Genomic DNA, 60,948 nt, shown 5'->3' on the forward strand with positions numbered 1-60,948 from the left:
AAACGACGGTCGATTTACAGGTACAATGATGTCATCAGAAATGGTTTTGTTATCAATCTTGGTTAGCAAACAGGGCCACCTTGTAGGAATATAATTATCACCTTATTTAAAGATAATGTTGTTTCCGCTACAAAACATTCGAAGATGAGCCAAATGTCGAATCAAATATGTACTGTCACCTTGTACTTGACAAGGTGACTTGACGATAAGCTGGCTACCTTATTACGGGTGGCAGAGCTTGTACCAGCATGACAGCAGTTTCTATCGAGGACATTAAGGTCACCCTAAAAGACGAGATAAGCCGTAACTGAAAGAAACGTGCAGCCACCTGAGATGATGAGCTTCATCAGCCAGCCGTCAATGATTTAGCTTCTTTCAGATCTTCACGGAAACTTTTAGAGATAGCACACACCCACAAATGTACAGGAGTTAAAAGCCATTTTTACCGCGTTTGCATTGTCGCAGCCGCTCCCACCATACCACCGATATCCATGGTTTTCTTCCAAAAAGGTTTTTGCAAGTTCATCAGTCTTACCAGTGAGGAGACAGTTGGTTCGCAAATTACAGTATTTGTTTTAGCACAAAATGTTTACCCAATAAAGAAAATAATCTTCTGAACCCATTTGGCAATCAGTAAGTTTCCCTGTCCGGCCCGTGGCTGAACCTGTGACCGAAGGATATAGGTATTTTATTTATCTCTCCTCAATTTTTTTCATTTTGTTTTCAAAATCTACTTTTTAAAATTTTGTGCGAAACAAAGCCTTATCATTGATCGGCGGTGGAAAGATTCGAAACCTACAGCTGGCTCCTGCCATGCAATTATTTGAGACTGTTACTAACTAAAACCACCTTATTCTCCTTCCAGTCCACCATCAGTTCTTAACTGCGACTCATTGTGGTTCTCTCCCTTTCTGGTTTACTTCCAAATGCTTGCTGCCCAAGCTGTTGACGAACAGTTTTCCGCTCCTTTATAACAGCAAATGAAGTCCACAATGCCAGGTAAGCATGATAATCTTCATGTTTACTTAAAGACTCGTTCGCAATTCAACTGTCGCGGCTTTGTCTAATCCATCTTCGAATGTCCGGCATAATGCGATCTATCCAACGACCAGTTCTTTTCCCATTCTGCTGTAGGTTCCCACAGTTACAACTGCCTTTAAAGAACGGTAGACTCCCCGATTGCATGCGCTTTATCGTAGAAACGCCTGCCCCTGAAATGTCTGTAGTGAGCATACCTTCTAGCACAAATATTGCCTCTCCTGATGTTGTCCCATAAACACTGCATGTCCGGAGTGCACTTCGGTAGTATTCGGTAGTGTTTTCCAGATTGTTACAGCGATGGAAGATACTTAAGTTGCTGTATACACAATGTGTTTTTTTGAAGTTAAGCGTTCTCTCAATCATTACTCCCAAGTATTAAAGTGCTGATTGGGTATAAATTATTTCTACCTCAGCTTTAATTTCCATGGTTTTGACACCCAACAAGCTGTCCGAAACATCGACAGTTCAACGTTGGAGTCAGAGTTGGGTGTTCTCTTTATGAGTAACAATGCTTACAATATATTTGGAGTCAATTTGGCGGTGTTCAATTTATTTTTTACATCTCTGGTTTTTCTTTTATTGTAGCCTAAGTTAAACCAATCACTATGTTCATTGCGCCAGCAGCTGATGTTGCCTGACGAAAAAGTTCAAATAGATTGCCAATGGTGTATTGCCCAATGGTTTACTTGACTTCGGAATGAGTATCAATTTTTGTGTAGCTTCCATTGCTCAGGAAATACTTTTCTCTAAGGCATGTTGTCAAAGTTTGGGCAAACATACCTGGTACTGTCCTGGCTGTCAGTTTCAAGGTGATATTTCGGGTTCCATCCGTCCCTGGAGTATTATTTTCAACGAATTTTTTTGCAACATCTAGTATACATCACCTCATGGATCTGGCTTTAGTCACATCCTTTTGAAACGCTAGGACTTCCTCTTTGTGAAAGCTACTTACAATTCTTCCTGGCGTTTTTGTATTGCATCGAATGCAGATCGGTTTCCTTCGCATTGGGAGCAAGTTCTAGCCTTGAAGCAAAGGTGTATCGTATACTCACTGCAAGTTTTTCACGGCCTCTGAAACTTTTTCTTGTGCGCTTACCGATAACAACGTACTTTCCACAAGTAATTCAACGTTTTTTTGTTTTTATAGCTTCATATTATTTCCATATGAGGTTTGGGAGATGACAGTTTGATAATCGTTATGTGTGTACTTGTCGATGATATGGCACTTTAGGGTCATGACTAGCCTATTACTTACGAAGATGATCTTCGAAAAGTGTTGACTCCTCTAGAGTTCGCAAATACCACAATCATTTTATGTTCTACTATTCAGACTCCGCTATACATTTTCTACTATTTTTCGGACATATCGACATTGCTTTCGAACATGCTCTGGGAAAGTACGTCTTGGGCCACTGGACTGATACTTTGATTTAGTTCTATGAGCTTTATTTGAAGTTATTTATGAACGTCGATGTCAATGTGTCACTGCACTGCCGCTATTACTCGCTTCTAAGCAGAACACATATTTCAGCTTTCCGTCGTCTTCTGCAAAATGGGCTCTTCCCGTTTGCGGTACAAATTGGATCTGTCTTGAGGGCTAGTATAATCTTCCGCTAGGTGGTCCAACTGCTCGCAAGTGAAACATTTTTACATTGGACTCTGTTCTCGTATCTGACAGACAACTCGACCAAATCGTATTTTCCCCGCCTTTTTCGCTGCTTCATTAGTGAGACTTATTAACGTTTTCTATGAGTCACTGTACGCCATTCTAACTTATGGCACATTAGGCTTACTCAGTGGTTGTAATCCTAATTCGAAGAGCAAGGTTTAACAGATCTCTGATTTCGTGGTGACTTCATTCTAGTCCTTGCACTCGATCATCAGCGAATATTTGGTCATTTTGACCGCCTTAGCATCGCCTAATGAGATTTCGATTTTCTTCCCTAAGATTTCACCTTACCTTCATCGGGTTTAAGCCTTTCCGTATACATCTTATAGTACAAGGGACATTCCCACGCAGATCCGTCAGGGAGGTATCTGCTTTGATTTTATGCAAAACCTTTGCGACATCCTAGGTTATGCTGGCATCGCTTTCTCTTTTTATGTTTTACTGTTCGTTAGACAGATTGCGTCCCTTCATTAGGATCTGTTTGTTGCTTATAGCGTATTTTTGGAACGTGCTTATCACGATTGCCACGATTGCTTCGTTTGTGTTGCTTCTGTTGCCATCACTTTTCATTGATTGATCATCACTATTCCATCCTCACGTGCTTTTCGTCTTCCTTAACTTTAAAGCATGCTGCTCTAACCGCAGCGGTTCCCTAATCACGTGGTGCACGTTATTCTGCTAATTAATGCACACCACACCACCAACCGTGTGAAAACGTCAACCTCAGCTTCAGCAATAAATTGCGTAACATGCGTTCTTCAGCCGAATAGGCTGGGAGTAATTTCTTTACTTTAGCGTTCCGCCTAAATTGCGCGAAAAGTTACCAACGGGCAAATCGTAATAGTTTCTAAAACCTTATTTGCTTTAACTCATGTCCTCCTCGCGGATTGGACTATAGGTACGTAAAATATTTTTGTGTTCTGACTGAGAATCCAACTTTACTTACATGGACCCTGTGCAGAACACTGCTGCTGCGCGCTCCATTGGCGTACTCATTCTATGTAGTATAGTCCAGGTTGTAGTCGCACTTTCCAGGCGAACTCACTGTAACCGATCCGAATATCAAACTCTAACAACCTTGGCCAGAAGCACTTCAAATTGGAGGTCTGAATTAATACTCTTCTCAAGCCGGGTCGTTTACTTACATTCGTCAGCACCTTGTGTACGTGCACAGCACTGAGGTTTCTCCGTAGTTTTCGCAGCGCAGACGATCATCCCCTTTGTAAACTGGACAAATTACACTTTTCCTCCAGTCGTCAGGAATTTGTTCGGTTGTCCAGATTCTTATGATATTATCGTTTTGATCTCTGTAGAAAGTAGTTTGCGGTTGAAGACTTGCTTCACTGTCGTAAATGCTATACGCACGTGGTTCTTATTCAGGCTATCATCAAAGGTTAAAATTTCGTTGTTATTGAACTTTCGCCTTAGATCGTGATACTCATCTCCTCACAACTTTGCCCATGACATTTCTCAGCAGGGGTTACATCAAGGTACGGCTCCTTGGGGTGCGAATGCTGTGACAATGTACTCCTTGGAACATGCATCCAAACCTGGGGCGTTGTTGTCGCCGATTCTACCACTATGACAAACATTCATTTAACTGGACCACCCGCTGTTTCTCTGTTTGGAGTCATGGGGAGATCACTTGAGGTAACCTTTTCATTAACAACATATAGGCGGTAACCCAAGGGTTTAAATCGGTATGGTAGCGCAACTGTTTGAGGCAGCTCTTTCTATTTCCCCGTATGGCTTCTTTTAAGCGGCAGTTTCGCTGTGGTTTACGAACTATAGACGATGATGACTTTATCGTGGATGCGAGTGTAGGTCCTGCGTCGGCTGGCACCCTCCTTCCCTTTGCACAATAACGGACTTTGGCTAGCTCCAGGGTCCTTGCCGATATGACCGGCCGTTTCGCATCCTATCATTTGAACTGGTACATGTCTTTGCAATGTTATCCAAGCCAAGGCCTCTGAAGCACCTGTTCCTAAAACATAACCTAGCCTATTCTTCACTAGCAATCTGATGATGTCGGTTTGTTTTCCACCGTTGACTTTCCTTATTGTCTTCACAGCTGACTCTTGTAGTCCAATAAAATCAAACTGCTTTCCAAAGCCTCATGAACCTCCTCCTTCGTGGTGATCTCATATTTATCCTTACAGACTATAGTGGTCTTCCGTTTACTAACCTTTATGTCGGCTTCCAGTTCAAACGGTTTTCCGGTTTTTACTCAAGAATTTGCCAACGATTACATCCTTGAATTCCTTGAGCTAAAATGTAAGGTCTCCTTTTCAAATCCGTTTAAAACGGCTAAAATTATCTTCAAAATCTTGGGGGCTGCCTTCACTCTCCTGAAAGCATCGCCGTAGGACCCTTCACCTCGTTTGAAGATAATGATTACTTCCGGTCTTTCATTAAGTCATCTTTCCTTTTTGAGGTATCACCTTTCTCCAGCCTTTCACATCCTCCATGAGAAATCCACTCCCTTTTCCAAGAGTCGCACCTACGTGAGTTTTGCGGGCAGTTTCTACCGTCCCCCTCACTCGATCCACTTTTTCGGGAGTTGAGCTCTTTTTTTTCTGCAAGGTTGGCTAGTCTGTTGATTCGCTCAACCGCTCGCGCAGACTCTTCCCCGGTTTAGCTTCTTTCGTGTTTTGAACACGCATTACTTGTGTCGCCTGGCTGAATTCATCGTTCGACGCCTTCACACCTTTTTCATCTTGAGCCTTGCCGTACACCAGACGGATACCTATTATCGTGGTCCTTATACTCATATTGTGGTGTAAATTCAGGCGCTCCTTGATGAATTCACAAAGTTCCATCATCCATGGACGGTAGAATGGTAGAATGGACGGTAGCCAGTACGACAAAAGCACCTCTCAATGGCATGTCTAATTCCATTTTGCGTATATATGAAAACTGTCGTTCAGGACCACATGAACTCCATTCAATTTTAGAATTTTTGTTCGAATTGTGGTCCTTTGAAGTGCAATAGGGAATGTGAGCCGCTTACTAAGTTGAGACATGAGTTTCTAGTAAGCAAGTAGTTTCTGTACACGTACTTGTCGTGCTTTCACCAGTTAAGTTGCTCGATCGCCAATTGAATGATTAGTATCGCTGCTGCATAGCCATAATTTGATCCGATTAGTGCAACAATGCTTGTCTTCTGATTTGAAGTGGGAAACGTGCTTCTTCCTCTACTAAATTATTAACAAACGCATCGTCAACTTGCCGGATTGACAAGTCTCAGTTAAGTTTCTCGCTCGATACTGCCATTAACATTAAGAAGGATTAAGAAAACATGTACTGCTATATTAACTCAAAGCCGTTGGTAAATAATTAACGTACTTCGTAGAGTAATAGTACTCGAGGTATTCAAGGAAGCCTGCTATGCCTCAATTATTTGCAATTCGAAGCGCATTATTTCTGCTGAGCCAACACAATTTACCCACAATACCGGAGGCAGATATGAATTTAACACATCAAGATGCACGACATTACTTGGAAGGCTTTAATTCCCCCAAAACAATTTCCTACATTAGTAAAGCATTTTCGAGTATACCCCGTAATGGTGCACCTCATGACCTCATAAATTCGTCCAGAATTCCGCACTCATGTAAGATTCAACCAATCATATGAAACTGGTAGTAAGCCTAATCTGGAAGCCGCGAGGGTGTTTCTTACAGCGACTAGTAGAGTACACATAATGTGAGCCTGCCTTAAGCTCAGCATGCAGGAGTTTAAATCAGGAGCGTACCTAGTGATTCCGCATCAACTACCAATCCCACCTTGAGTGGCTCAGCGCACTTTATACTAGTTACATTGAGACGGGAATTTATAGCTTCGTGGGATTTTTCTTCACTTCACCCTAAACTTTGATAGTTGGTTCCCTCGTGTCCCGGAAGACAACCGGGAATACCCTAGCCCAGACGATAATGCCAAGATGGAAGGGATTTCACTATTGTTTGCGACATTTATTAGGATATATAAGTCATGGGTGGGGGCGTTAAATTTAGGATAAATGGTGTGCCGGTAATACTATCAGAGATGATGTTTCTACTAAATAACAGTTATTCGTAGGCTATTACAGTGGAAACTAAATTGGACACAGGTGTAGGTGAATTCAATTTAGTTTAATTTACGGCCATTATATCCGACCGCAAACGATAAATCGTTCGACAATTTTGCAATTCGTAGATGGCATAATGCTGTTACCATATGAATATGTTTTCCGGCAATGGCCGTACGACCGGATATAATGTGTTCCACTACATTGAGTTTAAAGATTATCACAGTTTGTTCGAGGACTCCGTTTAGCTGCTTTCGAGGGTAAAGCTGATATTTGCCTTTAATGTATCCAAACGAATATGTTTGTACGTATTTTCCGTTTATGTGTATCACATTCCAAAAGGCTCCGTTGTAGTGCTTTCATGGCTGCTCTCGAGTGGTAGAACTATGAAAAATCCTCTTGAATTGTTTTTGTGCCGCATCTGTTACGGGAATGTTCTCTGCCTGCACATAGCAAGTATATATGTTTGTGCAATCGCAAATTTGTAGGTTTCCAATAGCGTTTTGAAAAATTTTAAGCGCAGGGAGTAAATAGAGCAGTTGGAGCCATTGCAAAAGGAATCGAAGCGGAATTCAAACCGTAACCGTAAAAGAAATTTTGAACGTCAAAAAGTGCAGATGAGGGAAAGGATGCACCCTTAGTGTGGTGAACACTATCCATATCTTACTTCGCTCACACCTTCTGATATTTTAGTGATAAATAAATAAATAAATAAGACAGAAAACCTTTTAACAAGATAAATTGTATTTTCACAACTTTTGGTAGTATAAAATTGGAAGCTGAATTGGCCCAGACACAACTGGATTGACATACCAACGATTATTATTATCATCACTACTGCTGGTGGGCGCAACTCAGAACGCCCCTCACCAGTGTACTTCTGCTAGTCGTTCGCGGTACATCTTCTTCTTTCGGCACCGTAATGAAGCATGGACTGAACCATAATCGTCGATAAAAGGTTCCTATTGGACAGGGGACCTCTGACATTGGACATCAGCCGGTGAATTGCAAATGTTCTAGATGCAACCTTGTTTGCGGTGTTGCTTCAACCGCCGTTTTCACTAGCCTGATGTGACACCAATCTGGGAGCCCTCTCTGTGATCGGAACGTAAACTACAGTTTCCGCGAGAGCAAAGGAAGAATCTATGCTCAGTCATTATTACTTCCCATTCCCACGCTGAGCTTGCTCAATCAAGAAGCGGCAATTAATGCGGCAAAATCATCCGCGATTCATAAGGCTTCTCGAGCCGTAGCAAACTATTAAATAAGGCGTTCTAAAGCTCCGCATCAAGGATAGATTCACGATCCGCCCTCGATGTGGCATTCCTCCGAGTCCCGAGTCTTGCAAAACAGAGCCTGGCTCTTTAAATAGCCCCTCAATATCCAGAAAAGGTATGCTGAAATATAGCCAGCATATGACACCACCTTGCAGAATTGAAAGGGTTTCATACATCTATGGTTAGAGCAGCCCCACTCGTCGCCAGTGACGACTGCGTGCCTCAGATAGTTTCGCCGCTTGGACCAATTCTTTAGTCGCATCAATTGTGGTTCGCCTGCTCTAAAACCATATTATTTTGACGACTAGTCTCCGGTATCACGTATTGCCTCAATCAGTCTTGACTAGATGGACTCTTTAAACATTTTCCACGCTGTGTCCATACTGAGACGACGACAATCTCACCCTGCCTCGGGGTCGCCTTTGCCTTTGCTTATCAGTACGTGTCTTGCAACCCCTAGCAGAAGAGAAAAACGTCCACTGCCGAAGATGCGTTGAATGCCCTCAGTAGCAAGCCCAATTTATGCTTTCAGCCTTTCTCTTCACAGTGAACCAGCACACCCTTGCTTATTAACAGCATCTGCTGGGATGGGTTGGACAGTAAAAAGTGGCTTCACGATTTCTTCCATCTTCATGCAGCAATGAATGGTTCAAGGTATGCTGGGAATCTAAGTATTATCTCATGCACCCTGCACCCTGAGCAACAACTTCGTAGACTTGCAATTTCAGCCGTCTCCTTTTGGGTGTCGATGCATCGCTAGCTGTCGCGACAAGGCTATGTTTTGAATGCCCTAACGCTATATTCAGAATTCTTCTGTCCGCGTCTGGGTATTGTGGTTCAGTAACCCATCTTCAGATAGCTTCGGCAAATTTGCAGAAGTCAATTTTCACGAATTTTCATCCAGGAGGAATTGCCGACGACAAAACATTGAGGCTGAACTGCACTGGTGATCATTGGCCATGAAATCTTTCATTGTTTTACTGTTTACATATATTTTAATCGTAGCAGGGCATCCAAATGTCGGAGTGCTACTGATATTTAGAACAATAAGTCCTGTCCTGGCGGCTATCACCAAAAATTGAATGCCCAAGCATCTGGTTGAGGCATGCTATAGCAACTTTCCTGAAACTTAAACTTTTCCGTTCGTGTTCCGAATTTTGTCTTCCGAGGCAGCGAACCTGTTCCGAACCTATGTTCATTGTGAGCTGATCGCTGAAAAACTTCACTCCCGCACTGCGAACTCAAGTTATCTCCCCGATCATGGCCCCACACTCACAACTTTAACGTATCTCTCACCCCGAATACAGCAAGCCTAGATATATCGGCGCACTACGATGCTAACACAGTATGTCGCTGAGAAGGAATAAGTTAGGTTATCTTTATTACATCATTTGCCCTACAAGGTTGTAAGCGGTTACATTCCTACACATAAAAGTGAAGCGATGGCGGCTTTACGGTTTCTTACCAGAGCAGAGGCAAATCGTCAGACGCTGCCTCACCTCTACCCTGGGAGCAGCGAATATTTCAGCTTTGACCAAGCTCTGGCCAATAAGGCGGATTTGCGCTCAATATAATTCGTAGTCATGTTGTGTTCTACGAATTATATAAAGGAGCACTCAACATCTGCGAGCCGCTACGGTCACGCTGCTCCCAGGGCAGAGGTGAGGCAGCGTCTGAGGATTTGCCTCTGCTCTGGTAAGAAACCGTAAAGCCGCCACCGCTTCACTTTTTTGTAAACTTTGGGTGCAAGCCCTAAGCGAGGGGTCCGTGGGCCAGGAAAGAGAGAGTAAGTTGCTTCCCATTTGGTCCGGTCCAGCATTAAGTTGATGCGTACTTAGGACCTCATCATTCCTAAAAACGAATATTCCTACACATGTTCACTTGCAGTATCATGGTGTTTGGTTTGTCATTTTCTGCAACTGTTCTTTGAAAACCTGGAACCGCCCAGAGCTAGCCACACTTCTTTCTGCAGCCTACGGTCCTTGCGAAGAATACAGCATTTTTCCGACTCAGAAGTCTTCACTGTGTGCCCGTGTTTGCCATATTTGTAACACAACCTGCTTTTGTACTGAACTTTGCCAACCCTAATTATGAAGAAGTTCGCTCGCTATTTTCCCACGGACGCTGACAATGACCAATTCTTGTCCGCAGGAATTCACAGATCTGAGTAATACATTTTTATCGCTTCCTCCGTCCTCTTCCATGTTCATGAGAAAATCCAGTTTCCTTCTTTCGACGATGCACATGGATTCTAGGCTGGAAACCACTGCTATCGTGCTCTGGACTGCCTCGTAGAACACATTCCTTTTGTCAGTCCTCAACCTAAATTCGAAAAATAAATCACCAGTTCGAGCCCGCCATCCCTCCATAGGACAAGCCCAACGTTTTCTGATTTGGTGTTGTTGCGGATTTCTCGAAAAGCTTCCGCAAAAAATCTTTCTTTCCATTCGGCTTTATGAAAATGGCCTCTGACTATGGTTGGCCACTTTTTTTTTCTTTGAGGCCCATGTTGACTGATTACTACAATGAAGTCACTGCCGTTGATATCCAATTTATTGTTGATATATTTTCACCTTTTTTCGATGGCGGTTCGTCCATTTGGTAATCATCTGGCGAAATTCTTCTTGTGCGTACTTAGCACCAGATTCACGCTTCCCCCCCCCCCCCTTTCTCCACGTCTACTTTCATCAATTGTTTATTCTCTTTTAAGCGGGCATTCCGTTTTGTACAAGTGGGGCTGCGCTTGCGGTTTACTTTTCCCTCCAGAGCTCCTCCATGTCCATTATGCCATTTTTGAGATCTGTGGAAATGTTTCTCTGGATGATGATAGCTGCCATTATTTTTTGACCGCTCCGCACTTCCTCGACCCTTGTCTTTTGAATAAGGTCCATCCTCTCTAATAAGATGACTAGTGTTTCTAGATGGTTGGCGAATTTTTCAATCTTTTTCTCTTACAAGGGAATGTCACGAACCTGGGAGGTTGCCACCTTTTCTCGGAGTCCTTCTTTAGACCTCGAAATTGTTGGCGCCTCTGTCTTTCTCTCCTCTTCTCCGTTGGGACAGTACACTCTTCTGCATTTTTAGTAAGTGGTTATTTCACATTTTCTGCCGGAGTCAATTTGACCCCGATAGGCCTGGTCCTTGCAAATATTGCCCTTGATTGAAGCAGTTAATTCCGCACTCAACGTGGAGTTCGAAAAATGATTGCTCGTTTCATTCTTTTTAGCGTTATCTTCAAGTGGCAATTCCTTATTATCCTTTTGACAAAACCCTTTTCCATTTTTAAAGGTAACTGCTCGTGTAGGATTTTTTCTCCGCTATGCCCTTCACTTATTCGTCCCAAAGGCAAACCTCGATATTTCGTGTTCCCATCCGTATCTCTGGCTGAGTTGCCTTAGTTGACATAAGCTTTTTGCCTGCGCTATGTAAATAAATCTCCTGCGATTTTACAGCCGGAACTTGTGAACTTCGTATTCTGACTGGCAGCCATAAACAACCTCACCATGTGAAAATGACCTGGCGAATCTCACCCTTGAAATTGGGTGTTATCGCATGCAAGCTTGTTTTATAAAGGTTTTGTTCGGCTTGCTCCAATCCTTATACTGATAAAGTGTTCATTTTTGCCCGCTTCTTGGTCTTAAATAGCAAACTATACGCTGTGACTCGGTGAAGCTTGTTGAGAGCTTCCTGCAGTTTATCCATATCGATTACCTTTTTGAGAGGTCAATCATCTTCACTTTCTCCAGCTAATCTACACAATGCCAGCATAATGAATACTGCCCGATCCACAAGTATGAGTCCATGAAATGCAATGACATTGATGAAACTGTGTAGAGCGAGGACATCCTCGAAAGTAGACGAAAACGATTCCGACCTCTGGAATTGTGAATTGAATTGAAGTCAGCAATGCAGGCACTCAGAAAAGCGTATGGAGGCACTCACATCAGTTGAAACCCCCGTTTCTAAATTAGTGGAAATTGTCAGTACTTTGCGTTCGAAAAGTAGATCACGGCCAAGGTTCACCTCCCGAAAAGGGCGAGTAGTGTATGATAGTAGGTCGCCATGCCAGTACCATCAAAGGTTCGCAGAACATAACACGAGGTATAACAGCTTATGAACCTTTCCCTAAAAAAATTAGACCTGTTTTGAGCTTCGGTGACGGCTACCCTGAAACGCAACACCACATTGACGGACGGTTCAAGATCCTTTGATCCGGCCCCACTACCTAATCGATTCAGGCGCTGAAATTGCAATTATCCATACACTTCAAAATCATCGTCTAACACCACAAGTGCTAAGACTTACTGCTACACGAAAATATATATGATTTTTCAACTTCGATGAAATTTCCATTCCAGCTTTATTATAGTAGGGTGTCAGCATTTCCATCTTATGGCAAGTGCTGCTTCAAATCCATTATGGATTGCTGGTAGATCTACACAGCAGATCCTTCATTGACCCTACAACCCCCTTAGATCATCAGAAGAATTGTACGGCCAACATTCCATGGTTCTTTCAGACGTTGCCGACCCAGGTATTCGCGAGCTTCTTCGAAAGTACCGCAGTATCACTTCTGAGTGCAGTTTCCCTCCCGCCGTTAAGTATAATATTCAGCCCACTTCAATACAACTTGCTCGCCTACCTTTCCAAGGTGTGTCCTTTACCAACGCAATAGCACGCAATTGGAAACGGTTCGAAGAACTTCTTAAACTGGTTATTTGCATACCTGTAAATGCATAGCTGTCGGTCTTCGCAATTTCACTTGGCCCCTAAACCCGATGTGACGATTACAGAAATTATTCCAGGCCAATTACGCACTCTATCGTAGTCTGCTAGGCCGGATAGCCCCAGATGCCCAGAACATCATTGGCCCATACCAAAGAGGCTTCACTCCAGGCAAATCAGTAACAGATCAGATTTTCTATCTGCGGCAAGCGATGGAAAAACTGTTGGAATTTGAACAACAGTTGCACCATATATTCATCGACTTTAAAGCCGCCTATGATAGCATAGCCAGGGTAAAACTGTACACCGCCATGAGAGAATTCGGTATCCCGACGAAATTAATAAGACTGTTTAGACTGACCCTGACCAATGTGCGAGGCCAGATAAAAGCAGCAGCATCACTCTCAACACCATTCGACATAAACAACGGTCTACGACAAGGGGATGCCCTATCATGCGTCCTCTTTAACCTGGCCCTCGAGAAAGTGATCCGTGATGCTGATGTAAATGCAAGAGGTACGATCCTCTTTAAGTCCACCCAAATGCTGGCCTATGCTGACGATATCGACATCATGCGAAGAACCACCCGAGACGTACAAACTGCTTTCATCCAGATCGAGCAGGCGGCAACCAACCAATAACATTAAACCGCACTGGTCAAACGGGAAGAATAAAGATAGGAGAATACAACTTTGAGACCGTTGACAATTTCTCCTATCTAGGGTCGAAAATCACAACCGATAACAACTACGATGATGAAATTGGCGAACGGCTGTTGTCAGCCGACAGAGCCTATTTCAGCTTAAAAAAACTGTTCCGCTCGAAACGTCTCACCATAGGGTCAAAGCTCTTACTGTACAAGACTATGATCTTGCCAGTCCTCATGTATTCCTCGGAAACTTGGGTTCTTACCAAGAAAAATTGCGAACTCTTGGTCGCGTTCGAGAAAAGAATCCTCGGAAGAATTTTTGGCCCCTTACATGAGGATGGACGATTCCGTAGCCTACATAACGACCTCTCCTGGAGACCACTGCAGCTATCTTCCGAAGTCCTTACGACTTCTATTTTCACTTGCGCAGCCGTGCTGAGAGAGCCATGTATCTGGCTCCTCACTGAAACCACTTGATTTCAGCTGACGTGGAGTGCCGTGGCGGAACGGCCAATGTTCTTAACAAACGCACTCAAAAATCGATGCGCAATCGACTGAACCTCCGCACATAATTTTGGTTTTATATTTGCTTAATTACATTCGTTTGTAATAAATAAGTTAATAGATTTAACAGAAAAAGGTATATTGTTATAACAATGGCATTCAACATCTGTATTTCCTTTTATACTCTGAACCAAACCCAGCACAGAGGGTTCGCTTTTCGAAGTTGGCAACTATCTATTTCCGCTTATGTCAGTCTTGACCAGAGGATTGAAAATCTAATTATTTGTATGTTCAGCTGTGCTTTCTTTAGTAGACATACTTAAAAAAAAATTCCATCGTCCTAAGTCGTATTCTGTCAAAGCGTCTTGACATTACAAGGCATATATCCTTTGACGACGGGAGAACATTTCAATCGACTCAAACCTGGACGTGGGGTCTGAAGATAAGCTTACTTTATGCAGGACTACATGTAATATTAGGGCTTAAAGATTTTAGAAAAGGCTTCAATTTATAATTCCAAATTCGTGAAGTTTGGGAAGGAAATAACGTTGTAGTTTAGTGTTGCTAATACAGTAAGATTTTCGCCTCCAATTGTAGGATAGCACTAAGCCTGCAAATATTCTCTTAGTTCTTGATGAAAATTCTACTCAGAAGTTACTTAACCTATAAAAATTTTATGAGGACACATATCTGGAAGCTTGATAAGGTCATCCATGTTCTCATATCTCTCTATTAAACATATCAATTATTCGCCATGTACATGAACTGCAAACACGTTTTCAACATCTGAATTATTACCCTTGAAAGGATCTTACTAGACGCCACTTGATTCTAATATGAAAATAGCGTCAAAATATACGAAATCATCTACTTTACTACTTATGAGTATTACATGCAACACGTGCATCCACTTGATCCAACTTCCGACTTTGCGGTAGGAGTCATAGCAAAGCCGAAATAACATTATTTGTACAGATTGTCACCAAATTCAACTGCTTCCTTCATTACTAATTCAAAAGGCATAGCTACGAAACAAGGTTTGCGGCAGGATAATACTTAATCCGAGAAATACAGGAGCTGAAATATTTATTCGGCAAGGCAAGTCAATTTTCCCTACTACACATAACATATTGTCCCATTGTTGCCATTATTTGCTGCCGCTTCTTGAAAAAGTTCGGCAGGAATGATAGAATACCCTCGCATACCAACGCGAGTATGTGTGCCAGTTCCTGTTTCGAATACCCTGGAATATATGCGCGTCGTGTGTTCAAAACGTGATCACTACTTCCTGCTTTTTGCAGTACATGGGGGGGGGAGAGAAATGTTTTTTTTTTATTTGGGGACGTTTTCTATTGAGTCCGCAAAATTGTGTTAAAAAAAATGTCATGTATGTAGGTCGTTTCAATGTTAAAGTTCAATGGGGGTTTAGAGTCGATCCCAACGTTTCATTAACAGTAAGTTCTATTTAAAGACATTGACAAGTTATTTGTTTTTGGAGTTGAGGAGATCCTGCGTCTGTCATCTACTTGATGGCCGACCGTGCCAATTGGGGAGAAACTTTCTCTTCCTTTTCTGATCCTCGGGTCCCTCTTTTCGGACTAACACCAAAGTCTATAATCAACGGCATGGCGGATCCAGGATCCCATCAATTCCACAAACAAATGACTAGTTCAGCTTTTACCTGCCTAGGCCAGAACTGCTATGCGGATTTGCGGAATGTTTACGAACTAATATAAGTGAACAAATAACATCCTTGAACCACTCCAATCAGGCTGCTCGCAGGACAGTGGGTGAGGCAGCAGCTAATTAGTTGCCTCTGCACTGGACAAAACAGTAGTCGTCTGACATTGACAACTTGTATTATTTATGGCCAAATACATCATAAAATTTTAAATCGCATTCATATGTGCCATCTATGGAAAGATTTCCGGAAGTAGATGTAATGCTACGTCAGCACCAAAAATCTAATATATATAGGCGAGGCATTCACACAGGAAATCCTCCGTAAATTCCACTTTCTCATAGAATAGAACGAATCACCTTCAACAATATACATATACCCAGCTAGTGAAATATGGACAGTCAGAATGCCCACAATACTCCTCCAAGTCTTCGTGCTTTTCGACAGGATAATTTTTGCAGTATGTTTGTTTGGTTTTGGAAAAGTTCGAGCGATCTAGCAGTATATGGGCGCTATCCAGCGTCATTAAAGGAAGCTTGTTGCCAGTTTTTGATAGCAGCCTTGGCCAATGCTACTGACACTCCACTGAAGTCAGATTTGGTCATGGGCACAGTAACCGGGTACCCACAGTCGTTCCACCTCTTTTAGAGACTCTACACTGCCTGGAAATCCCTCTTTCGTCTTCCAGTTCTTCACAGTACGCTCTAAAGTGTCTCGTTTCGAACACTTAACGAGCCTCTTATATTCACGCTACGAGTTCTGGATGTTTAACCACTCTTCATTCTTATAGCTTTTGCATGAGGTCCCCTGGTGAGTTTTTCCAGTTCTTGGTTCCACCAAGGAACGGTATTATAACTTTGGCCTGGGCAACTGCACTTTTTGCCAAGAAGTTCTTTGAACTTTGTTAAATCCGTTTTTCTAGGATTCTGCCCTTGTATTACAGACGGTTCACTTGCAATAGACTGAGTTCTAGGTATCGGTAATCTGACAGAGAGACTTTGTCTAGCATCCGCTAGTCTGTAAACAACTCTTCCTTTTGTGCAGCCTTTGTCATGTTCACAAGCGGCGTGTGTCGGCTCCTCGTAATCGGGTTAGGTTGATCATGATTGGTTTCGCCATTTGGTTCTATCAAGAGTCTGATCTGGATCCAATCCATTAGCTGATAACATTGACCCGCTCAGTTCTGGGCGAGTCACTGCCGCTGACAGTGATTGTGCCTCTTTCATGGGGATCGGTCGTCAAAAATTTGGTTTCATTTAGATTCAATTTGAGACTGTAGTGCATGAGGCGATCATTACATTCTTGGGGAAGTTCCTCGAAATCCTTTTGCTACATGATGCCAGGAAAATATCATCTGCAGAAAGCAGTGTATAGGGCACTGGACGTTGGATGTCCCGTGTGACGGTGCCCATAACAAGAAGAAAGAGGAGTGGTGAGAGGGCGCTTTCTTGATGAATACCAGCAGAGACACGAAACGACTTTCATTCACTCCCCATACTCCGAACTTTACCTTTCGGAACATGGTAGAGCAGTTGAACCCAGCGTACGAGTTCTGCAGGCAAGTGTTGCAGAAGAGTATACCAAATGAGTGCGTGCGCCAAATTGTCAAACGCTTCCTCGAGATCCAGAAATGCAATGTAAATAGGGCGATGCTTCTTACGGTGCACGCAGCGGGTATTCCGTGAGTAGTGCTACAGTTCTTGACAAATCCGGGTTGATTTACGGTTATTTCGAAGATTCAGTGAATACGGAGAGAATCCATTCAGAAATCTTCATGGTATGGGAAAGCAACCAAATCAGATGGGAATTCGAACATTGTGCTGGACTATTTTTCTTTTTCCACATTGGCACAGTGGTACTTTCTTGCCAGTCAGATGGTGTTCTACCTTCTTCAACAATCCGATCAAAGAATTCACTGAACCACAGTGTTGGGTCCTAGCTCTTCGCTTTCCAGATCTCAGATGCAATGACATTAGGTCCTGTTGCTTTCCCCGATTTCATTCCTTTTATTGCTTCCTCGACTTCAGCTGTGCTGACAGTTAATCCTGGATGGATTAACGAAAGTATCCGCCACGTGATGAGACACAGATTGATTTTAGGTCCACAATCAGAACCCCGCTGAGACAGACAACAACGGTACCAGTCTATACAGACTGCATGGTTCAGCTTCCATACTGGCGGATGCAAGGCAATTATGGAGTACGGCACCCATGTTGAAACGCTGAACGCACATATAACAGGAATTCTCTCGAAGTATGTGAATTCAGTATCCCGGTTCCCATGGTACCAGCAAACCCCTGGTAAGGTTTCGTGAGCTACTGTCACTTCAGATTCAGACTCTGGTCTGATCGGCCCAATTAGGCCTCTAGAGTTTTCGTCTACTTTATCATGGCCGGTAAACTAATGTCATACAGCATCTCCCGGTGGCACCACTATGGAGATTCTCCTCGGCCACTTGGCTACCTCTGAGCACCAGCTGCGCTGACAGTTAAGCCCTTGAGTGTTTAACGTAGGTACCTGTCGTGGAGACTTAATCCTACGGTCCTCTTCAGACACGGATTGATTTTGTGACCACAATCAGAGCCCCGCTGAGACAAGCGCAACGGTACCAGTCTATACCAAGTGTATGGCTTAGCATTCATACTGGTGGATGCAAGAATTACCTAAATCTCTACCGAACTAAGAAGTACGGCACCCGTGTTGAAACGCAATACCACGCCGAGGCCCGAAGGTCTCTTCTCGCTTGAGCACAACCACAACCACCATGAAACTCCCAAAGGGGGCCAACCGCAAACAACCGAGCTGTACTCACATACAGCAGGAGTTCACCCGAAGTATGAGAGTCCAGGGGCTATCTCGGTTTCCATAGTACCAGTATACCCCTGATAAGGTGTCGTGACCGAAGCCACTTCAGATGAGTCCCTGTGCAGACTCGGGTCCTAATTAGGGCCTTTGGAGCATTCGCCTACTGCATCACGGCCGGCAAACCAAAGTGACTACAGCGTCTCCCGGTGCCACCACTATGGAGGTTCTTCTCGGCCACTTGGTTTTGGTTTGGCCGATAGGGTTGCTGCCCCATCTTCCTCGCTCCCGCTGCGCTGACAGGTGGAATTGCTCGTAATGTCGGCAATGCTTGTGGAAGTGGAGGATGAACAAATTATTCAGTTGAAATCTACTTAAAATATTCCCGCCATTTATCCGTCGCGACTCAATGGCCGGTAAGCAAAGTACCATTCTTGTCATTAATGCAACTGAAATGTTCGATATCCTGTGTGCATTTGTGTCGGCCTTTAGCAAGTAGATACAGATCTCCCTCGCTATCCCGAGTGTCCAGTTTCTATGATGTTTTCCATCTCGCTGTTAATACGGTATTATTCGATAACGGCAACTAGGTCCTGGGAACAGAATTATCTCAGCGTGGTTGCCACTGATATCAGGACACAATGTCTCGGTCCAATGGGTCTTTCATTGCAAAAGATCATAACCTCCTTTATCTTGTCGGCCTTGCTATCAGCAAGTGGGATGGTTTTTGCGACATAAACTTAGTCTAATTTTTAATGAAAAACAACTAGAGACCATATGCCACCGTCCGCGTGGGATCGGGTTTCCCTCATTATGCCGCCAGAAATTCGATCACTTTGTGTTTTATTTCTATGAACATAGTCGCAATAGGAGGAACAGCAGTTCCCACATTCTCATCCATGAAAGGTCCAATTTTTATCACGCGGAGCATTCGTCTCTTTACCACTTAACACTTTCACTGGTCTAAGGTGTTCGGTTTGCCTAGATCTGAGCACATGAACTGGCATTAACTCAGTTTCATTCACGTCTGTAGCATCCTTTTTTCCACCAGTTCCGTAAGTGGTGTAGGAGAAGTTACTAGCAGGTAGTATTTAAAATTTTGCTACTGTATGCCTCTCAGCGCAGTTTCTTTATGGGAAAACGCACTTAAGATGTTGCAATTTGCTTCATCTTGTGCGAGTCAAAAACCATCATTGTTCTTCGCTCTGAAAATAAAGATTATTTTCTACAGTTTCCTGATATGATTGAAATTCAATCCATATAAGTGAAAGTGGAACCCCACGAGACGCCGTCCACGTTTGTAGATATGCGCTTTCTGGCATTCATGAGCTTTATTCTTCAGTATCCGAAGTCCATGCCCAGGTTCAGCTTCAGGTGTTCATCCCAGGTGATGTCCCCTGCCTTCGCTCGAGGACCAGGTACCCGGGATCCAAAATGTTCTGTCCTGCGCACCTGAGTGTTTATAATAATAAACTTAGGCCGGCCGCCTTCGCAGTCACTTCTGGGCAGCCTCATCAGTACACACAAATGGAGGAGGCCATGGTGGAAACATTGATGGTTAAATCTTGGCCTGGTTTCAGGCTCCAGTATTTCCACAGGGTTTCCCGGAGGGTAGTAAATTGTCCCTCTGACCTTTTGGCATCCCGCATGTGCATACGTCCCTTCCTTGCTGCATTCGAGTCGGTATGCCTGTGGGGGGACCCGCTTCTTTGAGATCTCTTTCGCCGATTTGATCACCTCCCGACATACCGGTGCTAATCCCTACGGTAGCGCGGATGTAGGCCTTGGCGCGGAGTACAAGAAAGCATTACTCACGGCAGATGTGTTGGTCTCACGTTTTTTGCACACATTACCACTGGTAGTTATGTCTGTTGCACTCAGTGTGAGTGTCACTAGGGTAGTCAGTTTGTCCCCACCTTCCGCCGAAAATTCTGCTTTCTTGCGTTTTATTTCTCCTAATGGTGTTGACACGCCCATGGTCTCATTCCTAAGACGCCTTCTTCAGCCGCCGGCCGTTTAGCTCCGTTTCCACGTACCGGCGTTAAATAAGTAGCGTCCACATTAGCAGCTTCCCTTTCTTCCGCTCTTCTTGGTAAGGGTAAAAGGGGAGGTTCTGACAGATATGATTCAACCTATACTCCGTCCTCCTTAGTGACTGAATTTGAATCTGAAACAATATCCTGGAATTCCTGGAATTTCTGGAATCCATCGAACTGTGGTGTAGATATTATGAAGTAATAATGAGTGGTATTCTGCCATATTGTATTATTATTGTTATTCAATTAAGTTTCCTAACCAAAATGGCAGTTCCACATTGAGAATCCCGTGGATGATCGTTAATATAACAAGCACTTGTTTCGCTGATGAGATGGGTCTCTGCTAGGAGCGTAACATCGGTACTATTACTGGAAAACTCGAGTTCTACTTTGCTTTCATCGCCAAACATACCGTTCGCATTCCATTATGCAATTCTTGAAGGGTCCATGGTTCAGCTAGTTTCTTATAGATTTCTATCCAATTGGTGACATCTGCGTAAAAGTTAGACTAGACGGACTGGATGGTTATTTGTTACTGCAGATCTGGCCAATATATCTTCCCTTACATGAATTTGTTGATCTATGTGGGGTTTCTTCTTGCTAATAAAGTTTTGAATAGGACATTTTACGTTCTTAGCTTTGTTCAGTCCGCAACAAGTGCTACTTCTTTGAATGGAGGTATTACCTTTATTTTTGCCATGACTGCTCGTTTCGCAGGCCGTCCTCACTGAGGATCTGCAACCCATTTCGGGCCTTGGCCTTTAGGATGTCCTTCCTCTAACCATCTCAATCCATCGATAGCGACCTTCAATTTCAGATTCCGAGGAGTGAAGCGCTGTGTTCATAAACAGAATCTGTCTAGCGTTTTCGGGGTTTCCCTATTAAATTACATTATTATTATCGAACGACACAACTTATTGAACAGTTTAGTATATTCATGCTTTTTATCTTTAGTTTTCTTTTTGCACAGGGAGGCAGACTCGGTGCTCCTGAAATCGACATTTGCCAGGTTCTCCCGGAATCTGACCCTCATGTATGTTGATGAATTAGTCTATTTTATTGTGGCGCCCAACGTGGAGACCGGAAACATTGGAATATCCAATTATTTACGCAGAGCCGTTGTTTTTATTAATAAGAGGTTTGTGAAACTTGAAACTAATTAATATAAATTAATCCACTGATGTGTGAGTGTTAATTTCCTTTGATCATCTTTGATTGGAAACATCCCTAACTCTCTGTATAAAGTTCTATTGCTTAGCATTTCAGTCATTTCTCCATTTCTCCTCTACTGAATTTTATCTGTGCTTTGAGTTAGTTTATTGCTAACTAGCAGACTCTTCTCTTCAAGCTTGCGCATAGATATGCTTCCCATTTTGAAATATTACCCCTTCAAGTTGGATCAGTGTCCGCAGAAATAGACCGCGGTGTGGCAAATTCTAGTTCCATAGAGTTTGTGGTGAGATCGGCAAAAATAAACTAAACTTTACTAATTACGAAACATGGACCGCATTTATAATGTGTGATACAGATATTCCCCGACGAATTTGCAATCAAGTTTTATCAGTCGTTAACCTAAGCCAATTAAACGATTAACAGGGAGCTAGCTGTGTAATAACCAAACTAGACTTTTTCCACTAGTATGGATGGTGTCGAGTAGCTCATTTGCATTTAAGAGACTTCTACACACTCATATACACTTTCTACTGAAGAGAACCGCAAAGCACAACAACTTTCTCGCCAGTGTACTGTGGTCTGTGTTATCTTATCAAAACTGCTCCCCATTTTTCTGTTTTTTATAAGTTCAACTTGTTGTCGAGAAGCTTAATAAAAGTGACTTTTTAATGCACTCGAAGATTAGTTGCCTTTGAGCTGTTAAGTTTTATAGGAAGTGCTCTCGTAGCAAGTGAAGCCGGCAGACAAAATGACAGTGAAGATTACCGAAGATATCTTTGGAGAGTATCTCGACCCGTTCACCCAGATCAAAGACAAGGTCCGACGCTTCACGTTCTCCAACGATAGTACAAAAACAACAGTACAGGTGAGTAGAAATGGCTTTGCTCGATGAAAGCACTTAGTATGTATGTTATGCCGATAGACACATAATATTGTTCGCGCATCCCATTTGGTTGGTACTACATATGAAAAGAATTCATCAAATCATTCTAGTTATCGGCAATCATATATCATTCTATCGTTTGTCATTCACTGTTTAGGAAAAATTGATTAAATGTTTTCATTATTGCGACATATGATGCTATTAGCATACGATTACATATACCATACTATAAACGCCGGCAAGAATTTCATTAAGAGCTTGGTTACTTGTATTAGCAACCCAAGTGGTGAACCTACTAAGAATGCTAATTTAATAAGCTGCTGATTACCAGCTTAGAGATAACAATATATTGAATACGGTAGTAACTTACAATGGCAGGCTCCTGCTAAATGCAGTTGCATTGTAACATTTCCACTTGCCCTAAACATTGAGACAGTTAGGGGTCAACTGCTATCTACAGGCCCCGAATTTTGATGTAGTCCAGACTAAACTAGACTGTGGGCAAGGTAAGAATTTTCTAATTTAGTTAAACTGCTAGCTGGAAAATTCTTTCTACATCAATGAACTTAATGGAAATGAGACCTGAATATTATTGATTTTAAGTTTGTTGCCATTTTCCATTTCTTTCTTCTTCCTTAACCGGATGTTTAGAGTTATTCACATTATATTCATACCATTGATATATCATCATCATCATCCTCACAAAATTTCTTACTTTCTCTTATATTTTCAATAAGGGCCACACAAAACACTATCATTATCGCCATTAGCCGACTTAAGGCCAAGGCTCCAGCTGCAGCTCTGTGACTGACTTGAGGAAGCTCATCATTGAGTCGAACATTAAATCAAAATATTTAACCGCTGGTTTTGACTCTATAGTCGCCTCCCCGGTTGATATGGAACGCATGGTCGGGATTCTTGCTGAAATCATGAGCAGCTATCTATCCGCTTAATCATAGCACTAATGTGCCAAATCTGCTTTACGCCTGTTCAACAGTGTGTCCGGGGACAAGAGCCACACCGTTGCCTGCACAACCGACCAAGCGCGACTCTTCTGATATGTCGAGCCTAAGCAGATTATCGCAGGAAGCGTTCTAAAGGTCTCGGACTCGGATGGATTCCTGTGCTATAAGTTTGTCCTGAGGAAGAAGCTATAGCATCTGAGCACGGCTATGATGGTCCATTGCACTCGACTCCCCCGTCTACGCACTATCCTGCATTCGCTTACGAATCGCAGGGTATCGGTTAGTGGATGTTATACTACCCGTTGCAAGCGTCATTCCATCGTATTGAATCTAGAACCAAAGTTCAAACTATTTCTACATTTCTGAACGGTTTTCGAGGTAATCAAAGGATTATTCAACGCCCTCAGTGCAGCCTGGCCATCGCTGAAGATTGGGATGCGCCTGCCCTCGCTCGTCAATTACCGAGTTTGTCGCCCTTAGGATGACACACTCTCAACTTGGAAAACCGTTGCATATTGTCCCAAACAAAAGTCCACTTCTCGCTCTTATTCGAGCGGTAGACTTCAGTTCCAGAACCCTGTTCTTCTATATATCCCGTGACTCATTCCTCTGGTTTTTCCCAGTTCCCTTTACGTTTCAGAGTAACTTCATATCTTCTACCAAACAGATGAATGGGAACCCGAGACTCAGAAGGCATTGTAAGGACTAGATTCAGTTCTGCCACTAATTCTTCCAATTCTCTGTGCCCCTCACGTTCGTTGTTTCCCCATAGAGCTAAACGATTTATTTTATATCCAGGTAATACATTTACAACTGCCCATTTTTGGCAGTGCGGCTGGCTTACGATGAAACATTTTTGTCTCACCTTAACATCCGCCTAAAATAGCGACGTATATCCACATTACCACAGAAAGCCTGAATCCCCATGTCAAGGCGCAGGTCCGTGTACACAGTTCATAAGAGCTCGTTTCAACTTTTCCTCTACATATTTGTTCCAAAGAAGCTTTTTATCTGAAGTGACTCCCAGATATTTGACTTTTTCGGAGAGTTAGTGCCTCTCACTTCTGGGAGAAAAAGTTCATCTAGTTTTATTTGGATTAACTGAAGTCCATGCCTAAGGCATCAACTGACAATAAAATCAAGGGCACGTTGTACATATCTACAATTTAAAATTCCGATCAACAGCAAGTGCATCTACGTCATCAGCATAAGCTTGAACGTGTATTGGCAAATTTTGCAGTTTACATATTAGTGAGTCGATCAGCATACTGCACAGAAGTGGTGATAGCACAATTCCTTGGGGGTAGCTTTCTGTTACTGCTGTTAGGTAGCGATCGCATCCACTTCTGCACACAGAAATCTCTACGTAGTAGAGGTCCACTTAATTAAAATACCAGCAGCACCATGCTCTCTGACGACATCACAAATTTTTTGGAAACGCACACAGTCAAACTCCCCTTCAACCCTTACCGAAGAATACCTCCATCGCGTACTAGCTTTCAAAGTTACGTCCTCTATCTTTGAAACGAAAGAGTGAAGAGCAGACTCACAGGACTTGCCACGCTGTTAAGCATGTTGCTTTTTATTTAGTGGAATGTCACGCCTTTTCGCGAATGTGACGCTCAACCAGTCTTTCCAGATATTTCAGCAAAAGTGATGCTAAGTTGATTTGTATCAAGTTGGTTGGATTTGAATAGTCATCTTTCCCTGGCTTCGGTATGAAGACTTCCTTAACAATCTTCCAAAAGGTAGGGCCGTAGCCCAAAGCAAGACACACTAGAAAAATATTTCTTAACAGTCGCTTTAAGTGCTCTATACCTTCCTTTAGCATTACTGGATATATGCGATTAATGTCAGGGGTTTTGAAGTTTTCGAAGGACAGTATGGCAACTCACACCTTTTGATTGGTAGCAGCCGCTTTCGCAGTGTTCCAGTTCTCCTTACAACGCTTACGTGTTGAGGGGGTTGAAAGAACTGCCAACTCTCGCCCTTCCACTTCTCTCATAAGTTTTCCCGGATTGTGTACTTCCAAGTGGGTCTGTACTGATTCCAGTCTGGAGTTTCGAAAAGAACCATCAGGTTTTTTACGAGAGTTCAATTTGACCGACACATCCCTTTTAAGTGTTCTGTACAGCCTTGAAGTTTCTCTTTCGCCTTCCAGTTCCCAACTTTTCGAGCACCTAACGGGCCTCTTATATTCACGCTGCGAGTCCCGCAGGTTTCACCAGTCTTCATTCTTATTACTTCAACTACCACGGTTGAAAAGTGGCCTTGTTGACTTTCTGAGCTTTTGCAGTTCTCGGTTCCAACTAGAAATTCTTTCACAACGCTATAAAAGTGTGCAGTTTAGAGTTTTCAATTCATCTTCAAGTACCAAAGGAGTCCTTAGTCGCCTAGGGAGCTGCGCTTTATTGCCAAGAAGTTCATTGAACTCTGTCCAATCGGTTTTCCTAGGGTTCCGTCGTTATATTACAGACTATTCGTCCGCAATAGTCAGATCGAATTCTATGTATCGGTGATCTGACAGTGAGCATTCGTCTAGTACCCACCAGTATATAATCAACTCGTAGGGGCACACCCCACCTTTGCAGTCATGGGACCAGCTGATGTGATCAAATCAAATAGCTTCTCTTCTCTGGGATTGCGTTTGCTACTGCCCCAACAGATCTCTTAGTTCTTGAATCGGTGGAGAATGCAAAGGATCATAGGGTAAATAAGCAGAAGTAACTTTAATGTTTTTCCTCTTGCAATTTATTTGGTATTGTTCGAAGCCCCTAACTAGGTCCTAGGGACAGAACTGTCTCAGTGTGGTCGTCTATGATGATTTTGATATCAGGACAAAAGTTCTTGGTCTTGCGGATTTTTCATCGTAAAAGATCCTGACCCCCTTTACTGATCTAAAGCCACAGATTCTATTAAATCAAACCCGGGACTCTAGTCCTCATCTATGAAAGACATCACCTCATCACGCAAGGCATTCTTCTGTCTTCCACTTAAGGGGGTCATCTTGTGTGTCGAATCCGGGGAATCGATTTTTTTGGCATCAATTGTATCTATATATAGTTTAGAATATGTGGGCAAAGTGATTTTTCGATATTCTTCACGAAAAATGCAAAAAAAAAAAATGAAAAAAACGGCCGTCACGCGGTATGACCCCCTTAACATGTTCTCCATAGGAAAACTGGACTTGCGGTGATTTGCTCTATCATGTGTGAGTTGAAGACTACCATTGTTCTTAGCTCTCAAAATGAAGTTGCCCTACAATTTCCTGATATGATTGAATTTAAATACATTGAGGAAAAATTGAAACACCATATGGTGACTGTGCCGAAGCACCTTCCGATAATTTTGGTCCAGTTCGAACGTCAAGCTGAAACCCTCCAGGTTTCTAGATTTGTCCTTCCCTGCGCTACTCTCGATGTGATCTCAATCCTCTCCTGGCCCTCAAGCGGCTCATAAAGCAGGGAGCGATCTCTCAGATAATCCCTTAATATCCGTAACATATAGCTGTGTCTAACATATCTGTCCATTCAACAAAATTGAAGGCATGATACCGATCGTTATGAGGAGCACTATCCGTCTAGATCGGTGGCTGTATGACCTGACTAAACAAACTCTCCGGTTGTTGTGCAGACGACAGCTCATAGTTTCCTTTTTCTTTGCTGATTAACACGAACCTCACCACTTTGCAAGGGCAAAGAAAAATGCCCTCCGTCAGGCAAGCGTTAAACGCCTCGAGCGGCAAAACCGGTCAAAATCAGAATCTGGCGCCTTCTTATTTTTTATGATGAGAACTCCTTCAATCCGCGCTGTTCGCATTAACCCGTGATGGGTATTTAGGAAATAATGCCCGCAAGGTGCGGTCCATCTGGTCAGTACTGAGTACACAGGGTTTCTGCAGAGCTCCAATTTTCCGGATAACAAATTTATACCGAACTCCCCGCGGGCCGTTATTTACCTCATTAATCAGGTTCTGCCAATCGCATGGCTTTGCATTTATTTATCATGCTGCGGAATCTCATTATGCTGATCTGTACTCTGCCTTTCTGGCCCATGCCTCTTGGCAGGCGTGCAAACGTTGTGCCAAACGGCGGAGATTATGAAACTCCTTCCATAGGTCGGCGCTTTCTGCAGTCCATCAGTCCATAAAAAGCTTGTCACGGCTGAAGCCTCTTCGGGGCGTGGAAGCCTCACGCGCTCTCGTTATGAAGTTCATATGGAATTTATGACCGTGTCGCCAGCAATGTCGCCGCCTGCGCAACTCTGCCTGTTCCAAGAGCTTCGTCAAATTTTTGGATGTTCACCCTCGCAACATTTGACACGCAAAGCGAGCGCCAGGTTGGTACACGCCTGCAAGTAACGTCAACCACTTCGAAAGCCAAGAAGCCTTGCAGGACTCGCCACCCGTCCACTGACGATGCCATATATTCTGTCGCAGTTTCCCAGGGATGCTTCTTTCATTATCGGGGGGCTGAAATGTTGGCGTGGATCCAGTATTTAAAATTGATAGCCTGGTTTTCGCACGTATTTACAAAATCTACTTCTCACTGGAGTCTAACTGAAGCATCCCAAATTCAAAAACCCTAGCAATAAAGTCAAATCGTACTAGGAAGTGACTCGTCATGCATAAAACGTCGTCCTCCCGAGCATCAAGTAGGTGCCGAAAGTCCGCCTCGTCTCATTCAGTGTCAGATAAACGCTAAAAAAGATTATCCCTACACAACGAATCCAGACAAAGCCATTTCCTTGACCTCGGGCGAGAACACGAAGTCGAACGCCGTCCCGAACTCAGATGGCAGCCGTACCCGATAAATCGAGATAATATAAATCCGGGTCCATGTTCCCGTATTGCTCAGTTATTTTGCTCGCAGATCAGGTTTCATCTCCACAACGAACTGCGCTGGCAATTAGTGAGTAATTACACTCTGGTGCATGTTAATTTGTAAGAAGTGGATCATGCCAGTTGCGTTCTAGACCTTTCTAGTTCCCGCTAGAGATTGACCATCACCCCGAACCTACAGTGTGTGGAATGCTTTCAGACGCGCTACTATCCTTACAGAAAATGCAATCTTCATTCCAAGTCTTTGCTTGGTGACCTACCCAGCCACATCTGCGGTATGCTGTCCGTGGACGTGTGTCCACAGTCCAGATACCTGCGGCACTTGGTGTAGGCTATCCACATTCGTACCCTGCATACTATCCATTCAATTTTGGTTTGGCCACTGTTAAGTAGTTTCCTCACATATTGCTCGAGGACTTCCACCACAGTAAGTTTTCGGCCCCGAGCATTCACAGAAATGATGCCTACCCGAGCATTGGTTACTTTACGACATTCATGCTTTATTGCTCCATTGTGTTCGGTTTGCATCTTGTAGCGCATTTCATTGAGGACTTCCGCTTGTTGGGGCTTCCGTTGGCTTCAGGAACAAAGCCGACGATTTAGTCTTGATTCGTTTCTTCGTCTTTTCTGCTACTGGTTTTCGGGTCGTAACCTCCTTGTCTTTAGATGAACGGGTCTCTGGTGGCGTAGTGAGTTCTTTCCCTTTGATAACATAGTGAGGGTACCCCGACCAAATTGATAATTGACAGACTGGACTGACCCTGGACAATATGCGAGAACAGAAAAATGGTAATGCCATTATAGCAAGAACGGACGAGTACTATGAGAATGCCATCTACACTGTGCGACTTCAGTGGTTTAAACATTCCCACTACCGATCTTACTTTAGCCTCCGACCATGCCTCTTTTGTTAGTTTCTGGTTCTAATTTTTCCCCCGTTTTGCTCGTTGTCAAGGTGTTGCGCATAATGTTGTCTAACTGTAATCTCGCGGTGTTTTAGCTATTAAATTATTTGAAATAATTTCAATTGAAACTTACCTTTTCTATTTGCTAGTAATATTTATTAAGCTTGAAAATATATCGATATTTCCGAACTTGTAGCACTGATGAAGAGAACAAGTGTAATATTACTAGCGAATGGAAAAGGGAAGCATTAATTATTTTAAAGAATGTTGTCGTCTTCCGCCGTGAATACGACCCCGGTAAGTAAGTTCTGAGAAGCAGATGTACTCTCTACTCGTCCTTCCCGGTAAGCGTCCTATTAACCTTCTTGAGACAGACAGGAGATATTGTCCTGCCTTTGATTATAGCTTCGTGTGTAGCCTGGATGCTTCCGTGGTTTCTTCGACCCCTTTACAGAAATACCTGAGCTGTTCCTCTTTGCTTCCCTGATCAGGTCGAGTTCTCCCACGGCTTCTACTAAAACTTGGATAGAGACAACATTCTCGATCAGCTCGATGCAGCTCTTGTAAGGTGTAAGTTAACTTGAGCTATCTTAGTGCTTAGCATTGGCCCTATTACAGTTTTAAGCTCTTCTCCACTTTCAAAGTATTAGCTATCCACCCCAAGCCCTAGAAGATGCAAATTTAGACCATCCAGCTTCTCCTCTCCACTAGGTAGCAGGTCTACTTCTTTGCTTGATGCTGCCTTTTCAACCTCTATCATCCTTTAAAGATTTCGGTAGCTTTTTCAGTCGATGTTTCCTCCGAAATATCTTCCCTCGGCTTTTCCCTGCACACATCCACAGGTATGTTGCCAATTTTATAGTTGATATGACAATTTGAACATTTAATTAATTACTGCTTCTAGCATATCATCATCAGTCCATTCTTAGCATATCTCCCTTTTCTAGCCTTGCAACTTATTGATAATAGTCCTAAGCCACTCCATAGTTACTTTCACAATCCACCAGTATGTAACCTGGTCAAAATCGTATTCCGGTGGGCATGAGCTTCGCACTCCAGACCTTGCATATCTGCCTGATATTAAGGTCCGCGATAATTTCGTGCTCCCACGAGTGAACATTGACTCTGAAAGTGTCTTCGGCAGTGTGGTCAGTCGAATGCCCTTGGCCGCACTAACAAAGCTTATAATGACGCCTGCTTTCGCCCTTGGCCTACCCGGGATTTCTCCTCTCTTGGGTTCGGATTGGAGATTTTTGGGAACATTACCCTCATGTAGGCTAATCCCCACTGTCTACCGCTTCCTTTGTTCCGATAATAGCTTAGGCCTTTTGCTTTCTGGCCTTCCTTCAGATAACAGGGGTACCATTCAGCACTTGCATCAATGAAGTGAGTCCCCTTTCTGACGTTCAATATACTGATCTCATCGGTGTTTTTACTTGTCCCTTTTGTGCAGCGACCTTTGTTATTTGCGGTCCTTGCAGAAGGTCAAAGTTGACCTTGGCTTCACTGCATTACTCCCCAACTTCTCTCTTATTTGGTGTTATTACCTGGCTCTTAGTGTTATGAAGATGTGCCTCCTCCTGGTGAGCCAGTTTGTGTGCCACTTGTTTGTTATTCTTTTTTTCTGTTTAGATTGCTCATTCATTTAGTTCCCGCGAGTATATGGTAAGGAGGTCCTCCATCCCATAGCACGAAAAGGTCAAACTTGCCCACCGAGGCGACCTGATATCAGTAAAGCGGTAACGGCAAACTATCCAATGGGAATGCTTTGCATGACACTCCAGCCTAGATCCGCGACGTTTTGTTAATAGTAGGGCCACCTCGTAAAGAGTGGCTTTCACCACCCACTAACGGTCTTTTTAGACGTAAGGCTCGAAGAAAGATAGATTGATTCTTAGCCCCATATCACCCCCAGAGAGAAAAAGGTTAACTGCCAGGGAGCTATGTTCCGCGTCAGTCAATCCTGCAGTTCACGGCTTAACCGATCCCCCCCCCCCCCCCACCCGCTCTTGCTTCGATTCTTGCTGCCTTATTATATGCCTCCTGTTCACTCCTTTTGTGGAGTATAGAGTATCCTTAATTTACGTTTTCGGTCAGGCTATATTTCAGTATGATTATCAACACACTTAATTCTGTGCAATTGATACAGCACAAAGACAAAAACAAACATCCATAATTGGGATTTGAACCCAAGGTAACGAGGCCGGTTTTCAACCGCCGCACCCATTTCTGATCGAAAATGCTATCCTTGAGTTGTTTTAATCAAATAATGAGATATTACTGGTTTTCCAAAGTACTACATTCTCCCGGTATTTGCCAGCCAGACCCTATTGACGAGTGAGCTGTCTTATTTTTTGCTTATTGCCTTCCTAATTGGCAAAGATCATTTTGTTTTCTTGACTTTAGAGTCTTGCCTTCATGATTTGATCATCAAAGAATGTTGAAACATCGAATGAATTTTCATTAAGCACACCTAACTTGATGATTCACTTTAAGATGTTAGAATAAATACATTTTGATAAAAAAATTGAATTTTCTCTAAAACAAGAAAAAAACTGAAATGAGAAGCAAAATTCAGATATTTTTGAATTTAAGATTCGGGAAACAATAACTATCAAAAAAAGGGTATTATCAACAACTTATAATGTATATTTTGCTTTGAAACGGCTAAATATTTTAGGGCCAATAAAATAGTTGCTACTCCTCCTTTTTTATCGGGTTTGTAACCGTTATTTACGGGTAAATGATGACGGAAAATTTACTAAAATACTACAGATGTTGAACAGCTAAAATATACTTTTGTGAAAGCTATGCTATGTTAATTCAAGTGAAGATTAAACCATCCTCATCCTGACTACATATAAGTTCGATTTTCTTCGCCGACATATTAACGTAGGGATTCCGAAACCCTACATGGAGTCAAATTGGACCTTATATTTGAATGCCCCCATCATCGAATATGTCAGTTAACTTTGCTGAGACCAGCACATAACATTTTAATATCCGTCCATCATTCATGCATAAATTGGGCATAATAGGACTGTGTGCCAAACAAACCCTGCAAATACTTAGGGAAAATGGTGCAATTCAAACGTTCTGCGAAATTCCATGGGAAACTATGAGATTTTCTATGTATGTTGCTGCACCAAACAAATCATCATCGAATTGTCCTTAATTGAAAACATTTCCAAATGCCCACATCAAGTACGCCTTTCATAATCACACAAAGCATTATCCCCATTGAAACTGTGATTCAATTTATATCAATCAGGTTATCACTTTGGGTGCAACGATAACATCAATAAAAGTTCCAGACACTTGCAACGTTATCGGCGACATTGTTCTTGGATTCGATACTGTTCAAGGTAGGTAACTTGGGGCCAATCCACCCACCCGAGGATTCAGCAACCAATTGACATGATATTTATTCAAAACGACACTTCTTGCAGGGTACGAAGGATCTGACAATCCTTACTTCGGGTGCGCCGTGGGACGGGTGTGCAATCGCATTGCAAACGGGAGTTTCATTCTCAATGGACAGAGAATTCAGGTCAGCAGGAATCTTGCGAACAAGCACACCCTTCATGGGGGATTTCTAGGATTCAACAAGGCCAATTGGAGTGCTAACGTCGAGGACGATAGAGTGATTATGACGCACATTAACAAGGATGGACAGGAAGGATTCCCAGGACAAGTGACAGCAACAGTTGTCTTCAAATTGACCAAGGATAATAGTTTTCATGTTAACTTCGAAGCCACTACGGACAAGCTGACGGTTGTCAATTTAACAAATCATTCCTATTTCAATTTGGCCGGACATGTAAGTAAAATTTTATTTGAAATTCTATAAATTTTCATAGCAAATGAGCGAGGAAAATGTCAAATTCAAATTTCGGTTATTTGAATATTCAGGGGTTCTCTGAGAGATAGCACTCAAGTTTTCCCGATATGAATATCAAATTTTCACCAGTTTCAATTTCAATTCTCGTATTCAAATATGACAATATTTAGTCAAACCTTTTGCTGGAACTTTAGCATGGACTAGTCATAAGGAATGAATACAATTGTGGTAATATTGTATAGAAGTTGCCATACATTCTTGTGCACTTATGTCTTGAATGAAATTATAGAAGCCATCATCAGGTTTGGTGAAGATCTGCCTTTTTATATGCAAACAAGTAACTTTAGATTCGAATATTCTATGAAGCCCAACTTTAAAAAAATGTTAATAACCAGTCGGAAAGCGGAAGCTCGGCCTTTCAGATATCAAAGGTGTGTTGATTTCAAATGTGAGAATATTTGGGTACACGATGATACATAGCTTGTGATGTAGTGTATATACCTGATATTTAAATCGATGTAGTACTGGTATTTTATCTCTTAGCAACTAGTAGTATTTTGATGCATAGCAGGGTAATTTGATCTACAATATCTTCGTTAGTAATACCACGATTTCCACTAAACTTTTCAGAATGGCATTTCACATTAGAACCAATATTACCGCAAACCTTTTTAGGATGAATTTCACCGTAAAGTTCCAATATATAATAATGTACGATTGTTGACTTTATTTGTAGATATTGTAGCGAAGGGTATTTTCAAACTTAGATACCATGTGCATGGACTACCATAACTTTTTTCAAATTTTTGGTTTGGGTAGTTTCTGAGAAAGGGCCCTTGAAATAATTGACCCTTTTCGCATCCACGGACTCCAACCTTATGCAACCAACAGCAAAACTAATATCTGCATCGTTCCGTTGGGTATCCCAAATTCCTATATATATTTGGTGAGGAAAACAAATTTACATCTATCTTTTACATGTTTGGGGATCCGTCCTCCTTAAGTTCAACCTGCACCAATATAATTCACCTCATGTGTGGGGTTCACAGTTCAATATGTAACCGTTTTTGAAAAAGAATATTTTGACATGCAGATACGCTCGCACTTTAGCAAACAAAAACTCCAGTGCCCAAAGTACATATATATATTAAGGGGAAGGAGTAAACTTGCTGAAACGATCCGTGTTGCCGGAGACTTATCCTCCCGGCAGTTCGGCTTTAGAGCAAGGGGATCTACAGTAGAAGCTGTTATGGAGGTCGTCGGCGCGGTTCGTCAAGCTAAGGCATACAGCCACTGATCGCGACAGCTAGTGCTCCTCGTAACGAAGTAAGAAACGCCATCAATTTCATAAGTTGGACAGATATGCCAGGCATATTAGAAAATTCATTCCGCGTATGAAGCTATCTTTTGCGAATGTTGAGGGATTATCTGTGAGATCGCTCCCTGTTCTGTGAGACGCTGCAGGGCTAGAGAAGAGTGAAAATCACGTCATGGATAGCACAGGGATCCATTCTGGGGCCGGATCTCTTGAACCCTTCATATGATAATCTGTTAACATTCCCACTCAACTTGCAGGAAGAGTCGTGCCTGTCCAGTTATCCAGATGATGATGCGCTACTTATTGCCGGAAGCAAAACAGACATAGTATTATCAGTGCGACGGGTAAGCGGATGGATAATCACCCATGGTTGTTTTAGTTTTGACATTTGTTAGAAAGGCGGGGAGTTCGGGTGGTCAAAAGTGATCATTTATTTAACGGGGCCATTCTCTGAAACTGCCCAACCGATCTGGAAAATCAATAGGCTCCCACTATATGGTGGCTAGTTTTCGAAATACCTCCCATACAGATATCCCTTCAAATAAAGTTAATAATAGTATATTACTATAATTTTCGGTAATTGGCTGCAGAATCTCCCTTAAGTTCATCCTAGCACCACGAAATTTTGCAGCAATGTAGGCCATAATGAGAGAGCTTGAGCTTGATCCTACCAAGTTTGGTGGAAGTCGCACTATGACTAACAAAGTTATAATAGGTCAAAGATGTCACTTCTTTTGAAATTCAAGATTTTGAATGTCAATATCACCCGAAAGTGAATATTCTCACATAATAAATGCGTATATTATTATTATAGTATTATTATATTTTAAAAGTAGAATGCGATTTTTAACCATAGAATCTTAACTAACCGTTAATGTGCTATACCTAGTCTATAAACCTTAGGTTTCTTGAAGAAACACAAGTGAAGCCTTGGCTTCAATTCTTATGATTTTAGCGAAGTTATTCAGAGCGATAAATGCGCACTTTGTTACGGCGATCGACATATACCTGGCATGTGACATTTTACCTGTTTAACGCTGTCACCTCCGAATGACCCCGAATATAAAAAAATCACTTTACACATATATTCTACATTATACCTTGATTCAGTTGATGCCAAAAAAATCGATTGCTCGGATCCGAAACACGCTATGACCCTCTTAAGTCCGTCAATGACGAATGTTGGGTGGCATATACCATAGGTATCAAGAGTCATCTTCCTATGGGTGTAACGCAGTCTGTTCTACTCTCTGAAACGCAAGCGCCTTGCCCAAACCCAGAGACGGAAACCTTTGCGGCTGTCGTCTGCCTATTGCATCATCATCATCATCAACGGCGCAACAACCGGTATCCGGTCTAGGCCTGCCTTAATAAGGAACTCCAGACATCCCGGTTTTGCGCCGAGGTCCACCAATTCGATATCCCTAAAAGCTGTCTGGCGTCCTGGCCTATTGCACTATCTAAAAACCGGCTGCGATGGTGATGGTGAGAGTGATCCCCGTTGCACTCCTTACTAACAAAACATAAAGCCATTTTTATAGGAGCTTGAGACTCCTATGTCCACATCCACTTGATGCCGGACCGGACCAAATGAAGAACACCTTGCTCCCACTCTTTATGGTTCACGGACTTCCCTTTTTGAGTTGAGTACCCAAGGTTTAAAAAGAAAAAGAGGGACGAAGACAGCTACAGTTTCGTACTAGGACAGAGGCAACTGATCAGACGCTGTCTCGCCGCTGCGCTGGGAGCAGCGTGACCAAAGCGGCTCCCAGATGTTGTAAGCTCCATTCAACTCAAAAAGAGGAGTCCGTGAACCATAAAAAGAGGGGGCAAGTTAAGTTGCTCTCCATTTGGTCCAGTCCGGCATCAAGTGGATGCGGACTTAGAACTCCCAAATTCCTGAAAAAAAGTGTCTAGATCCGTCGCGGCGTATTGTTGCCTCTTATACCGCTTCGCCTTCTTCTTTGAAGCGCTGGAAAGTACCTTCCTCCTTGCGTTTTTTCCCCAGTTTGTTCTGCCATTTCCATTCCATTTAACGCTTCCGGTATTTTTAGCGGGAAGCGCGGTTGTTTCTGCTTTCTGCACATTTTCTATTACTCTCCATGTCCGCCCGCAATGCAACATTCTATCCAGGAGCTCCTCCAGCTCCATTAGGCCGTTTTTTACGCCTTTGCTAACGTTTTTCTGGAGGAGCGTCGCAGACCGCATGCAGTTCGCAACTGCCGAGCATTTCTTAATAAGTCTTTCCTCTTCAACTTTTTCCAGAGTAGTCGACGGCGGTCCCACTCGGTTTATATTCGAAAAGCAGTTTCCACTGTGCCTCTTTCCGCAATAAGGGCACTGTGTGGTACTGTCTGGGTTGCCGTCTCCGTCACAAGTGCCCCTTCATCTTGCAAATCTTCTTCTCTGTTTGCGCATCCCAGAAGCCATTGACAGCATGAAAAAGTCGGGAAACCGGAAGCTGGGCGCTTCAGGTATGAAAGGTTTTGTTTGCTTCTTCTGTAAGTATATTTGAGTGTAGAACTATCCCATTTGTACGTAGCCCGTTATGTATATGCATTTAGCATGTCAGAATTAGTACTTCGGGTTGTAAATTTACACGGTAAAGACAACTTTGAGCTACTGTAACTTTGTTATATAATAGTACGATTGTAATCAAACTTGGGGATAATAATGTTTCATATTATATTTTATACTACTACCAAGTTCTATAACTCTGAGATAAACCTAAGGGGGGTTTTACTCAATTTTCCCAAAAATATTGTAATATATTATTATTAACTTAATTTGAACAGATATCGATATGGAGAGTATTTTGAGGCCTGGTCACTATATAGAGGCAGCTTCATGAATTTTTGCAGATTTTTCAGTTGGGTAGTTTCTGAGAATGGGTCCGTTAAAGAAATCATCACTTTCGACCCCTCCCACTCCCCGCTTTTTTAACAAATCTAAAAACTAAGACCGACTTCGAAAAGTACTAATCGAAACCTTTCATTTGATACCCCACGTGACTACATTCGGTGGAAAAAAATTTTACACCCTCCCTTTACATGTACAACACCCTCCCTAAATTCAACGTACAAATATATCATTCACTGCATGTTTGGGGGTCCACTGTTCCCACCTTCTCACCAAATTTCGTGTCAACCGATATAGCCGTTTCTGAGAAAAGTGCTTGTGACAGACAGACAGACATCGGATGATGTCGAACGTGGGAGGGCCACGGCATGCTCCCAGGTTGCTTATAGCTAGGGTAGTGTGTCAGATCCTACTCCAGTTTGGGGGAAGGCATTGCAGTTTGCATTTAACACTAACAAACTGAGTTCAGTCTGCAGAAGAACAGCCCTAAGGGTTTGCTCGGCATTCAGGACTGTCTCAGATGGTGCAGCACTCGTCGTCTCTGGAATGATGCCCATTGACATCTTGGAAGATGAGATGACGAATATATATTATGCGAAGTCTATCTCTCCTTTATCGCAGAAAAAGAACGCCGAAAGGGAGAGATCTCTAAATAGATGCAAGAGCGTTGGGAACGCTCGGGAAAGGGTCAGTGGACAAACAGGCTCATCCTTGCCATCAAGGATTGGTTGGAGAGACGGCACGGTGAGATTAATTATAATCGTACTCAGTTTCTAACGGAGCATGGAGGATATCGCCAGTACCTCTTCAGGTTTAAACTAGATACTTCACCCGATTGTCGGACTGCGATGGAGTTCCAATGGACCAAGAGCATGCATTCTTCCACTGTCCAAGGTTTGTGGAGGAAAGGAGGACCCTAAAGGAGACTCTAGGAGAGGTGCTTGTACCATAGAATGTACCATAGTGCGAAGAATATTAGCGTGTCAGGAAGACTGGGATACGATCAACTCCATGGTTGTATCTATCCAGAGGTAGCTGCGAAAGGCAGAAGAGAATAAAAAAGCACGGTTACGTACGCCGCGTAGATATGAAAGGGGACCTAGCTAAAATGACTGACTGCCCGTACGGTTGTTCCACGGGGCTTGGGGGAGAGTCGGGGGTGGTTTTAGTGGGTAAAAATCCCACACGCTGACGTGTCCAGGCCAGTGTCTTTTGAAGAGCTTCCACAACCTCAAAAACAAAGAAAAAGACAGACGGACAGACAGACAGACAGGCATTGAACCGATTTTAATAAGGTTTTGTTTTGCAAATAAAACCTTAAAAATCACAGTAAATCATTAAGTGGTGCTATATAAATAGCAAAAGGCACATAAATCATCACTTTCCTTGCAAACATCAGGTCTTATGGCGTTTTCTACTTTTGTAAGACTGAGCTGCACATAGATATGGGTTTTCCAGTATGATAATTACCTAAAATAAATTAAACAATCCAAATGGCATATTTTACCAATTAATACTGGGGTAATCCCAAGAATTTTTCAAATCCTCAGCTCTTTGTGGATTATTAATGAATACGTCTAGACTACAGGCTGTTTTCCGTGGAAGTATTAACTGTATATTAATATTGTGAAACTTAGTGGAAATTTGAATCAAATTCATGAAATTCAATGTTACATTTGCATATATTCAAATGCCCAACCCTTAATGCAATAACTTTTAGCATTAATTATTCATGATTTCAGGATGCCGGTAGCGCTGCAATTTACGAACATTTGGTTAAAATCAAAGCAGACAAATACACAATTACTGATGAGGATTCAATACCAACTGGTGAATTGGGAAATGTGGAAAACACACCGTTCGATCTACGCACTCTAGATGTCCTTGGACCACGAATGCAAAAGACTCCTACGGGGGGTTTTGATGACAATTTCTGTGTAAATTTGGACTGGAACAAGACAACAATCATTGCAAAGTGCGTTTCTGGGAATTCGAAAACGAATATTATATTGAAAACTGCTGGTATTTTCTAGGGTGTGTCATCCTAAATCCGGAAGGTTCATGGAAATTGCTACAAATCAACCGGGGGTGCAGCTTTATACCAGCAATGGAATGCCTGATCCGTCTAAAAATGAGGTGAGTACAGAATAGTTAATAATGTATCATGCCATATCATATTTCAAATAAAGTTGGGTGGGAAAACCTTAAACTCTTAATACTGTCATAAACGTTGGTCGTCAAGTAAACCCCCAAAGCGCCCAATGATTTGAAAAATTTGATTAGGCATACTCAGAAATAAATAGAAAGAGCTGATTATCTCTATCTGGAGCATAGCCCGCCAAGCATACCTACGGTTCCTGGCAATTTTCTGCAGCTCCTACCACGATTTTTCGAAAAGCGCGTACTTTTGCTTTTCTACCCCACGTAGCTATAGGGGGATCCACTATTCGGCCACCCAGGGGTATATGTGCATGTTTAAGGCGGGAAAGAAGCATAGCCTCTGAGCACTCAGACATGGTTGCGTATTGTACTCGACTCCATCGTCAAATGAAATATTTTCAAATTGCTGATTCCAGTCCGGGCATGGGGGAATTGAGAAGGCATCCGAAATTTCATTTCTTTCTACATCACAGTGACCAAGTACCCAGAATAGTCCCACCCTATTGAATTTAGAAGGAGAGTATAATTGCTTTCTGCATTCCTGAACGTTTGTCGAGGCGATCAAAGGACTACTCACGCTATTGCTGAACATTGCAATGCGCCTGCCTTTCAAGTACTCGTCGATCAGCCAGATTGTTCTGTTTTTGACCCATCGGTATAGAAGACTTCCTTATGTTAAATCCTGCCATGCATTCCTCTAGGACTTTCTCTACTTTTCAAGATAACTTCATATCAATTAAATGTATGGGAATCTGAGAAATGGAAGGCATTGTAAGTACTGAATTCAGAATTGCTAATAAATCTTCCCATGCTTCCGTTTCCAAAAACCTAAACCAAATAGCCTATAAGCTGCACCATTGCAATGCTGCAAATAGAATAATGCATCTAGAGCTGTGTCGAATGTTCCGCTCATAGCACCGGTAGTACCCATATACACAGTTCTTTGCAGTCCGGCTAGCTTTCGATGAAAATTTGTTTGGCTCACCTTAACCAAGCACACTTTGGATGCATAAGCATAATGATAGCAATGAATATCCACATTATTATATGAGGTCTAAATCTCCATGTCGAAGCAAAAGTCCCTCTGCATAGCTCATAAGTGGTGAGAGCTCGTTTCATCTTTATTTCAGTCAAATCAAGGGCACGTTTTAAATTTTGCACACACCGCTCCGAGATCCTGATCAAGAGCTACGTAGCACTTCGGGTTTTCTGAGAAAGCCCGACTTGGCCGTTTTATCGCTTTTACGGGCTCTACACAGCCTTTTTTCTTTCGTCTTCACGTTCCTCACACTACGCTCTAAAGGAGTCTCGTTTCGAATACTTAACAAGTCTCCTACATTCACGCTGTGAGCTTCGGAAATTTAATAAGTCTTTTTAAGGTTTTGTGTTTACACAAAACCTTATTTTTTGTTTTGTGTAAACACAAAACCTTATTAAAATCGGTTTACTGTCTGTCTGTCTGTCTGCCCGTCACACGCATTTTTCTCGGAGACGGTTATAGCGATTGATACCAAATTTGGTGGAAAAGTGGGAACTGTGAACGCTCACGCATATAGTGAGTTACATCCTTCTGGAACCCTGCAGCAATAGAGCAATAGTCCCCATATGCCGATGCAGTTTTTCATTGTTATTGTCTCAGTGACGGCCCTTTCCATATACTACTCCTTGATTAATAGCAGAGAGAGAAGATTGACGCAGAACAACCTTTACTTGATGTTGGTATTGCAATAGTTCCATTTTTGGATTTTGAACGAAACACCAAAAACGGATTAAACACTATTAATGTATCTAGCCTACATAACGACGAAATCTATGAGCGATACCATGACCATCCGGTTGTGGATAAAATCCGGTGTTACTTAATCCGTATGAATGAGGATGAGCCAGCCCGGAAAGTCTATAAGGACAATATCTATGGTAGAAAAAGAAAAAGAAGGATATCCTCGGCGCAAAACCGGGATGTCTGGAGTTCCTTATTAAGGCAGGCCTAGACCGGGTACCGGTTGTTGCGCCGTTGATGATGATGAACTACGAATCTGATGACTACCTATTGAAAACCAGCTATGGGTGCCGCATATGTAACTAGTGAACTCAATTTGAAATGATAAAAAAAATTGTTGTTTCTTTTTGGCTGATGTAGATAGTTATTCTTGCAAATACCGATATTTCAGGAACCACTTGTTCTAAATCAGAAGCCATTTGACAAAGGTACGGGCGAGGGATCACGTAGATTTTATCAGCATAGTCGAAGTGTTTTAAATAAGGGGTTAGCTATCGATCAAATACCCTGGTTTTATATTGGATCATCGTGTAGTTATGACCAAGTAATTGTTAATTAAACACAACAATCTTGCGATCATTATGTTTCCTTGATTTGATATCTTGGATTGTTCCGTGCCTGGAAGTTCTGCCTAATATGATTCGCAATGCTGTTCACCGCCCTTCTCATGACTGAGGATCCCCTTCCTATCCGATATAAATGTTCTGTTAATCTCCATTGCTCCCATTTTTTTCGAGCTGAATAGAGCATTTATGAACGTTTGAAGCGACCCCTTCCCATTTCACACCATCTTTCTGCCTTTTGTCTGATGTTTGATATCCGAAGCTTAGATAGGCTTTTGCTGGTCTCAACCTTCCGTTCGCTGTTTGTCAACAGATGGACTGCCAAGCTTCCTGTATTTTCAGAGTTATGTACTGGATCATGGTTGTTTGATGTTCTTTATTTTTCAATGTTTCCATTTTATCTTTTGTTTATTTGTGTTCGTACAAGGGTCAAAATTAAGAGGTCTGGTACACAGATGTGACCAGCTACCACTGATACGCCGATCGAATCTAATCAGTTACCTCGAACTATAAACAATTGCAAGGGTACGATTCGCATGAAAATCTCAGCTAAATTTCATAGAATAGTTTACAGAAACCCACATTAGCACATATTAGCGTTTTGGCAAACTTCTACCGGGATATTTGGTGAACAGCAGTGGTATACTGTAATGTATAATATATCAACACAAACAACATATTTCTCAAGGTGATTAAAAAACAGGGCGATATGTATTTACAAAGGGTGATTTGAGGGTACTTCTTTCTTTTTCATTTTATACGTACTTCTTCCATGGTGCATGAAACAGAAATGCCGGTAATTAGATTTGCCTTTAGAGATTAGACTGAAATATTGTCCTTCTGTTGCCGATACATTAGGACACCACACTGCAAAACTCTAGGATTCAACCAAGTCAGAAATCGATCCTTCATACCTTCGTGCTTAGCATAACACAGACCTTGACCCTTAGCTTAAATCCTTGATATAGTGACCGTTTTCTCCGTCATTGTAATGTTTGTTTTCCTCAATTACACCAAGGAACCACGGGTAGTACGGGGTCTTAATTATAACAAGCTCGTGTTTCGGGTATAAAGGTTTTGTGTTCATCTTATGTAAGAAATTTCAAGGCACATTTTTCTATCCGCATATAGCTACAAATCCAACATATTCTTTCATATTTTTCCAAACTACGAGACATACGTACATATTACAGCCATAGATATTACGCTCACCCTAAACAAACAAACTGCCTATTTCCGAATACTGTACACATATATGCACGTAAATTGATCGTGCCCATATTTCCGATTTACTTCTTATATCTATCTGAATTAGGCACTTCCCGCAAAGTCCATTAACACGCATATACTATATACCTACATACACACATGTCTGGTTGGAGTAATTGATATTCATATACAAATGACTTAAAAACTAAAACAAAATAGTTCTTTACGATCCTTTTCATAAGAACTCATTTCGTTGTGGTATTGACGAATTGATAAGTGATGATGACGTCATGCAGGTTGTAGAGTGCACGAAAGTCACAAAAAATGGTAAAGTTTTACCCCCAATAACTTTGTTAATAATAATTGGATTTCCTTCAAATCAAATTGTGCATTATGTTCTTCATTACACCCTTTGCAAATTTTGTACTTCTGGGATGAACATAAGGGTGGTGCCGGGTAAATTTCTAAAAAGTGAAAATATACTATTATTAACTTTATTTGTGCAGATATCGGAACCGGATATATTTTGAGGCCTAGATTTCATAGAGATGCATCACTGTGATTTTTTTCAGATTTTTCGGTTGGATACGTTCTGAGAACGAGACCAGTTACACTTTTTGGGGGTCATGTTTTGAGCCCTCACTCCCCTATGTTTCACCCAATGTCAAATATGGAACCAGTTTTGAAAAGTACTAATTGAGCCCTTTCGTTTGATACCCCATATGACCACATTCTGTGAGAAAAAATGTGCAGCCTTCTTTCACATATATGGGGAGCCGCCCCCTTATTATTATTATTCTGTTAAGGGAAAGTCGCACCGCGTCCTTGAAGAACTATTGTGCCCCTTTTACTGGTTATAGTGTACCTGTTGATCATAGTATCTCAAGCAGGCCTGTAACCGTTAGGAACTTTAGTATGTTCTCCACTTCCAGAAGTTTCAGCTTTGCATCTGGTATTAAGTGTTCTCCCAGATGTATTGACCTACTTTGCACAAGTGCCGGACACTGTCCCAGGACGTGCATGGAGGTTTCATCCTCCTCCTCACAGAACCTGCAGGCAGTGTCCGTAGATATCCCTAGCTTCCCTAGGTGATAGTTCGGGACAATGACCAGTGAGAATTCCCACTATGATTCGGAGGTTCTGTTTGATGAGGTTTAAGCAATCCTTTGTGCGCATGGGTTCGTATCCCCCAATAAGCACCCTGGACTGCTCCATCCCTGGTAGGCCCGCCCAATATAGTTCCCTCAACCGTTTCTCTTCGTTTCTTAGATTCATAGCCATGAAACCGTTTCCGATTCCACAGAAGGGTTCTGGCCCGTGTAAAGGCATCCCTGCTCCCTTCTTGGCTAGTTCATCCGCTGCCTCATTGCCTTCCAACCCAGCATGGCTGGAACCCAAAGTATCCAGAAGCCACCCCCTTAAACTTAACACAAAATGGCGCCAGTGGCTGCATGTAAAGGGAACATCAGAGCACATACTCTTACCAATTTCCGTGGCAATCGGTCCAGCCTTTTCCGAATAAATCGGCTGTGACAGACAGACAGACGGACAGACTCTAATAAGGTTTTGTTTCACACGAAACCTTAAAAATGACTTATCAAAAGTAAGAAATTGCTTGTTTATCATGACCACGCAAATGCTTAGCCTTGTCTCATTGCCATAAATGGAAAACAGAGATAAATAACATATATTACAATGCTCGCTATCATATTTAGCTTTTCTCCCAATGGCTCTTATCAAACGGCGAAGGTCGCTGGCTCGTGACATTCAATACCATCAATATTACAACCTGCATCGGATCACGCAACGAAAACTATAAACCAACAAAGCAGTCTCGAGAGGTTCTTAAATGCCTTTTTGAAGCATTTGAAATTTCTGTAAAGCTCAAGTTAACTACAAACAGAGAAAAAGAATCTTAAACATATCGATTAAATTTTCTCTTCATTCTCTGTAAACTTTCAAACAACATCTAATTTAAAATATATCAATAGCACGGAACTTTATTATCAAACAGTAGCCTCAAGTTACGTCGGGACGCTGCTTTCTTTGATTTCTTCCCTCAGCGGGTTCAAAGAGATCCTTACGCCCTATGATTTTCTTTAGCTAGAGGAAAATAATATATAAAATGGTGGATAATAGCAGGAAATTGTGAACAATAGCGCCGCTGGCAATCCAAGCTTTTGTGCGGATAGGAAATTATTGTCAGGTGAAAGATCTCCTAATTACATTCATCAGACCTGCGGCGAATTAATTGAAAAGTTTTAACATAGCTAATAACTACTGTAAAGATTTTCATCAACTGGATTACAAGAAACGGCGTAATCATATTGTGACTGATGAAAAGATGTGGGTTAATATCTTTAATTTCCTTAATTTCCTTTATTTAGATAAATAACTGACAAAAAAAAAACTTGACTGACTTTAGGAACTTCATTGGATATGCTTCACCGATCATAATCTACGCATACAGAGTGCCTTTTTCATCCCCCAGTAACAACGTTATCCAAATTTCTATATCAACTTCCTTCTGAACTCGCAATAAGGATATTTTAAGATTTTCTATATATAAAATTCCGCTGATCCTCCACAATATTGCTGACTTTAGGATGTACTGTATGTCCTCAAAATGATTCTCTCAGGTAATCACCCCATTTAAAATTCTAGTTATTAAATCAAATGTTATTGATAATTCCATCCATTGTACCCTTCTAGAAGCATGGCATCGTACTGATTCATAACCCACAATTTACTGGAGAGAAAAGTTTTCATTCTTTCACCCGATCTAGAACCCACCCTTAATATGGTATCGTGACTTAAAATGGGGCTACTAAGTGATTACAACTGTAGGATTTAATTTTATACCATCCTCCCGAAAGGGGAAGAAGGATATGGAGGAAGAAGGGGAAGCTATTTTCTATCAAGCCTCTTTAAAAAAGAACCTTGAAATCTCAAAAGGGAGGTATTTTGATATCTCCATAATAAAGTTTGTTTGGCCAACTTTACCCCTTCTTGTTTCTTTATCACTTCCCCACCCCGGAGGTGTGTGATTGAAAATTCCGCCTTTGTTATCTCCAGATCTTCCCAAGAAAACTTCGCTTCTCCTCTATCGTCAGTCAGTCCGGAAAAGACGGTTCCGTTGCCTATACACCTTTCCACCCTCTAAACAACACATCTATCGGTAACTGGCCCGACTGGTAACTGAGGTAATTACTCGAGATTTCCTTTGGCCAGCGTACAGTAGTGAAATGGCGGAGGCAGCTGTTAACAGAGACTTGGAGGTTTTGTGTAACAGCTGCGGTTTATTTCTATATGCTGCTGCTATATTATATATTGAGGTATCTACATTTCCAAATTTTAAAGAAAACAGCGAAGGCGGATGCGTCGAGTGACATCAAGCACAATGCCACCTTCGGCAGAAACAAGCAACCAGAATAGAAAGCTTGATCGAAACATTTAATATTCTGCTCGTTAAGCCAGATAGCAAAAACGCAATGGCCCCTCAGAATTTTGTTCTTCTTGGCTTTTACCTTCAATCCTAGTCTACTTGCCCCTCTTTCCAAATTCTGAGCCATTCTTTCAAGGTCCATGACTCGGTGAGAGACGGAACAGATGTCATTTGTATTGCCAGGGTGGCTGAGAAAGGATGTCATAGTTCATTGAATTTTCATGTTTCTTCCGGTGAAAACAGCGTGGAAAACGTAACCGATAACAAGAATGCGTCGTCATATGTCACCCTGATTAAAGCTAGTAGGAATACAACTCCTGCACAGGGTACTCCAGATACACTGCGCCTTTGTTTTGTCAAAAACTTTCTTGAAATCAATGAAGAGCAGATGAGCGAAAATCTAAACTCCACCTACAGCTCCAAAATGATCCGCAGGGTGTTGACGTGGTCAAGCACAACAGCTCGCTCTCTATCTACCACCTCATCGAGATAATCCTTGATGCGATCCAGGATTATTTTACCAGACCCTTCAATCACTTACGTTCGCTGAACCGTGTCCACGATTCCGCAGTCAACCATATCTTGAATTGCCCCTTCGGAATTTAGCCAACGACCTGCATATTACCAGAGGAAAGAGCATTTTTAATCGCGGCTCAATGTTCGTTGCGGGTCCTAGACAGATCCTCAACCGGGTTATTCAAGTATATACCCTCAAAGCAACAAGATAACATAACTCTTCAACAGTGGAAGAGTAACAACTGAATCATATAAGCTACTGATGTTAAATTTGACGGATCATAAGTCTTTAACCCTACGAAAAGCGGTAAACACAACACGTAACCGAAGCCAAGTAACCATTAGATTCTTATCCCTTTTGGGGCCGATATGCACATTCAGAAGGCAACTGCTAAATCTACTACCGATTTCAATGTGATCAATCTGATTGCTCATACGAAGTCGATCAGTTGAAATCCAACTGGCTTTATGGCAAAACTCTGTGCTCACACCATGCCCGTTCGCTTAGCCCCACAATATCCAGCTTATATTGATGGAACTCTCGCTCGAGTTGGAGAAAGCAAATATTCTGGGGACCATCGGTACCGTTGTTGAGAAGCATCCTATCCAAGGTGTTTTCTTAGCAGTAACATTTCGAATTTACAAATTGTATTACTTATTATCATCCTTTAGAACAAGCAGCGAATACTTAGAGTGTATTCGCAAATTCCAACTCACACTAAATCGGAACTTATAAAATCCATCCAAGTCCCCATAATATTTGATTCGTTGGCATGTGCAGCAAAGTTTCTATGCAGTTATCGTGCGACCTCTGCCACTAATGTTAAACCCTGCCTTAGGACGACATTCTTCGAAGAAGCAGAGTTTGCACTGGTTTCTGAAGTAATGTCACGCAGCTAACTTGTGAGAACTTCCCCTCCCCAATTTAGTGATAACTAACTACCCTACACACTCTACTCCGGGATCAATGTTCACCAAGTTCACTCAGTTTTCTCCTCGAGGGTTTCTTGATATCCTGATACGATATCCCTCTTTTGCTATCGATCATTGCCCTTATAGCTCAGTGATGCTCAGTGCCCATGTAGTCACTTGCGTCCACATCCACTAGATATAAACACCTTTCATCTGTTTTCTTTCTTAGATGAAGATACTCGTTTCAAGTGTGTAGAATGATCACGGTACTAGTTGGGAGGCTTCATCAAAAACTTTTAACTTCCACTATCTACTTTTGGCATTGCCATATTATCTCTCATCATATCTCTCATTTTCTGGTATCATCTTGAAAAGGACCGTTTGATGATCGCCAAGGGACAAGTTCACTAACGGGCCAGAACATTCTTAGCGCAAGACCATTGCTATCATAATAAACAATACGTCTGCTATGGCGTTCAGTCTCCCTTTAGTTCTGCGGTTTGGAAAAAATAAGGATGGCCTTTAATTCCGGTCCGACATATTCTTCTTTTGAGGTTATTAGTTGCTTTTGGAAAGGGTATCTTCCGCACAAATGAATGTCAGCCTTACTAATTTTATACCTAACAACAATAGTATAATGAAAACTGCAACACCGCTTGGTATCCTTCCAACAACAAATCATTTGCCAACTAGTTAAGAAGACCCATGTTGGAGATATATGTCAGAAAGTTGCAAGGGCTTTGATGATTGGCAGTTTCTTAACAGGAAAAAAATGCAATAACATTCTTATGTATGGGGCAGTAATCTGGAGAGAAAGAACCCAACTCAGCACAAACTTCAAAGACTGGCTTGTGTGTGTATCATTGTGACAATGAGAACATGTCCAAAGGTTTTCCTGGAGGGCGTTCTAATATTGACGTTTCTTCATAATCATATACAGATACTGCAAGGCGAAAGAAGATGGAACGTTGATATCCTTTGTAGACAGTATCCTGAATTGCGGATGCCTCGGAGTAGAATGTCAATAAACATTTTATTTCGAAAAGAAATTTAAAAGTCAACGATGCGGTGACAAATTGAGAGAGTATGGGATTATTTTAATAAAATTAATACTCTTGGCTCGCACAATAAAGTTTGGATACTCTAGGTTCCATGCTATATTAGGTTAGACAGGTAACTCAGGCAATGAGGCAGCGGATGAGCTGCTGGTGCAGGAACACCGCTATATATATCAGAATCCTATTGTTGAATCGTGAATGGGTTCATGGCAATGAGCGTAAGGAACTATGGGGAACGATTGAAGAGCTGCACTGGGCTAACTTATCAGGAATGGAACAATTTCAGGGATTAATGGGGGATACGAACCCAAGCACTCACAGGATTATTTAAGACCCACCAAGAAGCAGTTTTGGATCATACACTCAATGGTTGCTACGATCTAACGGACCACCTGGTGAAACTGAGGATATCTACGAGTCATGTCTGCAGATTTTGTTAGTAGAGTAGTAAAACTTTCATACATATTCAGCGACAAAGTTCGCTCTCGCGTGAAGCATTATGCCTTTCTTTGCATTGTATCGGTGCCATAACAGTGCAGACTGAAATAAGATGGTTCAATGTTCTTTCATTAATAATAATAATAATAATCGTTGGCACAACAATCCATATTGGATCAGGGCCTTGAAGTGTGTTAGAGCACTTCATTCAAGACCGTAACGGTACACTAGGAGGCAATGTGGTCAGCATTGCGCTCGCCCGAGATTTTTACCCTGATTTGACTCAGGTACTCATTCACAGCTGAGTCGACTGGTATCCGACGTCAAATCACGATGCAAACTCCACTGCCACCAGTGAGATTTGAACCGCGACCTTCCGTATGACAGCCTAGTGCTCTAACCACTGAGCTATCCGGTTCTTTCATTGTAAGCTTTATATAAACCTGGCTTGTGACTATGCCATCCTGAATTGCATACATGAATCCTCCGTCTCAGCAAAAGGCTTCCTGTTCAACAAATGAAAATAGATAAACTTTCGATTTTCCATTCATCGTTCCGCTCTTAGTATGAGTTCACCCTCTCATTGACAGATCGATCTTCAAACTAAGTGGAGTTAGGCCATAACCTGCCTTACAGACGACCGCATGCAAAGGATTAGCCTGCACTTTGTTGTAAAAATAAGCGCATGAATGAGTCGACTTAGCGCTGACGGTGTGCCGCCGCGTCAACCACGCCCCTGCTACTGACATCACGAAGTAAGTAGGGTAATGCCTTCAGAATTCAGACATAATAGTCCATATTTGCCGCTGGACGGTTTCCAGATAGGTCTTCGTCCACGGCAATATTCTGAATGCATGAAGAGATAGCAACCACATTCACATTTTGATGATTATCAGTCCCAGTATACAAGTTGATTCATCAAGTGTGTCAGTTCGTACTTAGCGCATAGAAGATATTCTATTGTATAACCATTCTCTCTAACATCATTTAGTTGTCATGAAAGGGGGTTGAGTGCAAGATGCGTCTCCATATGCGTGGAAGTATTGGAACCATCAGATGAACGCGATGGCAAGTGGTATGCCATCTTTGCATGACTGTCGCCAAAAGCTTTAAATTTTTTCGATTAATGTGGTACAGACGCTTGGCATCAATTAGTCAGGTAGGCGGGACGTTGCCTTTTTGGTCTCTGCTTGCCCATTCTACAACTTCGGAGTCGATTCGTCCCGAACCTCAGCGGATATTTCGCCTCAACCCTGACCCTGAAGAAGAATCCTTTTGCTTCTGATGAGTGCCGAAATTGCGTCGGTATTGGTCTGAAACTACCACACAATCTTGTGTGCATATTGCGGTAATCGCTCAGCGAACCTTTTGGCGCAACAAGGAACGGTAATGTGTTGTATCTGCTCCCGCCGTTGTTAAGTATTTAGGAGCGTATGATAGAAAGGTTCATTTCCTCAATCCACTTCATCCGATGTCTACGCAAACCTGCTGAAGTGGTGGTGCTATATTCCTGGTCATCCCGCACATAGACGTTCGACTGCTGATTAGTGATTTCGACGGCGTGTTGTTCCCTAGGCCAGCCCAACCCAGTCACGAAGTCAAACAACTCCCGCTGGATATCCCAACCACACCCTAAACTTTTCATTCTCCTCTTAACTGTCAGAAGCGGTAATAGTTTGCTTAAGGAATAATCTACAAACACGATTAGTTCCTGTTCTTGTCTCAACTCCCCCCCCCCCCCCCCCCGCCTGCGACGCTGTGGTGGCTTTCAGTCATTCACATTGTAGCTTTCCACCCTCTTTCTTTTCACAACTGGGTTTGGGACTTATTATCATTATATTAAACATTTTGCTTAGGTTTATATATGTAGATGTATTTGAATGCCGGAAGATACCGAGGCAGAGTAGGAACTCCATAGACTGCACCTTTTTCGACATATAAGGCAAAAAAAGCATTGGATGTCTACGTAGGCTACATATTTAAGAATCGCAAAATCAAAAAGTGCGTTTCTAGTATTTGTCTAGGATTACTTCCGGCTTTAGTGGGACTTCTGACTAGGACTACTCCGATATCGTTTTATGCGTTTTAAATATTGACCATTCATGGACTAAGTTGTAGGGGAGTCCTGCCCACGTTGACGACAACCCAAAATAACTTGTCAAACTGTTCTTACCATCGTTAATTACATAGCATGGCGAAAGCAATCTGTACTATAAAAAGCTTACTAGATTGCTTGTTCTAATCATATGAACAGGAAGAGTCATCCAACCAACCAAAGAAAACTGCCAAGGAAGGGTGAAGGTTCTCTTCCGTTTCTTCCGCATCGATAATAAAACTGCAAGACTAATATCATCAGAAGAAATGGGAAATACAAATTCAATGAACAAAGGATTAAGGATTCAATGAAATCAGATTTAAAGACCAACACGTAGATTCCTACAAACGGCTGTAGGTGGCTTAATAGTATTGGGTATTCGTTATCATATGCCGGCAATATGAAGTTACTTTGAAACGGAGCAGAAGAAACATACTTGAATAATGAAGAGGTTTTGTTACATCATTAGTGAATGGAAGGGAATCTATGGGGAATTGGATCCATCCACGAATGCTCCTTTACTTTTCCGTTGCTATTCCTGTCTCATCACAAATTCCGCACCGTGAAGTGTTACCCATGGGGTGAGGTTGCTTGGTAGCTGAATCCTAATGTTTCACTAAACTAACGCCCAAGGAAATTGAGGAGGAGGTTCACCGCTCTGATATATATAACTATATCAACACCTAACGCAGTTCCGGCCAAAGATTATTTATTTATTCATGAAAATAAATAGATTAATCCAATTAAATATTATCCTAGTTCATCTTCAAAAGCAAACCGCCAGCTTTGTTTATAAAGTCGGCAAAACGGAGACAGAATAATCAAACTGTAGTTTGCTGTATATTACATTTCTCGAGGGAAGGAGGAAACGTATTGAGTAAGCATATCATTGATTGACACTGTTGTTTAAATATAATTTATTCACTGAACGTCAGTGAGCCAAATATCTAAGTTCGAAGAAAGAGACTAAAACCGAGTTACTATATGTCTGCAAGATAAGTAATAATAAAGGAAATGGAATAATCGGAGAAAGCGGATAATGGCGGAAAAGTTTGAAGTCTGAGAATAGATACATATGTGTCTCTAAATTGTAGTCAGTTTGAAGTCTTGTTAACTAGCCGATAACTTTTTTCGCTAGATCGTTTATGAATGCTTGTACAAACAACTTTGTGTCCTTTAGAAGCTACAGCAAGGTGCCTATTACCAAGATCGATAGGAATGATGAAAAACCATCCCCTACCTCTCCTATGGGCTGGCTCCTCCTGGTCTCAATAGCAAAATGTGTACTGTCAATGTCCATGAATGCACTCCGGGCATATTGCTTGTCGGATATAGCCTTCTTATATTTTTCCCAGTAGCCAGTATTGGCATCAAATTCCGAGGACAGTCAGTGCCCTCTTCTTGCTGGGGGAATAACCCCTGGATCATTTTTAACAGCTAGCGCACGTGATCTGTGGATATGAACGGCCTCTGATCCGCCCCATCACGATTCTATAGGCACTCCCGCACTAGTTTACTCCCGCTTTCGAACACATCACCTTACAGCATTCCCTTTTGTTCTTTTATGAGCTTGAGGATTCTACCGGATTTCTTATAAGTTTACTTCTTTTTGCCCCTGACCGATTCTTCCTACAGCCGCCTGAGGCGCTCTTCCTGCTTGGTGGCAGACCGATCGAAGGCTGGCCAGTTCACACCAATAGTTCCGTCCTCTACTCGGCATGGACACTTCACATGCTTTGGCGATGCATTGGACCACATAGACCACTCTTTCTGTAGAGGCGCCTGCTTTGTTAGGTTGGTCTAACCACAGCTCTATGAAGATCTGCTAAGCCTTACATCTTTCTCAATTTCGGGCATAATGTTTCTCTGCCATGTAACTCCACCCTTAGCTCAAAGAAAACTGCCTGGCGATCGCTGTGGGTGTAGCTCTCACTAACGCACCAGGAAATACAATGTGGCAATGCAGGATCGACAAAGGTTTGTCTTACGAATGAGGCGACCCCCTTTTCGAAAGGTGTTTACATTACCTTCGTTGCCATGAACGGTATCCAACTGTGCATCTAGTACTCTGCTCTCCCTTGCATTTGCTTCTCCGCTACCCTGGTCAAGAGCCTAGGCATTGGAGTCACCAGCAATCACCCTTGGACTACGTCCCCTTGCGTCGAGAATAAGATTGTCAAGCATTTCCTCGAATTCTAGCAGTGTCAGACTTGGTGAGACGTGACAGCTGCACACGCATACCCCGTTTATTTTCGCTCATACAAAGCCGGTGGCTGTCTGACTCCCAGTATATTGTATGGCTTGTCCCATATCGCCGCTCCACCAATCGAATCTGTGAACCATACGCCACCATGATGGCTTCTATATGGTTCACTTATGATAGGTGGTCTGCTCAAATAAATCCTGAGCAACCATGCAATGATTCAGGTTTATTTGAACAAACTTTATTTTCTCATTTAATACTTCCGACAATATGCCCGTTATCCCGTCCGCTTTTCCCTCACACAATAAGCATTTGTGGCCCCTAATGCTCTCTTTGGCAATATCACCTTTCTCCACCCACCTCCTGCGTCGATCAGACCGACCAATGCCGTTAGTGCATGATTTGCGAAATGGTCAAAAATAAGACACTTGAAGCATCTCTTTAAAGAAATCTGCTCTCAGACGGTAGACAACCCATCCGATTCCAACTTTCTCGGCGGACAATAATTTCTGCACTGTTCCACTGGTAGTTGCACCCCATCAGGACGAAAAATTCTTCGAAGGATTCTTCTCTCGAATGCGGCCAAGAGTTCGCAATTGTTTTTGCTAAGAACCCAGGTGTCCAAGAAATACATGAGCAATGGGAAGATCATTACCTTTTATGGTAACAGCTTTGATACCATGGTGAGACGTTTCAAACAGAACAGTTTCTGTAAGCTGAAATAGGCTCTATAGGCTGCCAATAACCGTACGCGGATTCCATCGTTGCAGCTGTGTGATTTTCCACCCTAGGTTGGAAAAATTACCAACAGTCACAAAACTGGAGTCTCCCATCTTTATTTTTCTCACTTGACCAGTGCGATTTAATGTTGTTGGTTCCTTGGTTTGTGGTACTGACGTTGAAACCATATATTTCGTCTTGTCGCCATTGATACGCTCGATCTGAATGAGAGTAGTTTGAACGTCTCGGATCGCTTTTCCCATGATGCCGATATTTTCAGCATAGGCCAGTAATTGGGTAAGCTTAAATAGGATAGTGCCCCTCGCATTAACCTCAGCATGACGGCAACTTTTTGCAGAGTCTGGTTAAAAGGGGTGATCGAATCTCTTCACCTTAGACGGTTGTTGATATTTCGATAGTGATCCTGTTGCTTTTATCTAGCCTCGCACATTGATCAGAGTCAGTCTAGTCAGTCTTATCAATTTCGTCGGGATACCGAATTCTCTCGTGGCCGTGTACAGTTCTGCTCTGGCTATGCTATCATAGGCGGCCTTCAAGTCGGTGAAAAGATGGTGCAACTGATGGTTATGTTCCAACAGTCTCTCCATCTCTTGTCGCACAAAGAAAATCTGATCTGTTACCGATTTGCATGGAGTAAAGTCTCTTTGGTATGGGCCAATGATGCTCTGGGCGTATGGCACTATCCGACCTAGCGATATGGCAAAGAAAATATTATTGATGGTAATCAGCAACGTGGTACCTCTAGCATTGCTGCATTGATTGATATCTCCCTTTTAATGTATGGGACAGATAATGCCTCGTTACTAATCGTCATGAATTAATTCGTTGCCTCGCACCTCGAGCATCAGTTGGGCGTTTGGCGTAATTGGTCGCCTCCATATTGAACCAGTTTGGCTTTAACTCCATCAGATTGGACGGACTGTTTCTTCTCTACTTGGTGGTGGCAGTGTTTGTCCATTGTTCTCAGTTGGCGGGACTTATAACTCGCCGATATTCTGTTTCCTGAGCAGTTGATCAAAACCCATTGTTCCGGATGGATGAGCATCGAGGTGTATAAGGCTTCATCCTATTGACTTGTTGGTAAAATTTAGGCGCCTGGTGCGGTGGCTCCCTGTACTTTTCGAGTTCACAGATCTGTTGGTTTTCCTAGGCTTCCTTTCCCTGTCAGTGAAGTCGCTTCTCTGCCCGACGTAGCTCGTGACATGCCTCTGTGCGAGCGCTCGTTTGTTGAAAATGCAACATTGCTCAGTATGCTGTATTCTACCGTTCCGTTCCTAATTTACATTCATCGACAAACCAGCCGCTCTGACTTTTTTGCGACTGGGGCCAAGTGTGTTTGTGGGCGTATTAAAGATAACATTCTTCAGGTGAATGTGAAAACCAATCATTGATACTTCATCTTGGTTATTGCAGCACCCATTTCCCCCTTATATGTAGTCCGAAGGGCTGTGTTGCGGATGGCTTCAGTATTCACTTTCACCAGATACTCAAACGGGATTCTGGGCGTTGTTGTTATTCGAGCTCTGAGCACTATCCCAGCGAGGTAGTGATCCGGGTTTATATTGGCCCCTTATATGTACAAATGCCAAGGTTAAAAGGTGGCGGCATTCAATCAATACGTGTTCAATTTGATGGAAAGTGACCCCGTCTGAAGAAGCCGACATATGTTTGTATAACCAAGTATTTCCCACAGCCATTTATAACTGAATAATCTACATTCTGTTGTCATTGGTATCTTTATTTAAGCTATGGAAGCCAACGCATCGCCTGAATAATTAGCCCCCACTTGACTGTTAAAATCTCCAAGTATGATTTTGATGTCATACCTGGGACCGGCTTCGAGGGTTCGTTCTACTGCCTCGTAGAAGGTATCCTTCTCCGACTATACAGCCTTCTCTGTAGGGGCGTGAACGTTGATGAGGCTTATATTTCTAAATTTGCTTAGCAAGCGCAGAGTGCCTAGCCTTTCACTTATGTTTTCAAAGCCGATAACAGCAGATTTCATATTTGGGTTAACTAAGACTGACTAACCTACTTGGCGCACAAGTTTTACTGGATGGCCACTATCGTATATGGTTTAGTGGCTCTTCTTCAAGAAACCGATCCCTGCCGAGCGCATCCCAACGGTTGTTACATCAGGGCTTTATTGGGACAGAGTATTGGTTAGCATCTGGGTGGCAGTCGATTTGTATAGGGAGCACGCCTTCCATAAAAAAATGTGTTCGTCTTTGTAGAATAGATCCAGGGGCTACTAGCCTTCCTCAACCTTCAACCAAGAGGACCAGTTAGTGCAATTAGTCCCTTTTTCAGGCACGGAAGACCCATCCTCCTCTGTCTGCAGCTTTCCGTTAAGAAAGAACTCCGAGCAGTCACTACGTTGAGGTGTTGGTGCTGGTTCAGCAGTGATTTCCCATTGTGACCAATGCGCGGGTTATATCGGCCCCAAAATGCTCTCCGTTACGATATCTACTCAATTAAAGTAAATAATAGTATATTATTATATTTTGGAAAGTTATTACCCACTAAATTCATCCTTAATTCATAAAAATAAAATACGCTAGAATAGGTGTTAGTTACAGTAGGTTAAAGTTGCCACTTTCGCGTCGAATTACTACTCCCTAGGACCACATGGAATTGAATATCAGGTATATTCATCATGAGTGTATACACCATCATGTATTTACAGATGGAGCCATCGTGTACCCAAATATTCTTACATAGAAAATGAACGAAACTTTCATAACTGCAGCGCCGAATTTACGGGTTTCAACTTGAATCAACCAACAATATCAAACCGCACTGGTTAAACACGAAGAAGAATAAGGATAGGAGAATACAACTTTGAGACCGTTGACAATTTCTCCTATCTAGGGTCGAAAATTACAACCGATAACAGCTACGATGATGAAATCCGTGCACGGTTGTTGTAAGCCAACAGAGCCTATTTCAGCTTACAAAGACTGTCTCACCATAGGGTCAAAGCTCTTACTGTACAAGACTATGATCTTGCCAGTCCTCATGTATTCCTCGGAAACTTGGGTTCTTAGCAAGAAAAATTGCGAACTCTTGGCCGCGCTCTTGAGGATGGACGATTCCGCAGCCTACACAATGACGAAATCTATGAGCGATATCATGACCGTCCGGTTGTGGACAAAATCCGGCTCAATAGGTTACGGTGGCCGGGTCACTTAATCCGTATGGATGAGGATTATCCCATCCGAAAAGTCTATAAGGGCAATATCTATGGTAGAAAAAGAAGACGAGGCAGACCCTACCTAAGATGGAGCGATGGCGTGGGTGAGGACGCCAGACAGCTTTTAGGGATATCGAATTGGTGGACCTCGGCACAAAACCGGGATGTTTGGAGTTCCTTATTAAGGCGGGCCTAGACCGGATACCGGTTGTTGCGCCGTTGATGATGATGATGAACTTGTTTTGGTTTTTAAATACTGAATGCGTGTTCTTGGTCAGCGTGTTGTGGAACCTGCCCCTATAGAAAAATCAAGTAGGATTTAGCATAGTAGAGAAACTCCATCTATACTTTTCAATCTTTTCCCTGGCCTGAGCAACGTATTTTGTCTTATTGAAAGTAGTACCAAATATGTTGACTCAAACCCTCCTCCTATATCTGAGCTTATTGAGACGTAGATGATGAACCAGGCCGGAGTTCAAAAAATCAATGCTCCCGAATGCCGAGTCCTCAGGAGAACTTCTGATCCAGTGAGGGTAGTCTGTAATGCAACAATGAGTTGTACCTATTATACGACCAACCAGAAGTTGACATTCATAATAAAATTCGAAAGCTCCAATAGTCGAATGGGCAACAGTCCACTAGTTAAAGGTAAGGACGTAGGCTAACCATATCCTGGAAAACCCAAAAAACAGATGGGAGAGCTCAGTGGCCAACGCAATTTATACGCTGTTTGGTTTCCGGAATTTCAGGGCACCGCCGTTGACCGAAGAGAGTGGAGATAACGGCTACGGGAGATCAAGCACCAACATCGCGATCGCCATAGAAGAACAATACGAAATATCCCAGTGCGCCTATCTCCGTCAAATTTTGTCTCGACATACATATGTAGGTGTCCGGATAGCCGAGTGGTTGGAGCACAAGGCTATCGTACGGAAGGTCGCGGTTTAAATCTCACTGGTGGCAGTGGGATTTGTATCGTGATCTGACGTCGGATATCAGTCGACTCAGCTGTGAATGAGTACCTAAGTAAAATCAGGGTAAAAATCTCGGGCGAGCGCAATGCTGACCACATTGCCTCCTACAGTGTACTGTAGTGTACCGTTTCGGTCTTGAATGAAGTGCTCTAACACACTTCAAGGCACTGATCCAATATGGATTGTTGCGCCAACGATTATTATTATATACATATGTAGCCATATTCGAGAAGAATGCATGTGACAGGCAAACACCAACAGAAAGGCAGGCGTCATGTCGACTTCAATAAGGGTTTGCTTCACATCAAACCTTAAAAATTCAATTTTTTTTTCTTGTAAATTATGAATTAGCCTACTGAAATTTTACAAGTAATTCAATTGTGAATTTAGCTAACTTCTAAATTCCCTTTGTTCATCCTATTGTCCTTTCTTGGGAGAATTGAGGTATATTTCTTTACTTCTTTTTTTCTGGGAACGGATATTGGTTGCCAAAAATAGTTCCTTATGTCTTGCTGCGGTTCGAATTAAATGGACACAATTATGGACAATCTTCAGGTGGTTGTGATAATCTGAGGACCACCTTTTTTACTCAACAAGATAAAAACCGGTTGAGCACTTAGAGTACAATAAACACATTAATTTGGACTAAACTAAATTCGAGTTGGGCTTTTTTTTAAATTGGATATTTCAATTTTCAATATTGGATCGCTGCTATTCCGAACATTATTAAAATTTGCTTTGCATTTCCTATACAAGGTCCACTATGATATTGTAAAGGATATCTCCTTATATTTCGTGTGCCCCAGAAAGAAGAAGAAAACACATGCTCAAATAAACTGAATAATACCATGTTACCATATTTTAGAAATTTGCCTGAAAACCACCCTCAAGTTCATCTTAGAAGTACACAATTTTGTACCATTATAATAATATTGTACACAATTTTGAAAAGTTTGAGGGAAATCTAACTATTATTAACAAACTTATAGAAGGTCAAAGTTTTGCATTTCACATAAATTTATTGCACCCTAAACCTTGTATCATGTCATCATCATATAAAGTGAACTCTTATGAACGACGGAGTTGAATATATCAAGGAATATTGCGAATTTTTAACTACACACGAAAAGAAAAAAACACAGGAAATTTTTCACACAAGATGAACACAAAGCCTTTATACCTGGAGCGTCCTGCTTCCGGTTTTCTGACTTCTTTACTCTGGGTTTCGATATCGGACTAGTTTTGTGATTGATGCCGGTCAATCCGGATGGTCTTACAAAGTATCTCTCCAGTTGAAGAAAAACTTTATTGTAAAGAGTTTTCTTGGAATCTTAGATTGTTATATGTACAGCGTCTTCGAAACTGTACCTTTTTTGCTCTTGACATTTCATTTGATAAACCATTATAAACTTCCAATACCAAGAGAGCCGAAAATAAGGAATGTATGTATATACGTGTACAAAGGGCGAATTCTGTTGTAATTGGAAGTCATATTGAGAATAAATCCTTCAAACTTTTAATAATCATGAAAATTCTTCAAATAAATTCCGAACAATGTACAAAATTTTGCCAAATTAGGTAAACATTATTTTATATGCCCATTTCTCATTTCAGGCCCCCATCGTCGGCAAAGGTGGCACCAAGTATTGGAAGCACGGAGCCCTCTGTTTGGAGACACAAAAGTATCCTGATGCTGTCAATCATGTAATTCGTTTCTTTTTTCTTTCCGTACTCCTGTTGAGTGAGTGAAGGAAAATCCATGGCCCGTTGGTTTTTCTACACACTTCTCCCTCCACACTTCCCGGTCGCATTCCGTTCTCCTCCCTGAAATTTCCATGTACTTTTTCTTTCCATGAACTGAGCTCATTTTAAAAATTTCAGGAAAACTTTCCATCCATCATCCTAAATCCCGGCGAGAATTATACACATGAAGTGATTTATAAATTTGGTACTTCACGAAGTGACGAAGGCACTTGTAGCAAGCGAAAGTAATGTAACGGCAAGAACAAACGACGACAAGGACTACACAGAAAAAAACGGCATAACGAGTAAAAACCAGAAGAAACTGGTGGAAAATTTCTCAGCAAATATAATACCATTGAAATAATAAAAGTATAAAAACTGGAAACAAATGTGTCTGTCTCCGTTTTTTAAGGGCCTTTCCTTGCGAAACAATTTCAGATATTGTTCGTGAGAGTTCAAGATCTGTTTAGTGATGTAAGTGGAGAAGATAAACTTCAATTGATTTTTGCAGGGCTCCTTTCGAAGTATTCAAGCGTGTGGGCACGAAAGAACTCGTGAAAAATGATATAAGCGTCTACGAAAACTAACTTTAGTTGATGAAACTGCTGCAAAAATATGTACGTATCTGTAGGTTCATATATGTAGATATGTAGGGACAAATAATGCAAGTTTAAGTTGGGCGGA

At 42.2% G+C, this 60,948-nt stretch overlaps 1 protein-coding gene across 1 annotated transcript; it reads left to right on the top strand.

Moving 5' to 3' along the window:
* Positions 1-21,830: 21,830 nt before the first annotated feature.
* Positions 21,831-60,653, top strand: LOC119657751 (galactose mutarotase). The gene is made up of 7 exons (XM_038064804.1): positions 21,831-22,488; positions 32,488-32,581; positions 32,666-33,036; positions 38,977-39,209; positions 39,268-39,370; positions 60,136-60,225; positions 60,403-60,653. Exons 1-7 carry the CDS (start codon positions 22,372-22,374, stop codon positions 60,511-60,513), a joined length of 1,119 nt encoding a protein of 372 aa, XP_037920732.1. The 5' UTR covers positions 21,831-22,371; the 3' UTR covers positions 60,514-60,653.
* Positions 60,654-60,948: the final 295 nt, after the last annotated feature.

The sequence above is a fragment of the Hermetia illucens genome, chromosome 5 (assembly GCF_905115235.1).
Source record: "Hermetia illucens chromosome 5, iHerIll2.2.curated.20191125, whole genome shotgun sequence".
NCBI lineage: Eukaryota > Metazoa > Arthropoda > Insecta > Diptera > Stratiomyidae > Hermetia > Hermetia illucens.

Coding starts and splice junctions, on each gene's coding strand:
- LOC119657751 (XM_038064804.1), top strand. CDS start 22,372: ATGACAGTGAAGATTACCGAAGATATCTTTGGAGAGTATCTCGACCCG. Junction 33,037..38,976: donor ATTTCAATTTGGCCGGACAT/GTAAGTAAAATT, acceptor TCATGATTTCAG/GATGCCGGTAGCGCTGCAAT. Junction 39,371..60,135: donor CTGATCCGTCTAAAAATGAG/GTGAGTACAGAA, acceptor TTCTCATTTCAG/GCCCCCATCGTCGGCAAAGG.